At 51.2% G+C, this 68,598-nt stretch overlaps 4 protein-coding genes across 11 annotated transcripts in view; all 4 read right to left on the bottom strand.

Moving 5' to 3' along the window:
• The window catches only part of TNS4 (tensin 4), a 10,949-nt gene extending 7,653 nt beyond the window's left edge, over positions 1-3,296 (bottom strand). Inside the window, exon 1 of the mRNA XM_027701508.1 lies at positions 2,801-3,296. Within this exon, the coding sequence (XP_027557309.1) occupies positions 2,801-3,296 (496 nt within the window). The remainder of the gene's footprint in view (positions 1-2,800) is intronic.
• A 23,164-nt stretch (positions 3,297-26,460) lies between these two features.
• CCR7 (C-C motif chemokine receptor 7) lies at positions 26,461-38,232 on the bottom strand. Of its 2 annotated transcripts, none has more exons than XM_027701485.1 (3): positions 38,217-38,232; positions 30,176-30,225; positions 26,461-28,872 (listed from the first exon to the last, which is right to left on the bottom strand). In XM_027701485.1, exon 3 carries the CDS (start codon positions 28,810-28,812, stop codon positions 27,808-27,810), a length of 1,005 nt encoding a protein of 334 aa, XP_027557286.1. In that variant the 5' UTR covers positions 28,813-28,872; positions 30,176-30,225; positions 38,217-38,232; the 3' UTR covers positions 26,461-27,807. The 2 variants fall into 2 exon arrangements, with proteins under 2 accessions (XP_027557286.1, XP_027557285.1); XM_027701484.1 differs by lacking the exon at positions 38,217-38,232 and adding an exon at positions 35,206-35,309.
• A 4,003-nt stretch (positions 38,233-42,235) lies between these two features.
• SMARCE1 (SWI/SNF related, matrix associated, actin dependent regulator of chromatin, subfamily e, member 1) lies at positions 42,236-57,833 on the bottom strand. Of its 6 annotated transcripts, none has more exons than XM_027701487.1 (11): positions 57,402-57,488; positions 56,667-56,717; positions 56,094-56,137; positions 53,116-53,220; positions 50,789-50,869; positions 49,547-49,678; positions 47,837-48,008; positions 46,011-46,183; positions 44,936-45,037; positions 44,271-44,481; positions 42,236-43,558 (listed from the first exon to the last, which is right to left on the bottom strand). In XM_027701487.1, exons 2-11 carry the CDS (start codon positions 56,671-56,673, stop codon positions 43,347-43,349), a joined length of 1,239 nt encoding a protein of 412 aa, XP_027557288.1. In that variant the 5' UTR covers positions 56,674-56,717; positions 57,402-57,488; the 3' UTR covers positions 42,236-43,346. The 6 variants fall into 6 exon arrangements, with proteins under 6 accessions (XP_027557288.1, XP_027557292.1, XP_027557293.1 ...); XM_027701488.1 differs by lacking the exon at positions 57,402-57,488 and adding an exon at positions 57,695-57,833 and having other exon boundaries at positions 43,347-43,558; XM_027701489.1 differs by lacking the exon at positions 57,402-57,488 and adding an exon at positions 56,869-57,154 and having other exon boundaries at positions 43,347-43,558.
• A 2,340-nt stretch (positions 57,834-60,173) lies between these two features.
• On the bottom strand, positions 60,174-66,881 carry KRT222 (keratin 222). Of its 2 annotated transcripts, none has more exons than XM_027701506.1 (6): positions 66,742-66,881; positions 65,019-65,147; positions 64,058-64,278; positions 63,678-63,754; positions 63,395-63,500; positions 60,174-62,058 (listed from the first exon to the last, which is right to left on the bottom strand). In XM_027701506.1, exons 1-6 carry the CDS (start codon positions 66,835-66,837, stop codon positions 61,848-61,850), a joined length of 840 nt encoding a protein of 279 aa, XP_027557307.1. In that variant the 5' UTR covers positions 66,838-66,881; the 3' UTR covers positions 60,174-61,847. The 2 variants fall into 2 exon arrangements, with proteins under 2 accessions (XP_027557307.1, XP_027557308.1); XM_027701507.1 differs by having other exon boundaries at positions 66,660-66,748.
• Positions 66,882-68,598: the final 1,717 nt, after the last annotated feature.

Raw genomic sequence — 68,598 nt, 5'->3', positions numbered from 1 at the left:
TGTGCAGCCCCTCTGCTTGCCACCAGTGATATGGGAACACACCTGGCAGAGCATCTCTTGTCAGAGAAAGCGAAACCTCAAAGCCAGGACAGAGTGTGCCTGGCTCCCCAGGTGCCTGATGTACGTCAGGCCCTGGCTTCCTTGGACAAAGCCATAATTTCTGGCTGGGCTGGAACACTCAGACTCGATTTAAGCACTCGCAGCGATGGTGGATTCACCCGCCCAGGGAAGCTGCACTGGTGGTTAATCACTCCAGTGCCAGAAGTTTGCACCTCCCTTCCAGTCTGGACGTGCCCAGCTTTGCTTTCAGCGCCTCGTTCTTGCCCTGCCACGGAGTTCAGGAAAGTTCCCCTTCTCAAAAGCGTTTCTTGGAGAGGGAAAAACCTTTTTGCTGCGGCAAAGACAAGCTGCTCTGACAACCCCAATCCCCCCGGGTTGGACCTGCCATGCGGGAGCTGGACAGGCAGAGCAGTCGACTCTGCTGACCCTGGTTACTGCAAGGAACAGCCAGACCTCTGGGGCATGGAGCTGGATGAGCAGGAAAAGCACAAGCCTGTACAAAAGTTACTCCCCGAGTCCTTTCTCTGTGCCAACCCTGGAGCAGGGTCGGATTGGCACGGGCAGCGCCAAGGAGGCGCCGGGTGGGCCGGGAGGGCAGGTCCCCAGTGGGGAATCAGCTGGACCTCGCCAGGACGGAGCCAGAGCCACAGCCTTCCCCCTCCACAGCCTTCCCCCTCCACAGCCTTCCCCCTCCACAGCCTTCCCCCTCCACAGCCTGGCTGCCAGCAGCAGCACCTCCAGCGCCCGGCCTGGGAGCGGCTCCGGGGCCACGTGTCCCGGTATCAGCACACAAACCCTCACAGCCAGCCCCTGGCCCGGATGCTTCTTGTCAATGGCTCCTCAAGGGGAGAGAGAAATGGGGAGTTTAATTGTCCTTTAAAGAACTGACAAGCATCTGCACACCGTGCTCAGGAGGCCTTTTCCCTCCTGCTTCTCCGCCTTGGCTCCTCTTATCACCTGGGGTTAAACCTCAAATATTTGCTCAAGACCTTGGCAAGTTTTCCAGCATCGAGGAGTGGCAAAAGTGCCACAAACACGGAGCTCAGATGTCACGCAAGCTGAGATCTGAGATCTCGTCTCCTCTCCAGCAGATTCCAGAGGGATTTGTGACTCTCATGAAAGTGTCTCCTGTTGCTCATTTGTCATGTTTAAAGCTTCCTCATGGGCTCCACTAACCAAGACCAAGCCCATCTCACTTCTCTGGTCACTGTCAGTCCCTGCCACCCTCACATCAGGGCACAGGTTGCAGGGCTGGAGTGGGAGGAGGTGGGTGAACAGAGACCCTGCACAGTGGGAGGAAGTTTGTGTAAAATCCAAGAGCTGTTAAAAGAAAATGAAAGCTAAAGAGAGGCTTTTCTCACTGCATTTGTGGCCAGAATTCCAGGTGTTCTCTTGGAGCCAGATTTTTCAAACCTGTGAAGCTTTTCAGGCTCCATCCCCCGAGATCCAGGCACTGAGCAGCCAGAGCTGAACTTGCACTTTGTCACAGTCCTTTATCTGCAAGGCCACTCTGTCCATCCCAGGGGGAAGCAGGGACACTGTCTGCCCTGGAATTGTCTGGTTCCCTGCTGGAGCACCAGGACCCTCACAGGCACCTCATCCTCCCCCCGACCCCACAATCCTCGTGTTTGCAGGAGGGCTCAGGGAGAACAGAATTTTTTTCATGCCTTTACCATCCTCTCATTTCACCTTCCTCTGGAAAGAGGCCTGGGGACAGACTGTCAAGGTATTTCCACGTGTAAAGACAGGGACAGGCAACAAGGCTTTTGGGAAGCAGCGAGTCTGTGTCCTCAGGCACCTGAGCCACCCCCGGTGCAGCGGGACAGTGACAGCAGTGCCAGCACTGCTGGGGCTGCCCTGTGCACAGGGTGCTGAACAGCTAAAACCAGCAGAAGAGCCCAGGCAGGAATGCTTGGATCAGGAGCAGCTCACAGGTCAGAGTTTGGATTGCAGGGATGACAGGGAAGTGTTGCACAAGGGTTCACGTAGGGAACCCTTGAGCAGGGAACGGGCTGGTATGTGCTGCTGGTGCCTTGCCTATGCCAGGTATGCTGCCCGAGGAGTGCACAAGCCCTGGAAAAAGAATTTCCCTGGCAAAGTGATTGGGAACATTTAAATGGGATGGTTGTGTAACACTCGGTACCTTAGCCCAGGGCCCTGGAAATCTGGCTGCAAATCCTTGTGCTCCCACGGGTCAAGTGTGACCCTGGGAAAGGCCCTGCTGGCCTTGGGGGAATGAGGGGAGCAGGGTCCTCACAGGGCACCCAGAGCCCAGGGCCTGTCACTGATGGTGACAACTGGGATAAAGGAGTTTTCCCAAGTCCCATTTCCAATGAGAAATGTTTTCTCCAAACACAGGGAAACAAACATCAGATTGAACCAAAGGCTGTTTTCCCTGTTCCCTTCTGGATCCCTCTGAGCTGGCTGGGCATGAGACGTGTCAGCAGTGATCAGACCAGGGCCATGGAAGTGGTGGAATTAGGCAGAGCCTGGATACACAGCCTGTCCTGCTCCTTAATACGGAGCCCTGGCGTCAGGAGACAACTCCCCACAGCGATCCCACTGGGAACAGTGTGGGATGTCCCTGATGCCCATTTCCAGCCCCCCAGGACCTCGTCCTGCCCACAGGACAGGTGTGTGCCCGACCTCTCTGCCCTGGGCTCCTGCTGCCCCTGGCAGAGGGTTTTCACTGGGTCGGAGCTGCTCTGGCTCCAGTGCCTGAGTGGTGCCTTTTCCTCACCTGTTGCCTCTGGCTCCTGTTTCTCAGTGGTTGCAGTGTCACCCCAAACAGCAGGTTGGGCCGGATCCTTCAGCGGCTGGAAGGTCGGATCGATTTCTAGGATCATCCGGTTGAGAGCCTCTATGGATATGTCCAGGGAGGTAGACATTGGCTGAGCCTCAGGATCCACGCTGGTGTTCTCCTCCTGCTTCGGCTGACACGGAGCAGTGGCTCTCTCCAAGGAGGAGTCCTGCTGCCCCTTCCCCTGTGTGTGAACAGCCACATGCTCCAGCACAGGGTGGGCTCCGTACAGCCTCCCTCCAGGAAGCAGGTGAGCCTTGGGGTGCACCACGGAGGGGGGGTCAGCCCAGGACTCCGTGGAGTAGTAGACGTACTGGCCTGGCAGGGTGGAGCACCCCGGGTACCCCGCTGGGTGCAGGCTCTTGCTTTCCTCCGGAGAGGGAACACACACAGTCTGTCCAACACGCAGCACGTGGTTCCGTATGACCTGGGACATGGTTTGGTTTTCCGGTTTGACGGCTTAGAGTCCAAGGGAAACCTCCTCCTCCTCCTGCTCCTCGCCTCCTTCCTCCACCAGGGACCTCAGACCCCCGTCTTCAATCCAGTCTCCAGCGGAAGAGGAATCTGAGGAATGCAGAGAGGAGCGGTTACACAGGCATGCCCCGGGCAGGAGCAGACTTCAGCGGAAAAGTCTATAAAAACCCAGGATTTGGAGCGCAGAGCTGGAATTCAGCTCATAAGAAAACAAGTCACCCCATCCTGCTTTTCCACCCTCTCCAGCCTCTGCTCCCGGTGCCACGGTGTGGCCGGGCAAGCGCACGGAGCACTCACTGGCCACAGCTTTTCAGGATGATTCAAAGGCCCGAGAACGACATCCTGCTTTATTTGCTAATTTTCTGGATTAAGAATGAAATGGAGGCTCGCTCTAACAGTCTTCCCATGGGACCCTGACCCTCGGAAGCCATCCGAGGGCAGCCAGAGAGCCCAGAGCCCCGCGGGCACAGAGCCGGAGCTGCCTGCCAGGGCAGTGTCCTGGAGTGGGTGTACAGCTAATCCAGGATTTCTTTTTCCTGGTACAAGGCAAGCCTGGAAGCCTGAGTACGTGGCTGCTGCCTCAGTCATGGTGCTGCCTGAGGAATCTGACTGCTAATATGCTTTGAAGACTCCCGGGCTTTGCTTTAGACAGAAAGTATTTTTTAATTCTCCATTATAAACCCCCATGGCAGGAGGTGGGGTCAGGGAAAAGGGATCTCAGGGCACTGTTTGGAGGTGGGGAAGTTGTCCCACTGCATCAGCAACAAATGGGGTCTCCCCAGCTGCTGCTGCCCTCCTGCTTGGCAGGAGCTGACCCTCAGCATCACATCGTGCCACCAAACACAGAGGGACCCCTCACTGCTCTGGCTCCAGAGGAGGACAATAACGCTGTCCCGCTGCAGCCAAACTAACTCAGCATGTCCATGTTGGGACATCCAAGCCCAGCACATTCCCTGGGCCCCCACTGGCTGCATGGCAGCATTCCCATCCTCTCTGCTCCCCGGGAAGAACAGTGCCAGTGGGGACCACGGGAGATCCAGAGCCAAAGGTTTGCTGGCAGGAGTTAATCCCACAGCTCGGGGCTCCCTCTCTGTATCCCGCACGGATCCGGTGTGTGACACACACAAACAGAGGGCTGCACCTCACTAAACATTTGTCCTTCCCTGCACCAGCCTCCAATGACAGACTTATTTACTCGCCTATCCCGGGCTGATTAACGATGGAGTCACAGGATTAGGAAGGAGACACGTTGCTCCGGGGCAGCCGCTGCCTCAGCCCGTGGGCGCAGCAGGAGCTGGGCTGGTGCCCTGCGTCACGCCTGTAATCGGTGACTAATTGCCCTGCCAGGTGTTGGGAGCTGGTACAGAGGGGGCTCCAAACAGCCCAGCTTTGCCCTGGATGGGTTATAGAACCCCGGAGAAGCCTCACTTCTTGCTGGAGAGACACCTGGAATATCCCGGGCTCATGAAGATTAGGGAATTAAAACAAAACGTCGCTGCTGTCAGCACACAGCCACGGGCGAGTCACGGCAGGCAAAGGCCTCTCCAGGGCTTCCCAGAGCACTAAGGGCTGCAGGAGTGAATAAATACCTCCACTCCATCTACCTTCCTGCCAGCCCAGCCCCTGCAGTGCCTCCTGAGCCTCTGAGAGGTTTAATTTACAGGATTGACAGGTTGGTCCCTAGGAAAGGCTCGGGAGCAGGGATGTGCCTGCACCAAGGGTTGTGCTGCAGGAAGGAAAACACCTCTGGAGCCTGGATTAGACAGGCCCAGGGCACCTCTGAGCTGTAATTAATTAATTAATCAATCCTACCCTCTTGGAGCCAGGTCTGCCCCAGTACTGAGGGGAGATGGACAAGGCTGGAACAGTTATCCCTATGGACAACCAGCTGTGAAGGGAACTGTCAGAAACTGGGAGGCAGGTGGGTGAGGGGCTGCATGGGTGGGGTCCCTCCCATGACCACAGCAGTGCCACAGCCCAGCATCCCACAGTGCCCTCCCCACTGGCCATGCCATGGTCGGCACCAGTACATGGCTCTTCCTTGGCACTTCTGGACCCCAATCCCAAGATGCAGAGGATGTAGAAGAGGGTTGGGACCCCGACTCCCCTCTCCCACCAGCAGCCAGGCTGGTCATGCCAGGGCTCTGCCTGCAGAGCACGTGTGGCCTCTTGTCGGTCACAGCACAGCTCTGCCGTGGGTCAGTCGGAGCTCAGGTGGGCAGGATGCCCACCTTGGGAAACCACCCAAGGTCCCCTGCCTTGGAGCTCTGTGTGCCATCACACCGCCAGCTCTGCCACGGGTCAGTGGGATCCCGGGAGAGCAGGATGCCCACCTTGGTCCCCTGCCTTGGAGCTCCGTGTGCCATCCCACCGCCGGCTCTGCGTGAGAAGCGCGGCGCGGTACGAGGCTCGGAGGGAGCGCTGGTTAAATATAAAAAGAAGAGTCATTCCAGGTCAAAAACGCAAGCAAGATGGAGCGAAAATTGGATTCTCCCCTGGGGAGAAGAACTGCCTGGCTCCAGTCAGCGTCCGCAAGACAAGGCTGGTTTTAATTTAAGTAGGTACAGAAATAACGTGCAGGATGCATGAACCGGGGCTGTCGGGGCTTCCAGGAGCATGCACGCAACAGCTTCCCTCCTCTCTTGTACTCCTGCCCCGAGTTTTTGATCTTTCTTATGCCTGGTGCTGCCAGAATTAGTCTCCAAACTTCATTTTTCCTCCCTTCCCTTCTCTGGGTTGAAGTGAGAGGTCTCCCAGGCTCCTCGCAGGAATTTTGAGCCTCGGCCGTGGGCTCTTCTGCTTGGAGGAGCAGAGGGGAAGGGCTGTGGTGAAGGAGGGGGATCACAGGGTGGTTGTTGGCCACCAGCACGGCACAGCCATGGGACAGGCAAACGCTGCCAACAGATATTAGGACTTTCCAAGAGCAATTGGGAATGGCAGTGTCCCCCTGGCAAGGGCTGGGCAGTGTCCAGCTGTGCCCCCTGGGCAGGGAAGAGGGGCTGGGCTATCACACACATTCACACTGTGCCACGAGCGGTGCCCTGGGCTCCATGGCAGCAGCAGAGCGAGTGCTGTGGCAGAATCAGGGCAGCCCTGGCAGAGGGAACCCTGGCACTGCAGCTGTGCCCAGCCAGGCTGGCTCAGCCAGGGCCGGGAGATCTGCTGGCTGCATGGAAACACCAGGGAAGGAGCTCTGCTGTTCAAGCTAAGACAAGGGTAGCACAAAAAGAGATGGAAATCAGCTGGCACAAACACATCCAGACTGGAAATTACAGAGTTTCTGCTTCTGGAACCAGGCTGTGGAACAGAATTCCCCCGAAGATGAAGGGGACAAGTCACAGATTTTGGATGCAGATGGACACTCTTAGAAAGGCTCTTGGCAAGGCAGCTCCCTGTTGCACCCAGAGACCCAGCTTGTGGGGCAGGAGCTGCAGCTCAGCCCAGTAACCCCAGTTCTCCCCTCCACCTCCAGCCCAGCTCGGCAGGCAGCCCCCCGACATGAAAACACGACCCCCCTGACAGGAGAGGGAGCAGGGCTCGGGGTGTCAGGGTCGGGACCGGAGCAGCCCCGCGGGGCAGGAGGCGGGTGTGTGTTGGGAGGGCTGCAGGGCGGTGCTGGGCGCGGTGGGAGCAGCCGGTGCCCCGGGGCCAGGGCTGTACCGACACACCCGGCGGGGCGATAACCGCCCTTCCCAAACCCGCCGGGCACGGCACAGCCCCGCCGATCCTCGCAGAGCAAAGTCCCTCCTGCCTCATCTGCCGGATCTCGGGGAGCCCGGCGGGACCCCCGGGGCTCTGCCCTGGCATCAGACGGGGCAGGGTAAGAGCGGAGCTGGCAGCGCTGCCCCGCAGCAGAGCCCTGGAGGTCCCAGCGCGGATATTTGGAGCTCAGACATACGAGCTGGGACAGAGCCTCCCCTTCCCTGCCTGCACAGACCCCAAAACAGCTCAGCCAGCTGCCAAGTCTGGTTGTTTTTCCTTGCAACATGAGCCCTGGGAGCCTCCCGATGACAAGCCTGTTACACATCCCCTCGCCAGGAAGGGCAGAGGGAACTGCTGGGACACCCAGGGTTTCCAGAGCTCATTACACCCAACCTGATCACAGCGAGAGCTGCGGGCGACTTGCCTGGATTAGCGGGGCGTGCTGAGGGCGTTGAGGAACAGAGTTCCCATGGTTATGCCGTGTTTTGCCTGCAGAGCAGGGAGAGCCGTGGTATCACATGGCAGATATTAATAAACCCGCAGCTCCGGGGGTTCCAGCACCTGGACAGGAGGCAGCTGATGCCCGAGGAGGGGCTGCCCTCCCGCGCCGGGGGAGAAGGGGTGGCTGTCAGAGCCTCCTCCCTTGCTCAAACACGAGCAGTTTAGGAAGATCAGCAGCAAGAGAAGCGTTTGTGAAATCCCAGGCAGCATCTTGGTGTCTGACCAGCCCCCGGAGCCGCACGACGGGGCAGCATCTCTGTGACCAGTGCCAGAGGAGGATGTTTTGCTCTCCAAGGCATCCCGAGAGCATCCACATCAGAAGCCACCCCCGCCCAGCGACCTCCCTGCAGATCCCCCAGTGCATTGCCTGTTTAGCAACATTTCAGGCTTCTGGAAGGGTCTCCAGGGATTTGGAGGAGGAGGGTTATTAGTAATGTCGAAATCACTCTTCTGACACCTCCCCCTCCCACTGCCTTGCTCCCTTTTCCTCTCCAGGGATGGCTCTTTCCCCTTTGGCAAGAGCTTCTCTGGGTACGAGATGAGCAGCAGAGCCTGGTCCCCTTTCCGGGAGAGGTCCCAGCACAGCCAGGAGGAGTTTCCCTTCCCCTCTTTGTGGGTGAGCAGTGGATGTAGGAGGCTCAGGGACAACAGCGTCTTTAGAACAGGATGTCTGTCCAAAAATAGACTAAATTAGCAAATCCTAAGAATGTTTGAGATGAGTTACAGGAACATGAGGCTTTCAAGACACACTAACAAGCTCCTCGGGGCACCAGCCAGGATTTTTCCTTTCCGAGACCACGGGCACATCCCTTGTGGGATTCACTAATGTTAGACAAAGGAAGCTGCAGCATAAGAGGCTGTTTTCTTGCATTTCAGAGGTGCCAAGGGAAGGGAGAGGATGGGAGCTGCTCCACGGGGGGCTCTGCACACTCCAGGTGTTTCAGAAGGGCCCTGTACCCCTGCACTGCCCCAGGCACATCCTGCAGCACTTGAAACCTTGTGAAGCAGCAGAACTGCTTCAGGCTCTTCCCTGGGGCCCAAACAGTATAAGGTGGGATTAGATTCTCTTCCTCCCCTCCTCAGACCTCCATCTTCTTCCCAGTACATCTGCCTACACCCGCAGCAGATCCGCAGTGCTCCTGTCTGGAGCCCTGGTTGCACTGTTCCCACACCATCCTCCCGATGCTTGCTCTCCTCTGACACAGGGATGGAGCCCCAGAACCCGCTTTTGGTTTTGGTTTCACAGCATCTTTTGTTCCTGACCCAATTCCCAGTGTTTGACCTCCCTGACCGTCTGCGGTACCACAACACCCCGAGTAACTCACACGGCCCTGCACCAACCTCTGCCTCAGCCACTCGCACTTCTGCTCCCACGTGGCACTTTTATTGCCCTGAAGTCTGCACACTTCCCACACCGCAGCCTCCCATGGGCAGGAAGGAGGCACTGGAACAGCCACTGGGACACGCACCAACACACGATCCCAGTTGCGTCCCCCCAGCTGAGCCCACTGGAGGCAGTGAAGGAAACACGCAACAGACAGCAAACACCACTGGAAACCTTAAATATGCTTCAAAAGGGTGAGTAAGAAAGGTAAATGCTAATGTCATAAACCCCAGAGACTACTGAGAAAACCCCAAAAGCTTAGCTGGAGCAACAAGCATAATCCCAACCATTCCTGTCAGCACTTCCCCACCCCGGATCCGCTCGGTCTCTGCCCGCCGGCAGCACTGCTCGTGCAGGAACAACCACATCTTGGCTTATTTGAGATCCCTGCAGCAGATTCCTCCCAAGGCACAGCAATAATCCCCAGCTAAATGCAAAGCAGCAGCAAGAGGAGTGATGGAAGGGAGGAACTGATAGGAACTGTAGCATTAGCATGAGAACTGAAGGGAAAGAAAGGACTCGGAAGAGGCATGGCAAAGGCAGAGATGGCCCTGGAATCAGCACTCTGAGGTACCTGGGCTGCAGCAGCTCGTCCCCACTCCTGTGCACGGCTCTGCCACAACACCTCCGCCAGCACCTTGAGCTCATAAACCACAAGGGTGGGTCTGTGCAAGGACCGGGTCCTCTGGGAGCTGGGATTTAACGGGAGCCCGGTCCCTCCCACCTGGGCTGAGCTTCACCGCCCCTCCGTGCCCCGCAGGGCGCAGCCCGGCTCAGGCCAGGTGTGTTGCAAGAGGGAAAGGGAAGACCCAGACGCCGGGTTTGGGATAGACCCCGGAGCAGCGCGGGGCTGGCGAGGGGCCAGGGTGCCTCCGGAGCCCTGGCACGGGAGGGCTCCGGGCAGAGCTGCCATCCGGGCTGCTCGGGGCACGGCTTTCAGAGCAAGGTAACGCTGCTCTCAGGGAAGGTGGGGAGTTGGTGCTGCAGCTGCCAAGGATTGTCCTCTGCCCCTGCAACCCCCTGGGCCATCAGCAGCCCCCTCCCAGCCCTCAGCCATGGCACTGCCCGTGGGGAGAGAACTGCTGGGGTCTGTGCTTCAGCCCCCCTGGACCTTGGCTGTTGGCTGTGACAGGGATTGAAGAGGGGACAACAAGCACAGACTCCTCTCTCCGGCTGCAGCATCGGAGTGGTGGTTCCTCCTGTTCCTTTCCACAGGTACCAGCTGCTCCCACAGGCCTGTTCTTGTTGGGAGGAGCAGTGGAAGAGGTGACAGCCTGTCCTGTGTCACTGCCTCGTGGCAAAGGTGTTGCTTTATGGAGGGAGACTGGACCAAAGGGAAGGAAATTATCTTCTGTCTGGTTAAAGGGCGTCTGTCACCTGTCTGCCCTCACCAGCACTGGGGTGTTATCCCTGGTGTGTTACCAGGGAGAAGATTGGAAAATATTTTTAGAGGCAACCATGTCTCTAACACATGTTTGCAGTGTCCAGGCCTGACTGCTGCACTCAGCATTCCCTGACTGGGAATGGGGGATAATAAATAACCCCCAAGCATCCCTCTGGATTGTTGTACATCTTGGCTCAAGGGTTTCTTCCAGTTTGAGTGGGCACAGAGCTGTGTAGCAACCTTTTAAACCATGTCTCTGAAATACCCTTTTTCAAGGAAACTGCCTATTCTGCCCATAAATGCCTTGGGCTCACTGCAGTGTTGCCACACCATGAAGGGACCCTTTAAAATGTTTGATTTTATCAGGAAATAGGCCATATAAACTCCCTGCCTTTAAATTCCTTCGTCTCACTTTACAATCTTTCCAGTGTTTCATTTACTATCAGCTATTGTTTTTTCCTGTCCTTACATTCCTGGGTAAACAGTGTGACACTGCCAGCACAGCCCCTTTCCATCTGTGATGGCCATGGAATTGCAGTGGGAGTGATTTCCTGGCAGCTCTCCTTTTCCTGGCTGGTAAAACTCACCTGGATGAGGTCCTTGACAGAGGGAATTTCTAACCTGGAGGAGGTTCAGTATCACACACACATCACTGGGGCCTGACTGCAGCTGAGGGAGCAGAGGGGGAGTAATGCTGGGGAACCATGACCTGTGTTGGGTCCCTCGAGCTGAGCATCTTCTCTCTCCTGGGATGCTCAGGCAGTTGTGGAGGATGGGGAGGCACCAGGGATGTGGGGAGGGGAAGGTTTTGGCAGTAGAAAAAGGTGTCTCCACACTCTGGTCCCGTTGTTTGCAGCCAGCTCTGAGAACACCCAGGCTTCAGCTCTGTTCTGGAGGGTTCACGGCCCTGGGGAAACCCAGCAGGATAAAATGTGCTCAAGGCTAAGCACCTCCTTTGGAAAAACCACCCCAAAATGACCCTGTGCTGGGCCACCCCGTCCCACTGCCCTGCTCCAGGCAGCACTGGGTTCATGGAGGTGGGGATCAGATGGGACCTGCCTGTGGAGCTGGGGTGGCCTCCCCAAAGGGAGGTGCTCCCACTGCACTGACACCTTCCACTGACACCTTCCACTGTCACCTTCCACTGTCAACTTCCTCTGACATTTACGTGCTCAGCAACCCAGAAATCAGTGCAAAGCTGTTTGCTGTGTGTTCACATCCCGTGTTGGCCCCAGGCTGAAGAGGCCTGTGTGTCCAGGAGTGATGCAATTCTCTGTCAGGGCAGAGGGTTGTTACTGCTCTTGGCACTTAGGAGGCCAAATTGCAATTCCTGTGCTGCTCTAATGTTGCTTTCCTGTCTTCTCTGCCTGCTGTCCTGTCTGCATTGTGCAAGGCGTGAGGAGATGCCTGGGGGAGCGGTGTCTGTGGAAAATGGCTTGTTTGTAGCAGGGCTGTCAAACTCCTCCCCAGCACTGAGGCAAACAGAGATATTGCAAGAGACCTCAGAAAAACCCCCACCATCCACCTCTGGCTTTGACATTTCTGGTTTTGCAGCGAGGCCAAGAGGCTCAGTGGCTCCTCAGCCAGGCTGTTACATCTTCTTCGTGCTCTCCATATCCATGGAAGATTAACAGGAAAAATTAATGGGGTGCATGGAGGGTTGTCCATGCAGAGGGGTCCATGCCCTGCCCCTGGGGATCATTTGCTACTGGTGTCACACAGGGCTTAAAATCTTGCATCAGGGCTCTGTTATCCCAGTCAGAACCTGGGTTACACTGCATTTACTGCAGATGTTTTGGACTGAAGCAGCACTGCCCATGAGAACCAGTCACCTGTGCAGGTGAACTTACCCTGCAGTGAGAAATCCCACCAGGAACAAGCTTCTGCGTCATCCTGGATTTTCCCACCCTGAAGGCCCTAAACTTTATCAGCAAACAGCATATCCCTAAACTTTATGAATGGTTATGTAGTTGTGCAGGTGGGGAACATTGTGGTAACACAGCTCCTCTGAGGTGGGATAGGGTGGGACGGGATGGGATGGGATGGGATGGATGGTCAGCAGCCAGTAAATGCCACTTTTTTGTGCCCAGGAGAAAGCTGAGGGAAATCAGGAGTGTGAGACTGACTGGGGGAGAGCGCTTTGGTTGCAGCTGGAGATGGCCAAGGAAAACCAAGAGTGGCCCCAGGAGAGGCTGGAGGAAGAACAAGAGAGGGGAAGAGCGACAGAGCCACTCCTGCAGGGTTGGTAGATGTGTGGTTCCTTGTTTCTGGGATTGGAACAAGATAAACACCCAGACACCGGTGAGGGACCCAACATAAAAGAGAATTTTCAGAGGAACAAATATTGGTTATGAATAAGACTCGGGAATGCTTCCCTGGAATGCACCTGTGCAAACGAGGAGAAGAGGATGAAACATCCCTCTCTTTGTCACCTCTGCCTGGAACTGAGGGTTTGGTTCTTGTGTGAAGGGAGGGGATCCATGGAATGGCCCTGGGGGCTGCAGGATGAGGGGCAAGGTGGGAGGCCTTGGGCTGAAATGTTGGGGCCATGTAGAAGGGCTGGAACAAGGGACCATCCTCCAGATCCTCCTTCACCTTGGGAACTCCCCTCGGCAGCATCCGTGACAGAATCCTCTGTGACCTCCTCTGCCTCTTCTTTTCTTGGCTAAACCCGACCTGCCTGTGCAGAGCAGATTCCTCCAGGCATGGCCCTACCCAGGACGTGCTCATAAAGGACAAAATATTAACCTGACAGCTAAAAAAAGAACAAATAAAATGTGTGAGTTGGCCCCAGCAGCTGCTCTGCCCTGTGTCCTGCATTGCCACCGACACTGCCTCCCTCTCTCCTGGCTCTGGAAAACCTTCCAGAGGTCTGACCCGGGAGAAGTGAAGTGACACCACGTCCAGCACTTCAGAGGTGCCTGGGGAGTCAACAGAGCAGTGACTTGGGCAGGAAGCAGATCACTGCTACCTTCACCCCTCCTCTTCCTCACTCTTCCAGCCTTCCTCTCCTCCAGGGCATTTGAAAATGCAGAAAACATTGAAGTGAAGTGCTGCAAGACCTGCCTGAAAAAGCCACAGAGGGCCGTGGCCTTCCCGGGATCGATGGCACAGCTGGCACAAGCAGAGCAGGTCTGGGCAGCTCCCAGGGAACCCTCTGAGGGGGGAGAGAACCCTGAACACCCACTGAGGTCTGGAACTGGGTCCTGCTGCCACCCCCAAGCACCCCGAGACACCCCCAGAGACACACTGAGCCAGAGCAGCCCTTCCCTTTGGCTGGAGCAGGTGGGCACAGTGTCCAGCACAGTGTCCAGCTGAGCCTGGAGTGTTCTGCTCTGGAGGGGCTGAGCTGCCCGGTGCTGGGGAGGACGGGCTGATGACAGGGCAGGGCCCTCACACCTCCCCTGAGCCCCGTGACTGTGGGGCTCCTGTAACAGCCACGTGCAGGGACCTCACTGCTTCGAAAGCCTCGCCAGGTGAGTCACCCCTTTTCATGGAACAACAAAACATATTTACTCAGAAGGGTGAGGAGGCCCTTTGGCTCCCCCGAGGGGATGTTAATCAGCCTCCTCTCGCTGAAAAAGGACCTTTTGTTTTCTAGACCTCGCAGTGAAGGTTTTCTCAGACTGAAAGTGCAAGGCTCCAGGGAAGTCACTCCATGGCTGGGAGCACCGGTGACAGTCAGAGCCGGCCAGGAGCCAGGGAAAGGAGCAGCTCCCTGTGCCCAGCCCTGCCCTGGGGGATGCCCAGGGTGCCCTGAGCCAGCAGCTGTGTTCTCTGCAGGAGGGAACTGCAAAGCAGCGATGGCTCAGGACGTGCCAGAGGCGTGGGCTGGGCTCACACATCTCCAGGTCTCTGCCTGCACACGCCGGGCGCTGTGAGGGGAAAACCACTGACGTCAACAGCACAGGATGAGGCCCCGCTGCTGCTGCTGCCCTGGATGGGCAGAGCTGAGGTGGCAGCACCAGGTGGTTCCTGCCTCCCGCAAGGAATTACCTGGCTGTGCAGGTGGAGCCCCGAAAAAAGCCCTTTTTTGGGCAGTGCTGGGTGACACTGGTAGTTGATGATGTGCCAATGAGCCCAAAAGAACACTGGCACCTGGAGGCTCCCGGCCCCAGGGGACACCGAGGGTGCTGCTGCTGCACATAACTCTCCTGAGCCACCATCCCCCAGGATGCACATCTTGGATGTCTCCGGAGTGTTTTCCAGAGACTGGGGACTTTAAAGCCAGCAAAGGAGTCTCCACAGCCTCCATCTGCAGGTGCATTTTGCTCTCAGAACTACAAATAATTAGAGACTGGATTCTTCTTTCCTTAGCAGCAAGGCCTTTCCCTGAGGCAGCTTTCTATGGATCATTTCCAGTGAGGAAACCTCACATGGGGAATACCTGCCTCCAGATTGCTGTGGGAGGGCAGGAGAAGGCAGCACAGGTTGTCCCACATGGCATCATCCACCGTCAGAAGCTGGGACGTCATTGTCCAAAACTTTCCTCGGAAAGATGCTTCCAGGATACGCCCCAGATCCAGCCATGAACCATCCTTACACGGATGTAAGGCACTGAATGATTCATGGAGCTGCCTGGATCCCCACCACAGACATATTTCAGCCTGTGCCAAGTGACACCATCACCTTGCAGAGTCATCACAGACCCGTGCTGGCCCTGGAGCCACCTCTGCCAGCAGAGCCCCGGGAGCCCCCCCTGGGTTGTTCGAGGGGGCTCTGCAAACTGGGGTTCTCAGGAACCAGAGGATCTTCCCAGTGCCTGTGCCAGAGCCCTCACCAACTCCACAAGGACAGGATGGTGTGAAGGCACAGACCCATCTACCCATTCCCAGGTGTGGGACTGTAACACAGTGTTTCCAGGGGAGCAGCTGTGCTCCCTCTTCTCTTGCTGCTGCAGCTGAGCCTCTGGGAGTCTGTTTCTCTATTCATTGGTCCCAGGCACTGCCTCAGGCTCTGCTCCCAGCCAGCCAGATCCAGAACACCTTGGACACCTCCAAGGAGCATGTCAGCCATGGATCAGCAGGCATTTCCACTCTCCTTCCATACAGGGCTGTGGAGATGCTGCCTGAAAAAACCCACACTTGGAGCCACTCCAGTAACCATCAGTCCAAAATCCCAAGGATTTCCAGAGGAGCTTGTTCTGGTCACTCCCAGGCTGAGCTGCCTGGCAGCAGGATTTGCTCTTCCCAGAAAGCCAGCTGAAGTTTCAGCATTAAATCCATAAGCTGGCTCAAACTCTCACTGGCTGCTGACTACCCCAGGGGAGCTGTGTGCCGGGAGAAGCCTCCAGGGCACCTCGGTGAAGGGGGGGGCCCTCTTGGAGGAGGAATCCTGCAGGAGAAATCCTGGAGGTGTTTGTGTTTGTGTGTGCCCAAAGATACAGAGGCTTCTCCTCCGCAGAGCAAGATCCTCGGGGGTTTGTTTCCCACCAGTGCAAGGTTGGGCTGTTCCCCCTGTTCCTGCTGCAAAGAGGCCCCTAAATCCAGCTGCCAGCTGGGCCCACGGCCCAGGGATGCAGGTGGTGATGGAGTTGGGATGGAGGGATCACACCTGCCCGTGTTTGCGCTCCAGTGCCCTCTCAGCAGACACATTTCTGCACACACTGACAGCACAGCGAGAGGAGAGGCATTAACCTCTGAGCTATAGCTGCTGACAGCTTCCGAGCAAATAATCCTGGAAAAGTTCTCATCTCCAGGGTAGGAGAGTTGCCTGAGGTTTCGTGTTAGGTGGAAGAAGAAAAGGGAGTGAAACCCAGCTCTTCCCATGCCGCCTGGACTCTCCTTCCCAGCTCAGAGCTGCATTTTGAACTAATACCACCCATTTTCCCTTTTCCAGGAATGAGGCTCCCGCAACCCCAGGGCACGGAACCATGAAACAGCTTTTGTTCTTGGAGCTGGCGTCCCTGTTATCAAGGTGAACCCGAGGAGAACAATTGCTTTCCACACTCGCTTTTCCCCTCCACAGCCAGCTCTGTTTGCTCTTGCCGAGGTGCCCCATGCCAGCACTGATAGGGGTTGGCAATCCATGGGAATTGCTCCCAGATTTGTGAAACGGAAAAACCCGTAAACCCCGCGAGGAGGGAAGGGAAGGGAAGGGAAGGGAGAGGATTCTGGGCACAGCCAGGAGTTAATTACAGCTCCAACTGCCAGTAGCAGGGGTGAGGAGGAACAGAGCAGGGACGGTGCAGGAAGGGGAAAGGTGCATTGAGGGCCCCCAGATGGGTGCAGCAACAAAGGGCTGGAGAAGAATGGGCTGATTATTCTGGGTTTAGTGGGATAAAGTGGGCAAGGATGGTGAGATAGGTGGGGATCATTCGGTGCTGGAGGGCTGCCAGGAGCTGTGAGTGGGACAGGGAGGTTCTGAGGGTGCAGCTCCCTCTCTGCAGGGCCAGGCACACACACGTTTCCATCTTCCAAGGGCTCAGCCCCGCTGAAATTTGCAGCAGCCTTGGAGGGACTGAGGATCAAGCACTCTCCCAGCAGCTGTTCCCAGATTTTCCCCTGGCAGAAGAGCTGGCATGTGCTCTCAGAATCCATTTTCCACACTGAACCCCACACCGGCCACGCACAAATCCCTCCAGCGCTTCCTGGGAAGTGGCGTTTTCCCTCGGATCCCTGTAGCCCGGGCATCCCCACCCCGGGAATCACAAGGTGCTGTTTGCCCGTGCCTGCAGCCCAGGGAAGGGGTGGGACTGCCGGGGTGGGCTCACATTCCAGGGAATCCCGGGACAATGGGAGCATGGCTGGTGACCGCAGGCATTGCCAAGGGCTGATGCACAGCTGCCGACACTTGTCACGCTGAAGCGTTTGGTATTTATGGGAGGTTGTTCACACTCGCAGCACGGGGCCAAGGGCTCGGCGTGTTCTCCGCCCTCAGCCCGGCCCGCAGTGCCCTTGATCCCCCCACGGGCTCCAGGCTGGGCCACGTCCCCGGGAAAGGGGCAAAGGGGCGGCTCTTTGTCCCAGCCAAAGCTCTCCCATTCCTGTCCCACGCGGTCCTGCAATTCTTCCTTTCCGGGCTTTGCCCTTGGCTCAGGGATGCAAACAGCTCTCTGACGGGGATGGCCAGGCCATGGCAGGGGAAAATCTGGGAACAGCTGCTGGGAGAGTGCTTGATCCTCAGTCCCTCCAAGGCTGCTGCAGATTTCAGTGGGGCTGAGCCACTGGGAGATGGAAACGTGCGTGTGCCCGGCCCTGCAGAGAGGGAGCTGCACCCTCAGCACCTCCCTGTCCCACTCACGGCTCCTGGCAGCCCTCCAGCACCGAATGATCCCCACTTATCTCACCATCCTTGCCCACTTTATGCCAGTAAACCCAGAATAATAAGCCATAACAACCTGATAGCAGGGACAGCTCACAGCAAAGCCCAGAGACTCCCCTGCAGGTCGAGCAAACGCCCGTCAGATGCCCCTTTGTTAAAAATTCTTGGTTTTGATGTGGGGAACCCACTGCTCCTTCTCTTCCCAGCCTTGGCCCTGTTATTGTCCAAGTCTGCAGGAAAAGGAAGGAGTGGAGGCCCCCGTGGTTCCTTTTCCTGCCTGGAGCTGGGGCAGGTCCAGGGTCTGCTGGGCTGTGCTGTCCCCTCTCCCTGAGCTCCAGGGACCACCACGATGACACCTTTCACCAGGCCCACGTTCAGTGCCAGGCAAAGGAGAGGAAGCTGCTAATGGACTTTAATGGAGCTGTGAGGATCCTCCCGGAGGGTCTTGAAAGGGAGAAAAGCAGCAAACAGCTCACTCGCACTTCCAGGGCTGTTGTGGCTGTCACTCTCAGACATCCCTGGGGGTCACAGCTCCAATGGATCAGAGCAGAGGAAGATCTGCAGCTCCAGGCAAACCACAGAGGCAGGTGGGTTGGGAAACCTGGGGTCAGGGGCACCACTCTGGAGGATTTTGGGGATCTCCCGCTCTGCCTTGCCAGCATCCCATTTCTGCCAGGTGACACTGCTGGGGCTGGATCCTGGACACAGGGATGGGCCTGCCCCAGGGCCAGGAGTGACACAGCAGCCTCTTTCATTTTTGTTTTGCCATCAGGAATTTTCAGTGCTTTTCTCATGACAAAAACGTGTCGTGGGAAAACAGGACACAAACCCCAAGGAGCTGCTCGGTATTTACAAAACCAGGACGGTTTGCCCCTGGATTTTGTTGTTTCCTTGCATGTTTGTGAATTAACACTTGTCCCCCCCCTCTGCCCCTCCCCGGGGATCACCCACGGTGTTCCAGCTCGGCAGCCGCGGCACGAGGAAGGGATCAGCTCCCAGAAAGGGATCAGCTCCCAGGGACCGACCGCTCCGCACCGCAGTGCCCTTCCCGCGCTCCGCGGGCGGGTCATGCTCTATTTATCGGCTCATTTCCATACCCGAGTGCTGCAGTGCCGCTTCTTCCGTTCCTGCGAATTCCAGTGCCACGGGCTGTGCCAGCAAAACGGGGCCGGGAACGAGCTCGTGACATTGGAAACAGCTGCCCCGCTCCGGGCTCTGCTCACATCTCAGCATCACCTCGGACTTGCTTCTCTCCCTCTGTAACACACGCTGGGAGCTTGGCTCCCATTTCCAAAGGGCCCTGAGACCCTCAGGAGGTCCCACAGCAACAAAAACCTCCTTTCCCCCTCCTGGTTTCCAGCTGAGCCTTCCCTCTGTGTCGTTCCTGGTTTGCAGGAATGGGAATTGTGCTCGGTGGCCACTGACAGGACACGGGGCACCAGGATTTACCTGGTAAAGGCTGTGTTTGAAGGAGAAGCTGCTGACTGCTGCCAAGAATGTTCTCTGTGGATTTCCTGGGCATTCCCTGCTTCCTGTGGCAGTCGTGAGAGGTGGGAACAGTGTCTGCTTGGGAGCCACGAGGACATCCAAGCACCAAACTGAGCTTTTAGACCCTTAACAAAAATACTGAAGGGCACCAACTGCTCTGCTCACCCCAGAGTGACACAGCCTCGAGCCCCCAGACAGATCCAGAAACTTTTTTTGGGAAGTTTCATGGCTAGGCTTCGCGAACAAAGATTTGGGAAGGGCTCTACCCACGTTTCTTGCAATTTTGGGAAGTAACACAGAGAAGAAAGCACATAAAAAGTTAATCAGGGCTTGATCCCGGCGGCAGCTGCAGCTCCTGCATCCTGCTGCAGCTTCACTCCTGGCAGCACTGTTGGGTTCATGGAATCACGGAGTGGTTCGGGTGGGAAGGAAGGAACCTTGAAGCCCATCCAGTCCCAAGGGCAGGGACACTTTCCACTAGCCCAGGCTGCTCCACGCCCCGTCCAGCGCGGCCTGGGACGCTCGCAGGGACGGGGGCAGGCTGTCCGGGCTGTCCCGATGGATGCGGAGGATCCGCCGGTCTCCGGGTCCCTCCAGCGGCGGCGGGAGCCGCGCCCGGCCCCCGGGGCCGCCAGGGGGCGCCGCGGAGCAGGAGGGAGGGGGTCGGACACGTGACCAAGGTGAGCACAGGTGAGGTCACGTGACCCCGCGCGCCCCCAGGTGAGCACAGGTGAGGTCACGTGACCGCCCGGCCGGGGCGCGCCCCCGTGTCACCGTCACCTCCGGCGGCCCCGCGGCTGCTCCCGGGCGCACCGTCCCACCCCAGAGCAACCATCGCCCGCTCCTCGCTTAGGTCGGATGTCAGGAAGGAATTCTTTACAGAAAGGATAATCAGGCGTTGGAATGGGCTGCCCAGGGAAGTGATGCATTCTCCGTCCCCGGAGGTTTTTAAGATGAGACTGGATGTGGCATCAGTGCCATGGGCTGGGAACCGCGGCGGTAGCGGATCAAGGGTTGGACTTGATATCAGAGGTCCCTTCCAACCCAGCTGTTTCTGTGGTTCTGTGATCCTGTCCCTGATTTCTCGGGCTCTGCCTGGGTGTTCCTTAGAAAGCAGCAGGAATTCCCTGCCCCTCGTGCGTGTCCCGGTTTTCGGTGCTCTTTGGGAAACGTCCAGTGAAGCACCTCAAGACCAGAATGGAGTGTGGGTGGGTTCCGAGCCCGGTGCTGCAGCGTGTGGGGGAGATGCGTGGGCAGCATCTCGGGGAGCAAAATACCCAAGTGTTTTGGCACGGGGGTGTGGGAAACCTTTCCTTGGTAACAGGTTTGATGTCACCGAGTGTTTACTTCCATACGGTTTGGGGGGGTGGGCTGTGGGCTCTGGCCCTCGCAGGTAGAAGCCAGTGGCATAGGTGGGGCGAGTTGGGTTGTTTTTGTTCGTTTGTCTTCTGCAGAAGCCACAAAAAAGGACTTTTTTTAACTATGCAAACTAGAGGAAAGAGGCAAAACCCGAGCAGATAAACCCGCGTGGAGCGAGGGAGGTTTCATTTTGCAGAGAGCAGGTTTGGGGGTGAGCTGGGGGGAGTTAAACTGGGAGGAGCACAGAGGTGCAGAGAGAGTGTCTGAGGGGTTTGGCCACCCTCCCCCCGAAAAAGTGCCAGAAATAAACATGTTTCTGCACTAAATTCTGTAAGTTTTCCCGTGCTTCTTTTCTGACAAATACAGAATCATGGAATATCTTGAGTTGGATTTGTCCCCAAGGATTGAGTCCAACTTCTGACCCTGCACGGGGCGCCCCAAAATCCCACCCTGGGGCTGAGAGCGTCGTCCAAACACTCCTGGAGCTCTGGCAGCCTCGGGGGCCCATCTGCTGTGGGAGTTTCTGTCCCATCCTCTGCCAGCTGTGGCTTCCCCGGGGGTGCAAAATTCACACCTCTGTAACGTCCGTCCCCACCTGCACGTCGGTGACACTTCTTTGAGTCATCAACCCAGCGAGGCCTGGGCTGTGATAACGGCACCTCCCTCAGCTCAGGTTGGGAAGCTGAAGCCACCGGCTCTCACGGGGTGAGAGAAGGGTTGAAAATGAGGCCCTGTGAGGAAAAATGTGTGTTTGTAAAAAATTCGCTTGAAAAAAAAAGCATCTTCTGCTGCCTGACGAATCCCATTTTCCTGGCTGGGATTTTTCCAGAGCAGCTGCACCGGAGTTTCCCCACAGGGTCCCATGTGGCAGGAGGTGGCTGGAAAAGGCCATTCAAGTTTTTCAGAGTTCTCTAGGTATTCTGGGCATGAAGCCAGTGGAAGATGATCCATGGGGGATGTGATTTTTATGGGAAGATGTAAGAAACACGATGAAGTTTAGCACTGAGAATGGATTATTGGAATCACATGGAAAAGGCATGGACTGATCCAGAGGGAAAAATCAAGTGAATCAAAGCCATTTTCAAATCACTTCCAGTAGATTTAAATTAAACCAAAGTAAAACAACTGTACCTTTTGGCCTGATTGCTCAGGGAGGGATTAATTGTGATTGCACTGATACAATCTGAACCCACACCTTGACTTCAGGGGTAAGTTTTCCCGAGTTTTTGCCAGAGTCCCGGCTTGGAGGGCAGGTGGAGTGTCTGGTGGATCACTTCCCAGCCATTCCCACATGGTGTCAGCAGCTCTCAAGGAAAGCACTGCGGGGTCCTGGTTACCCGTGGAGAGATGAGGGGTTTGCTTGGGATCCTTCTCCCAAGAGGAGGGAACTTGTGACTGAAGGCAAGAGGAGAGGAGAGTGGCTCTGAGGGAAGGACGTGGATGAGATCACATCCCTACTCCCCTGAAAAAGCCCAGCTCTGTCTCTGCTGGTTACCAGGGCTGGGATGGCCACAGCCAAAAGGGGACGGTGACCACGGATTACGGGTCACCCGAAAGGCTCCTTTTGCATTGCTGGTGTTAAAAAAGGGGGTTCATTCCCCTGCCAGATCTCGGGAGCAGGTCTCTGGGGTGGGCAGGTACCAGGAGCGTCCCTGGGGGAAGCAGCTCTTCTGCAGAGCTGATCTCTCACTGGGACATCACCTCTGTGCCCGAGTGGCCCTGGAGGTGCTCCCCCATCCTGAGGTCCCTTCCAAGCCCAACCACTCTGCGATTCCATGGTGACCTTCTCTGGCACGTCCAATGGCCACAGCCCGTGCAGTGCCCTGAAGAGGCTGCCCAGGGGAGGCAGGAGGCTCTGGCAGCCTTTCAGGGCTTGTTTGTGGTGCTGGGGAGACCTTTCTGTTGGTTGTTCTGTGCAGCTCCAAAACAGCCTCACGCCTCCGGCTGTTTGGGCTGTGCAGGCAGCGCTGGCACGTGAGGGGAGAGGTGTGGAGGCCCGTCAGGGGCTGCTGGCAGCACAGCTGGATGAGTCTCGCATGGATCTGGTGCCTTTCCAGCTCTGCTGCAATCCCCCGAAGCCTGGTGGAAGCCACATCTCTGGGGGTCCAGCTCCACGGCTCCCACCCTCTGCACGAGGTCGGGGAGCGAAGTTTGAGCAGGAGCCTTGTGGGCTGGTCCCCTGTGACCCACCAGGACCCACCTGTGAAGGTGTGAACGTCTTCAAAGGGGCTTGTGCAACGCCCGCGGAGCTGAGCGATGGTGCTGCCTGGGTTAGTCATCCACAAAGAGCTTTGTTTTTCCTCTCCCCCTCCCCGCCCTGGCACAGGGGCTGAGGCTCTTTCTCACTGCTTGGTGTGGCCAAAACTTAGAGAAAACACGTTATCTCCCAGGGAATCAGTCAACTCTCCCCTGAAAACATGAGTTTCTATTTGTGCAGCCCTGGCGGTTGGGTTTTGCCCCGGCAGGGTTGGATTCTGCTGTTGTAGCCCCAGAGTATGAAACCAGGGCTGCTGGGACACGTGTGCACACCTGGACACGTGTGTCTGCTCACTGAGCTTCATGTGGAGACGGGAGATTCTCTCAGGAGAAGGCACAAAGCCGTGGATGAAACCTGCAGGATGCAGGAGCTGGAAATCGGTGGGAGAAATTCTGATTTTGGTACAGGGCAGCACGGGCAGACTCCAAATCCTGGAAGTATTCCACTGGGAATACTTGGCCTTTTCCTCCCCTGCAGGATGATTCTCCTGCAGAATTGTCCTGCATTCACACAGGTTTCCCAATAAAGCCCATAATCGCCCAACAATTAGTTTTGTGCCAGCACAGAAAGGAAAGTAACTCTGCTCGTTATCTTATTTTAGACAATTGAATTAAAAACAAAGCAGCAGGAAGGGAAGTTTCGGTTCCTGCAGCACACAGAGGAGCTGCACGGGCTCAGCAGTGACAGAGCTCGTGCCTGGGGTGCTCTGCAGCCGCCCTGCACGTGGAGCAGGTGAGCCCAAAGGCTCCCTACCTGCTCAGACCTGAACGAGGTTTTTGTAACAAGCTGTGGCAGCGACAGGTGGTGGTTTAATACCGAGATTGGACTCCCTTGCTTGAGTAACTCTCAGCCGTGCAGAGCCGGGGTCTGGGTGAGCGTGGGGAATGGCTCTGGGTGAAGGCAGTCGGCGGCTGCCAGAGCTGGGCTGGGAAAGTGGCAATTTCTACCAAATGATTTCCACCAAACCCGAGCACGCGAAACCGTGTTTCGTTTCTTGAGAGGCCGGGAGGGCTCCCACGCGTGGTGTGAGCACAGAGCCAGGTCAGTGCTCTGCAAAGGGACGTTTCACCTTGTTTTAGTGCTTGGGGAAGGAGCAGAATGGGCTGTAAGGTGGGCTAGGAGTGGACTGTGCTGCTGTCATTAAGTGCAGCACGGTGCTGTTATTTCTAGTTATTTTTCCTTATAATCTGACTGTGTGTTCTTGCCAATGGCTGGCTCTGAGCTGACCCTGCCACCTTCTAATCCATGAGAAGTCCTAGTCAGACCCTTTTATTTACTTGCTTTGAGCTCATGAAGCTGCTTATGATGACACAAACAAGGGGCAGGAGAGATCTCAGCTGCCTTTCCCCAGATCCATCTTACAGTGGCACTGGGATGGACAGAACCCCCTCACCTCTGTCCCCTCTGGGGGAGGCAGCTCTGCAAGCTGGGGAGGAGGACAGCTGTGCAAGAAGTTCTCCCCTGAGGTGTGACACCTCCACCCCAGAACAGGAGTGGGGGTTATTTTTCCCTATAAAAGAAGCAGTGGAGAGGAAGCCATGGCCCCCTCTCAGCTATTCTGATGCTGCAGCCCTGCCACCACCCTTCCTCATCACCCACAGGCAGTATTTTTAGGGTTTGTTTGCTTCACTCAGCTCCAAATCATTCTTTCTTAGGGTGACAAGGACTTCCCTCCCGCAGCTGCCCAGGAGGCACATCAGAAACCACAGCCCTGCCTGGAGAACTTTCCCCTTCCCTTTCCCATCAATCAGGTCATTCATCAGTAAATGATGGGGAGCAGCAGCACCTGGGACAGCACAAGGAGGGAAGGGGACACACCAGTGCCTGCTCTGGGATGGACGGGAGCAACTGCCAACTCCCCCAGTTCCAGTTCACCTCCTCCTCATTCCAGTTTTCCTCCCACCCAGCCCAGATCCGTTTGGCACTAAGGGCTTTCAAGCCATAGCTTAAAAACATCCACGTGCACAGATAAAGAACTGTCAGGGAAGGAGAAATGTTCAGCAGCAACGCTTACCCAGAGCAATGAGGAGTCCAGGGCTTCCGAGTGATGAAGATTTCCCCCAATAACCTGGAAAAGGGACTGCAGGAACCACCCAGACTCCACACAGCTGACTGGGTGGCTGCTGTCTCTCCTACTTTTGTGTAGTTTAGGGCAAACCTGCGGCCCTTTTCTTCTCGAACCTCTGGGCCAGATGCTGAAACTCACCTCGTGCTTTCTCTTTCAGGAGAAACCGTGAGTCGTTGTTGCTCAGTGAAAGCAGAAATGGGCCTCAGCCCTGGCACTCACCTGCCACGATTCCTGTCTGCTCCTGTTCTCTGAGGTCCTTCCTCTTTGACTCTGTGGTTGCAATTCACAAGACACTTTCTGTAAAGGATGTGGGTCATCCCTGAGTGCCTTGAGGCACAAGTGGATCGGGAAGGAACGTTGTGTGCACGTTTATGGTGCCACACTGGCCTGTTTTAGTTGCAGTTCCTACTCTGACTCTGGCTGTGGGGGTTGCATCCCCCCAGAGCTGTGGTCGCTGCCTCTCCCTGTGAGCAATTCCCACAGTAAGACTGTGTTTTATTGCTGAATTTTAATTTAAAAATAAACAATAAAATGCTGCAGCACGAAGGCTTTTCACTTAATTGTTGGTGAGCAGCCAACACATGTATCCAGCTGTGGAGCAGCGTTAAGGCAGGTGGGTTAATAGTTAAAATAAAGACTCCTTAACTTGCTGGTGACTTGTTTCCAGTATAATCCATCAGCAGATGGAGTAAACCAACTTTTTTCTACTTAGTTTATTTTACATTGCTTCCTTTCCTGCAGGGCAGCGCTGGTGTGAAGCTGAGCTGATCAGACAGCTCCTGACAGGACAAAAAGGAGGTGACAGGGACTGTACAAGGATGGAGAAAATGCAATGGAAAACTAAAGATATTTTATTTAAATCATTATAATTTATTTTTTCACAAATAGCAAAATACAGTCAGTTTTCAGACATCAGTGGGGAACCTCGAGTTGGGATCTTGGGCCGATGTTAACATGACTCATCTAAATCAGATGCAAATTTGTTCTGTCCATTAAATTTAAACAAGGAAAGCTGCTCACTGGCATTGCCACTGCCTCACTGAGGCACCAGCTGTTCCACACGATGCCCTTGGACCTCATTTATGGAAGCAGCTGCGTGTCCTGTGGCCCATAAAGACCTGGAGACCTCTCCATTTGCAGGAGGGGAATGGCTTTTATCAACAGGAGACAAGTCCAGCTCCCTGTGCTGGTGGAGGGTGAACAGGGTGAATGGATTCTGCATGAAAGGTTCCGTGGCAGCAGTGTGTTCTCAGGGTACATTCATGAACAGATTGAGCTTTGTCTGTGTAAAGCAGCTTTACATATTGAATATACATTAAAAATTTATTGTTACTGATGAGGAAAACTGCAAAGCCCCTGTGCTGGGCATGTCCCTTGCTCTGGCCAAGCTCTCAGGAGCTGTGTCTTGCCCGAGTAAGGACAAGGAACAAACCAAGGACAAATGACTGTTCAGTGTCAGCTGTCACCCCCCTGCTCTGTGTGACAGAGAAGCAGCACTTCTGTGCAGTCACCTGAGCATTGTAAAAGAAAAGGAGTTCAGCAGTTCAGCACAGACAGGTAACACGGAGCAGAACATCCTTTCTTCCCAAATCCCAGCCCCTGGCAAAATGCCATACCCCCAATACAAATGGTTTGTGAAGAATTGATTTAGTTATGGTGGCAGGCAGGTCTGTAACCCAGCCAGCTGAATTCTGCCTTGGAAGGCTGATTTTAGTCCCCGTGTCCCTGAGGCAGTGCTTTCCAACCTGCAATCCATGGAGTTCCCTGTGTCACTGCCGATGGATCTGTGTGTTAAAAAAGAGGATGAATGTCTTAGTGAGTGTTTTGCTGCACAAGGTTCTGTGTGTCCAGGGGAACGTGGACAGGCTTCCCCTGCCAGCCCTGGGAGCGGCTCCTGGCCGAGAGCTCTCTCCACTGGCTCTGGGAGAGCTGTGGGATCAGAGCTCCCAGGACAAGGGCAGGAACAGCTGCACAGGCCGTGCAGCAGCTCCCCCTGACTGCAGCTGTCCCACGGCGGCGCTTCCCAGGGTGGTCATCTGTCAGCAGGAATCTTCGCTCTTCCCGTCAAAGTGCCAACTGGAATTACAGCCTGGGCTCTTCCAAGGCCTGACTTTCCATGACAGACTTTCCATGGCAATCTGCTGTTCAGCTGCTGTGGCCCTGGCAGGGATTTTCCACACATGACTGTCCTTTGCGTTTAGATCAAACCCCGGCGAGCGGCGTCTTAGTTGGTGCCGACAGCACCGAGGCAAAACACGTCCCAGTAGCTTATGAGTGAAACACAGATCTGACTTCAAAGGCAGCTGAAGTCCTGCTAGAAGGACACATTGGTTGGGAGGGGAAGGAGAAAACCCACCCTCACGTTTATCTCTTGAAGCCAGCAGGTGATAGCACAGAAAGAAGATACAGGCAGAAGCGAAGTGGAATTTGTACTTTTCCTGAAAAACTTACGAGTGGCCACAGTATTATACAAAGTAATTGAAATTGTGGCTATAATTTGTATGTATTTGTTATTAGTTATAGGCATTTCTGGCTTCTGATGGGGGAAGGCAGAGCAGAGTCGAGTGCTCGGGTGCTCCACAGCTGGTGTTGTGTGTTGGATCGAGTGTGAGGCAAAGGCTGTGGGTGCTGGTTTGTCTTGGACTGACTCGGTGCAAGGGGCATTTCTGTAGGACTGCAGAGCAACAGGTTGTCTTGTAAAAAGTAACATCCAAAGCAAGGGTGATGCTCCTGGAAGCTCAGCTCCAAACCAAACATTTCTGCTGCCCCAGTGCCTGTTTCTCTGGGTATTTGTTGCTTTTAGGGAAAATGTTCTATTTTGAGCATTTCTGATTTTGACTGGGAAAGACTAAACTAAAGGTGAAATGGCAGGAGGAATTGTACACTCACCACCTCTCCCTTGCTTTGCTGTTAGTGACAATCCTATTGGAGTCTCTCCCAGGGGGAGGCTCCTGGGTTTTCCTCTTGCCTTCCCTGCAGTTTGTCAGGCTTCGCTCTGCCGGGAGTTCAGAGTAGAGGAAGTGTTCAGAACCGTTCCAGCTCGGCCCCAGCACGCCCGGGGCTCGGCTCACGGGGAGAAGGTGGTGGTTGTCTCTGTCTCCATGGCGAAGGAGAACCTCTTGCTCTCGCGGCAGCTGGTGAGCTGCCAGAGGCGCTCCTGGCTCAGGCAGCCCAGCTCCTTCAGCAGCTTGAAGAGGTCGGTGCGGAATTTGACGCCGATGAAGGCGTAGAGGAAGGGGTTGAGGCAGCATCGGAAGCACGCCAGGGTGTAGGTCACGTCGTCCGCCACGTCCAGCTTCTTGCTCTCCTCACACGAGCTGGTCTGGTTGAAGGCCGAGATGGTCTTGGCCAGCATGACACCATTGTAGGGCAGCTGGAAGACGACGAAGACAATGACCACAGCGATGATGACCTTGATGGCTTTGTTCTTCTCAAAGTTGCGGGCCTGGAGTAGCGTTCTGATGATGACGAGGTAGCAGAAAGACATGACCAGGAGGGGGATTAAGAAGCCGAACACCATTTGCGACACTTTGATGCCGGTGTTGAAGGTCTGCAGGTCGTGAGCGATGATGGAACAACGGGGATGGGTCTCCAGGTTGTTCACACCGCTGTGAACCAGCTCGGGGATGGAGAGGATGAAGGCCAGGAGCCAGATGATGACGCACGTCACCTTGCTGATGAATATCATGCGGGGCCGCAGGCGGTGGGCCGAGGCCGCCTGGACGATGGCGAAGTACCTGTCGATGCTGATGGACAGCAGGAGCAGCATCCCGCTGAAGAAACTCATTTTGCAGATGCAGTAAACGGCCTTGCAGGCAAACTTCCCGAACAGCCAGTGCGTGGCCGCGCTCGCGGCCCAGAAGGGCAGGGTCAGCAGGAAGAGGATGTCTGCCAGAGCCAGGTTCAGCAGGTAGATGTCCGTCATGGTCTTCAGCCTCTTGAAGTAGATGTAGGTGAGCATGACCAGCCCGTTGCCCAGCAGCCCCGTGAAGCAGATGAGGCTGTACATGGCCGGGAGGAAGGCGGCGCGGAATGAACGCACCTCCTTCTTCTCACACAGGGTCTCGAACATGGTGTAGTCGATGGTGGTGTTGGAGTCATAGTCATCGGTGACGTTGTCCCCGGCACAGAACTACAGCAGGAAAGAAAAGACGAGTGTTGGGACGGGACCTTGCGCCTTCGCCGGGAAGGGAGCCTGGAGAGGAGTCCCAGGGAGTTCCCAAGTGCTGGCCCGTGCCAACATCACAAACAGAGCTGGCGTGGCCTTGTGGCTGAAAACGTTTCCCACAAGTGTGTGTGGGGGTTTGGGGCTTTTCGGGGGGCTCCAAGTGGGAATTCCACCAGAAATGTTTAGTGCTCAGCCAAAGTAACACCTGCGAAACCCTCAGACGTGTGGCAGCTTTCCAGAGTGTTCCAGGGCCCGCCTCCAGCTGTGTGTACACAGCTGGCTGGTGGGTCAAATGTGAGAAATAAAACATCCTTCAGCTAAATCAGAAATGAACAGAGGTGGCGGTGGGACGGTGAGGAAATGCAGTGAGTGCAGCAGGAAGCTGCTCCGTGCTGGCGCAGACGCGGTGCCGGCGTCTCATTCAGGCCCCTGATTTCAGTTCTGATTATTCTCGTTTCATCTTCCTACGCTGCCATAAGCTGTGGGGCAGAGGGAGCCTGTGGTATCTGTGCCCTGCTTTCTGTGACTTATTAGTCTCCAGAACCTTCTCCCCATCGCACAGAGATGAAAGATACCCCCCCCCCGTTATCAGGAGCATCTCTGTGCTCACCATCTCGGCAGGTTTGGTTTCACCACATCCTCCCAGTAGTGAAAGGGAAAAGAATGGGCTGCTCGGCTCTGCCTGAGCCTCAGGGAGCCCCACGGGCCTGGAGGGGCTGGTGCTGCCTGGGACTGCAGGCACCAGGGCCAGGCCCCAGTCTGGGAGCAGGTCATGGCACAGCTCCGTGCTTGGGGTTCTCCTTCCTGGTCAGGGTGACTCCGAGCAGGAACAGGCAGAGGAAGATGCTGGACTCTTCCTCCTTGGGCACATCTCTTTCCAGCACAGCCCTTGGTCGGAGCCTGGCACCTTGACCAGGGATTTGCAGGGAGCAGGGAACAAGCTGCTCCCCACTGTCAGCATAGGGTGCTCCTGTCTGTCCTGGAAATGCTCATTTTGGGGCTGACCGGGGACTCTCACAGCCACGGCCATTTGAAAATCACGGCGTTTGTGTCACTGTTTTTCCCTCCTTGGTGTTGTTCCTCCTGTTTGTGTTTCTCTAGCAGGGCTCTGCTCTCACCTCCCACCTCCCACGGCTGGATCCTGGGGTGAGCAGCCCCGTCCCCACACACCTCTGGGGCTGTGGGTGGCTGCTCTGAGTTTTTGAGATCTCTCTTTAGCCACAACACAGAGCTGCTGGATTTCAAAATGCTGTTAAAAACATCTTACCTGAAAAACGAGCGGCAGGCTGAAAACAAGGGTGACCTTTAGCTGCTTGCCTAGGATAGAAGGAGATGCTCTGTTAGTGGCTGAGTGGGGCTTTCCACGTGGTTCTCACTTTGAAAAAGCAGAGCCCCCACAGCTGGGGAAATCAAAACCTGGTGAAGATGCCAACAGGATAACCCGGGGTCACACAAGTTACTGTCAGAGCACGGATGAAGTCTCAGGAGTCTGGTCCCTCCGGCTTCACAGAACCAGAGAACAGTTTGGGTTGGCAGAGACCTTTAAAGGTCATTCAGTCCAACCCCCTGCAGTGAGCAGGGACGTCTTCAACCAGACCAGGTTGCTCAGAGCCCTGTCCAGTGAAGGCTGAGAGCTGAGGACACTTGTGCACAGCGCACCCATTTTGATTTCATCCATTACCTTTCCCTGCAGGCAGCCAGCAGCCTGTGCCCTGTGCCTGTGCAGCTTAACCCACGTGAAAACAGCCAGCTGTGAGGGCCATAAATCCAGCCCAGCTGTGCCCCTGCAGTGCCAGCTCCCCCCCGGGACAGACAGAACTGGAACTGCCTGAAATTTATTGCTCCTCTCTAAATGTCAGGGTTGGCTTCTGCTGCCTTGGGATGTGGAGATACAGGACGCTGACAGCTGGGAGGGAAAATTGAATTCAGAGCCAGGTGTGATGGTGGTGAGAGCAATCTCAGCCGTGCAGCTCTTCCTGCTGTGGTTTGCAGGGCAGGGACCAGGGCAGCTTTCTCCTCTCTCTATTTAAAGCTCGTACCAGCATCTACCTCGGGCAGTTGCCACTGAAAGTTCGCTCAGCTGGAAGGTGACAGTGAGAAAGCCCCGGGCTCTGCTCTGGTGTGAGCAGGAGAGTCCCTCCCTGAGGGACAGTGGCATCAGCTGTGGAGTGTTGTGCTGCTGCCCCAGGATGTCCCTGCAGGCCCTGGCTGCTCCCCGCACTGCAGGCCCTCACTCCCTGTGGGATATCTGCTCTGGGAGCACCGAGCGAGGAGATGTCTTTGGTTTTCAGTTGCCTGTTCCTTCCAGAAACTCTGCCTTGCTCCTCGTGGCCTGGTTGTTCATGAATGTGACTGATTCCTGTGCCCCTCTCGTGCTCAGTGTCTGCTGGACACAGCTCTGCTGTTTCAGAGCTCCTTTGTGCCCTTCCCTGCTCTGTCAGGCTCCTGCTCAGGTGTTGCACCACGACCAGGATGTTGAACTTCCACTGCTTCAGGTAACTGCACCCATTGCACCATGTCCCCATGTTAAATCACATGCAACAGCATCACTAATAACAGACAGAGTTACTTGGGTATCTGGACTGGAGGTGTTTGTTTATACACGACAGTGATGTGTGGGTGAGAGATCCTCAGCCACGTGTGAAAACTCACGCTGCTCATCCCCAGGCCTGTGTAACAGCCTTCTCCAAGGTCCCCTAGAAGTTGTGTCTCACCTCATTTTCATCATTTATACTCATGCAGCTGCGTGCTTGGTTGTGTTCACCCACCCCTCACCTTCTCCAAATCCTCCTGGGGGGACCTGAGGGGTTCACCAGGGGTTAGTCAGGAGGGGAGGAGAGCAAGGCTGGGCCCGAGGGGAGACAGGGGAGCTTCTGTCTGTCTGAAAGCCAGTGGCTTTCACTCTGAGCAGTCCCAGACTGCAGGAAGAGGTTTGGTGTCTGGTGTGGTCATCTCCCCTCAGAGCTGCTGCTCTGACTTTGCACGTTACACAACAAATACACTGAAAGGCCCAAGGACTGGGACCCGCTGGGTGATTTAAGCAAGCCAGGACTGTAACTGCCCTCCCTGCCTGGGAAAGGGGCACAGGGTCCCTGATCTCTGCAAAAACCCAGCCATGGGAGTCTTTATTCTTCTGTTGCTCCTCCTGAATAGCCTGGTTCCTTGGGGACTCCTGGGGTTGGTGCTGTGGCTGCCTGTGGATGGATGATGAGCCCCTGTGGGTGGGTGATAACCTGTGCTGGCCCAGCTCAGCCCCACCAGGCAGGGGCTGAGGCCTCAGATGCAATTACCTCCCTGGCAGCTGGATAAAAGGAGGCAGAGGAGAACCACCCTCATTCCAGGGAGGAAAGCACCGACCTAAACCCAACTCCAGCAGCTGCTCTCCATGGCTTGGTTTGCAGTCCCCAGGCCCAGCCCTGGCTGAACATGAGCAGTGGCAGTGCCCAGCCCTGGTGAGAGCTGCTCTGCTCTGTTGTGTTCTGTTTTCTTATCACCCAGTGAAGGTCTAACAAAACAGGACCGAAAACGTGACTCAACCAACTCCTGGAACAGTTCAGCCCATATCATTCCTTTGAAGATCATCACAGTTTTCCCTCCCCCTCTCAGTTGCTGTTTCAAGTGTCTTAAATGTCAAATGACTTTTCAATATGAAGAAAGCCTGTGCTGTCTCTGCCCCTCTTGCTGTGCCCCCACCTCAGGTTACACGCTTGCAAAGGCTCAAGCCCAGAGGCCCTGCAGCCTCTTGCTCCTCACACACCAGTTCGAGCTCGTCTGTGCCACTGGTTTCAGTGAGACTGGACAGAACCTGGGTCTCCCCTCAGTTCTCTTGTGGTCTGGGGCACTGGACAGAAGCAAATGAGAAGGCATGAGCTGTGCTCTGCAGTTTATCAGCCAGTTTAGGTACATTTTCTTACTTTTTCTTTCTTTTTTCACACCCCCTGGCAGTTGGCTGCTCTGGGTATTTTCTTAAAAGTTCTTAAAGTTTTGTTCCTCAAAATATTAATGGAAAAAAAAAAACCCTCCCAAAAATCCCCACAACCAGTTGCACTAGAAACCTTGTTTATAAAAATATACCAAAACCCCACCACAGCAAATGAGTCAGCCTGGCCCTGACAGCCCCCACGTCCCTCAGCGTGGGAGGTGCTGGTTTGCTGCTGTCCCTGTCCTGCAGGACCCAGGGACAGGTGGAAAGGGGAATTGCTCCATGGGAATGAAGGAGGGAAGGGGTCTGTGGATGGCAGGGGATGGCAGCACATCAGTTTTGACAATCTTCTTCCTTAGATTAAGGCCAAGGGGTGGGATTCACCCCTTGACACCTGCTGAGCTGTTCAGGCTCCCTCAACAGCAAAGGGAAAGAAACAGATGTTTTTAAATCATAGTTCAGGTGTCCTGGGCTGGGCACCTGGGCTGTGCTGTGGCAGAAGAGTGGGTGAGTTTGGGCAGGTAAATCCCACTCAGTTTATCTGAATCTGCCTCAGCATCAGCAGCTAATTGTAAGCAAGGTACGAGCAGGAACAGTGAATCCCCTCAGGTACACCTGGGAAAGCTTCTGACAGTGAGAAATATTTGGAAGCAGGACATTTGCCCCGAGGAGGAGAGAGGAGCAGAGACATGACCCTGAGGGTGGTTAAATCAGGCTGGACAAAGGACCAGGGCAGCTCCTGCCCACACGGGTCCGGCTCACACCGGGGGAGCAGCCGCTGCCTAGGGATGGATGAGAGCAAAGCAGAGGTTGGGAAGGCTTTAGGGAGCATTGGGAATGCTTTAGGGACCATTGGCAAAGCTGAGCAAACCTGTCCTGGCCAAACCCTCGTGGTGAAAGAACATTTTTTGGTCTCCTGGAACTGCAAAGCAAAAGTTCCTGCTCAGCACACGTGTAGGCAGGGAGTGACTTACTCTCTGCATCTTCATACATGTACCAGTTTCTGGTGCCTCTTCACCAGCAGCACAGAGGCTTCTGGGGGAAGAATTGGGTATTTCTGAGAACAGTTAATCACACTCAAGTGATCTAATGGCTATTGGCAGTTAACAGCTCCGTGCCTTCCCCTCCTCACAACCGGCAGGGCAGAGGCACCGTCATTTCAGGAGTGAGCAGACCAGAGAAACCCAGCCACGCTCTTATTTCTTGTGTTCACTGATCTGTTACAGAAGAAAGTTAATAATTATCTGCCTCCGCTCCTTTCAGGAAACTGTGAATCAAAGGACAAGATAAGCAGGGATAAGCAAGTTAAAAGCCTCACACTGAAGTGAGCCAGAAGCATTTCAAAGACAGCACCACTGCTGGGCATCTTCCAGAGGGATGGAATATTCCTCTGAAATACAACAGCAGGACAAAAACCCCAAAGCAGGAACACCATCCTGCTCTTCTTGTCAGATTCTCACTAACTCTTCCTTTTCCCTGTCATGATTTGCCTTTCCCAGGAGCTAAGCTCGAGTTCAGCTGCCCCCAAACACCAAACCCCTCGGAACAAGCAGCCACAAAGCGCCCATGGGATGATGCAAGGGCCAGAAGTTTAAACAGGAGGAGAGTGATGTGTGGTGGGCAGGTCCAGATGGGTTCTGATGTGTTGGTTTGGATGGAGGGATTCTAAAATCCAGGAATTTCCTTAGCCATTGATTGCCGGAGGCTGTGAGAAGGCATCCATGAGAAGATTCCCTCAGCCCCTTCCCTGCTCCTGCCTGGACAGTGCTGTGGGACCCAGCCCCTCCTGCCTGGTCCTGCATCCCCAGAGCCTCCTGTATCCCTGGAGCATCCCCAGAGTCTCCTGCATCCCTGGAGCATCCTGAATTCCCAAAGCCGCTTGCATCCCCAGAGCCTCCTGCATCCCCATCAATAAAAATATTTTATTCATCAATAAAAATAATTTGCAAAAGACTGGATGGACTTAGTGAACAACCTCAGCTTTACTTGCTCCTAATTCCTCGATTTATTCACTGAATTATAACGTGTCCAAGGAGAGAGTGTTCTCTCTCTCTTTTTTTTTTTAATTAAGAACACAGAAGAAAAGGTGTGAACTATGCAAGAAGAGCTCATTTTCTTTGGGACACAAGAGCCCATAACATTGCCTCCACACTTGTTTTTTGCCTGTTTGTTTCTGAAGTCATTTGAGGTTTCTGAGCTTCTAAAAGAGAACTGTGCATTTTTTTTTAAAAATAGTAAAAATGAGGAAGATGAAAGTCTTTTATGCTGTTTAAATACTCTGATAGAAGTGTCCCACTCCTGTGTCACAGGGCAGGAGTTCGAGCACCATCAATAAAGCTGAAGACACAGCCAGAGGCTGCAGCCCAGGTACTCACCCCCGCCCATGGTGTGGTTCCAGCAGGGATCTGGTCACAGCGTCAGGGAGAGCATCACACGCTCCAGCTGCTGCCAGAGACCCTCCTCGGGGAACTCTGCTTTTATACTTCCTGCCCCCTGCGAGGAGCCCGGTGACACCAGGCACCCTGGTGTCACTGACATTCAGCAGACCCTCCTCCCCTTCCTCCTCCTCCTCCTCCTCCTCCTCATGTGCTCAGAGCCGTGCGGTGCTGCAGGTTCCACACACCCAGGGCTGTCACTGGCACACAGGGTGTGATGTGGGCTCTGCTGCTGCACCGACACACGAGAAAAGGTCTGCAGTGAGGGAAAACCAGGGGAAGGAGGCTCCTTCTCACCTCCCCTCTGCAGCAGGTCCTGCTTCATCTGTGGAGCACCCGCAGAGCCCAGTGCTGGAGGAAATGGGGACGATCCATCCCACCTGCCAGACCCGTTCTGGGAAGGGTGTTCAGGATGAAAAGGCTCAGTGCACAGGACTGCCCGTGGCCAGCAGCCCTTCACCCTTCTCCCTCACGACACTGTCAGCAGCTCAGTGACTTCCCCTCTTTCTGCTTTTGGGTATTTTTGTGCTCCCATCTGCACCATCTTCCCCAAATCTTCTGCGCTTTGGAAGTCCCACTCCTTCCCCCAAGGCAAATCAGTGGCTTTTGTTTGGTGGGTGTCCAAGGGGGGCCCTGCTCTTGGAACAGACCCCTCTAACAGGCAGAAACATCTCCAGCTCCTCATAAACTCAGTTTCCTCCCAGGCCAGGGTCACTTAGAAGTACTGCCTTTGGCATCATGTCCTGTCCATCTTCTCACACTGTGTCAGTGCTGTTACTGCAGCCAGGTGGAAAAATAGAGCATCACAGGATGGAATCCCAGCCCCAGTTAAATATATCTGAAGTTGAGGACAGTCTCGAGGGTCCTGTGGATGGTCCTGGGTCCTGTGTAAAGACCCAGATCCAGTTTCAGACCATCCTTAGACATGGTGACAGCCTGGCTGCCGCTTAAAATCCTTCCCAGTGTTTCTCTCTCAGTGGGCCAGTGCTGCCGTGGTTCTGAGGCCGTTCTAGGGTGCTCAGGGCAGGGTGCTTGAGGACCACGGGGGTTTTTCCCTGCTCACCCAACGTGACCCTCACTTCCCCTGGCGTGCTCTGAGTGCCCCCACACCTCGCCTGGCACTTATCTCAGTCAGCAGGTGCCGTTCCCGTCTCTGCAGCTATTTATTGCTCTGTTTGCCTCTGCTCACCAGGTACCCGGGCAGGTACAGTGCCTCGAGAGCTTTATCTCGTAACCACTTCCCCCAAGGAGGACCAGAGATGAAAGACTTCCCTCGGGTACGGGCAGAATACCCAGAATCGGGGGGTGTAATGGGGCTGTGAAGGATTCACACGCGGTCACGGCCCTGCCTGGGGAGGGGTGGGTGTGCGGAGAGGGGCACGGGCCCCTCGGTGTGCTCTGTGTCCCCACTGCTCCAGGGAGAGGCAGCTGGCAGTGTCCCGGTGGATCCATCCCCAGATCTGCACTGGCTGAAGCCAAAGACAAGGAGGGGATGCAGGCAGGTGGTTTGCAGTTTGTTTTCTGCACGTGGTCCCAATCTTCATCTTCAGAGCTTTGATACGTGCCAAGTTCTGTGTTGCCAGAGCCCATTCAAGCAAATTGTTTTTCTTAAAAAAGAATGGGAATATTTAAAATAAACAATTTGCTCTCTGTGTGTGACACTGAATTTCTTTACGGTCACGTTTTATCCCCGGGGAGTTCTCAGAACAGTTATTAAAGCTTTGCTTAATTCAATTGTGTATATTTCCAGCCTATTTCATGCCTCAGTGATTCCATCTCTTTGACACATTCCCTGAACTCGGGTGCCCCGTGAGCAGCTTTTCACAAAACTGTGATCCTGTGGGAGCAAACACACCGAACTCCAACAGTGCCAGGCCTGAGCCGTGCCCAGGAAAGCCACACTGCTGTGTCACCAGAACCCATTTGTTACCCCAGAGTTAATTAACTATGTAAAAAGTTAATTAACCATATAAAGGGAATCAAGTTACCAGGTATTTCCAGTCCCTGGGTCCCTCTGTGGGGACCCTTCAGTGCCAGAAGAGTGGAAGTCAGTGATTCAAACCTGCTGCTCAGGCAGCGGGTTCATCAATCAACTTCTCAACGAAAATGCATTTCCTGATAAATTCCACAGGAAGTTGCTCAGAAAGAGAGATTTCGGTTCAGTTCAGGCTGGTTCCACTTGAATTGAAACATCAAGTTAGAACCAAATTGAGCTGTGTGATCTTGAATTGCTCTGACATTAAACTGTGGCTCACTCAGCCATGGAATATCATAAGGGAGCCAAGTTCTGTGTCTCACATCCATGGGCTGTGTGTAAAGCTGGGATTCCTGCAGGTTGTCCTAACTCATGGACATCCCGAGGCGGGAAGGATCCCAGTGCTGCAGGGGATGGTTCCTGGACAGCACACATGGGCTGGGGGATCTTGGAAAGCAAAACTCAGGGCTCTGCCTCAGGAGGCGGAATTTGGTCTGAGAAAAGCACAACACGGAGTGTTCTTATATCCTGGATTCAAAACTTTCTGGTATTTTCCACTAATTTTGCTTTAGGTGAATTGAGATGGAAACTCTGGCTCCCTCCCCCTGTTCCGAGCCACGGGAAGGTTCGTCCCCTTCATCCCCTTTGCTGGAGGAAGCCGGAGATGCCCAGACAGAAGCATTGGTGAGTGCAGGGTGAACCAGCTGCACTTCCCAGTCACATCCCTGTGCTGACGTCAAGGAGGGACCCTGACGTGTGCCCTGCTGCTCCCTCTGCCCAGCAATGCCAGCCCGGGGTACCCAGGATCTCCCAGCTCTGGCTCTGCTCCTGCCCAGACCCCCCTCTCTGATGTCTGGGGCACCCCGGGGGGTTTGTGGTGGAAGTCACGGGGGCTGCTCTGGGGGGGGGCATTTGATGTCATTGTTCCTCAACAAACAAAAATAGCAGAAGTGAAATTGTGGAGTAAATTCCTGACCTTCAGAGGGGCACCGAGCTGGGATTCCTCGCCCAGCGGAGTTCTTCGAGCGGGCGCAGGGGATGCCCTGACAAACTGTCTCATGATTGTGATCTCACCACGAGGTTATTAACAGATCCTTATCCCCCGGGGGGAGGAAGCAATCTGTGCAGTGCCAGCTCTGATGGGGCTGTGCAGCTGCCCACAGTGGTCCCCCACAGCAGGGAAGGGCACAGCCGCTGTCACCGGGAACTCACCCGCCTCGTGCCCCCGTCACGTATCAGGTGATGGCCTTGCTCTCCAGTTCTTTTTTTGAGGAAAAAAAGAGAGATTTACCAAGTTGGCATCTGCCCTGCACTAAAGCATGGACAGCAGGAGGAATTTCTTCACAGAACTATGGCAGGGAGGGCACATGAGCACCAGTTGTGTCTAAAGAGGGTTTAAGCCTTCCCACAGAAGTGGGCAAACTGCTGGGAATTCCCACAGGGAAACACTAGTGAGCAGCAAATCAATCGTTTAGGGAGCTGAAGAGATCCTGATTAGGGAGATAAAGCATTATGGCCCCTAAAAATAATTGAGGGTTGAAGTGTCCCTGACCATCCAGCAAACATCCTTCCTGTGAGCTGTGTTACCTTGTTCAAAAGGTGGAAGGTTTAGCACCAATCCACTGCTGTCTTTGGAAGAAAACTGGGTATAGAAACAAAGAATAATCCCATCAGGGGTTGCTCCAGGCAGAGCTCATCCAGCCCTCTCTGTCATGGATACGGAATTTCTCATCACTGGAATTGAAAAATAGTAATTAGAAAAAGATTTTTGTTACTGTTACTGTTGTTACTCTTTCTGATCTGGCTTCCCCCACCCTGAAACTGGTGCCAGAACTCAAGTGGCTTTTTAACAGAATCGAGGGAACAAAGCAAATTGAAACTACTTGTTGACAGAAATTACTGGCTTCTGGAAGTCACAAGTGAAGCTGTACGTGATGACTTACAACAAAATAAGACACCAGGTTGATATGTGCAAAACCACTTCAAAAAACCCCTCGAAGGCTGTGGAAAAAGAAACGTCAAAGCGAAGGGAACTGAGAGCACAAACAGTGAGACAGGCCCAAAGCAGGATCCAGGCTCTAAAAGCCAAGTGCCTGATCCCACTTGGTCATCAGATCCCCCGGGAGAGTTTGTAACACCCTGCAAACACAGGGGGGATTTCAAACCCAGGGATCCAAGCCCTGGACTGAGCGTTCAAAGCCTCGGCCGGGTGTTGCAGCTCCGTGAAGGCACAACCAGTCCTGGCTGCAACAGCCCAGGATGGAACTGGTGCCTGCCTGGAAAAACACGTGGAATTCCAGCCCTCCTGCCTCCCTGGTGTAACTGAACCCCCCGGTTCTGCAGCGCAGCACCCCCAGCTCTGCATCCAGGTGCCTGGAGAGCACAACCAGCAGCTCGCAGGGTGGGGGGAGCTGAACTCAGAGCTGGGATGGTTGTGCTGTTTCGAGCCCTGAGCAGTCACACAGAGCATGTGCTGCCACAACTGCTGCTGCTGCTGCTGGCAGGCACTGATGCTACTGTACAAGGAAAGAGTAAGAGCTACTCACAGCTCACAGCCGAGGGCAGGACTGTGCGTTCCCCGCAGTCCCTCTCTGGGCAGGTTAATGGGGACTCCTGGTGGCAGCACCTGCTCTGGCTCACACACCTCTGCCAGCGCACAGCCTGCACCACTTCCGTCTCCAGTCGGCTGTGAGGGGTGTTTTTCCTCAATATTCCAGCAGCTGGGACTGCTGGGAACGCTTGTGAGTTAAGAGAATGAAGGGAGGTCAGCACAGGAGCAAGGACAGCGCTGGGGGAGCGGCAGTGGCAGCACAAGGGGTTGGATTGGTGGCCAATGGAACATTTGTTTTGTAGCTCTTGATAAATTGAGTTAAAAAGTGGCTTTCTAAAAAAAAAAAATAAACAGCGAGGCCTGCCTGGCTGGGGGTTCAGGGCAAAACCTGGGGGAAGGAGAAATAAACCATCCCTGGCTCCTTGGGACGGGGCAGGTACAGAGGTTGCACTTGGAGCTGGTGGGAAATGGGAAAACATCCTGGGATAGAGGAGGGACCTCGGGAAAGGCCTGAGCAGAGCAGGGGTCTGACCCTACTCCACACATACTCTCCACCCACACCTCTCCCCTCTCAGGGGCTCTGGATCTGCTCCCCCGAGCCCCCCAAGGTGCAGAGGACGGAGTGTCTCCACTCCTGCCCTGAGCTGCCCCAGCACAACACTCTGAATGGGCTCTGATTCCGACACACAGGCTGCCCCAGCCACCCCCCTGTGCCAGTGTTCAGGTTGGCTTTGATATTTCATCCCTGTAAAGCTCCATTAATCTGTTTTATTTCCTTCTGTCACCAGCATAATCCTCTCTGTAAGCAGCGTCTGCAGCTCGTTTGGCTCCAGGCAGAGCAGCTTGGCAAGACTTGTCCGGGTGATACACAAGTGATTTTTTTACCTTTTTGTTTTGTTTTGTTTCTCCAGAAGCCTTTTCTTCTCCCCTGAAAGTTCAGCTGCTGCACAAACAGACTTTTGTCTTTCCCGGGGAGCCAAGCTCAGTCCAACATGTAGGTGAGGGGTTTGGAAGGGATTTGAGTGCATGAGGCTCTTGGAGGCCCAGCATCTGGGTTCACTTCTCCTGGTGAATTGCTTCTGGACAACCTCACAAGGTGCCTGGTTCATACTTTAACATCTAAATCCCTCTCAACATTTACCCTTTGGGCCCTGCTCTGTGCTATGTACCCGTTACTGTATTCCAGCTTTGTAGGTCAGAAGGGTTTTGGGGTGATAAAATCTAATTATTACATTAACGCAAAAAAACCCCACTCCAAACCCCTTTAAGAACGGTTCTTTTTTTAACCCAGGCTTCTTAATAACTTTTACCAAGCGTGTTTTTGTGGTGAGATAAAAGCATATTTCTGAGAACAACCCAACACAGGCTCAACCTTCTCCTGCAGAGCAAACCAGCAGCAGCACCGTGCCGGTGTCAGAGGTCACAACGCCCGACTCGGACTCGGAAACCCCTGGTTTTTCTTGAAGAGAACAGCAAACCGAAGAAAACAACTCCCTTGCAAGATGCAGGGGTTTGGGGTTTGCCTCTGGGGCAGTCCCCTGGGGTGTGAGGGACTCGCCAGCCCTCAGCACCCTGTGGGGGACGGCTGCGCCCACCCACCGGCCACAGCGCCCAGGAAAGAGCTCCTCCAGTGAGCCCAGCAGCAAAAAGCACGAGGCCTCTTCCTCCTGGGAGGGTTCCCAGCCCTGCTGAGGACCTGCAGGTAGGCACAGGGGCCATCAGAGCTCCAGGTGGCTGCTCTGAGGCAGGGCTGATGCAGGAGCACAGCAGAGGAGCCGGGTTTCTGCCGAGGCCGGTCACTCTCCTGCACCAGGTCCCTGATGCTCCAGTCCCTCGTGGGCACCTCTGCCAGGCACCACAGGGCTGGCCAGTGCTCCAACACTGCCACGGGCGTTTGCTCAGGTTCTCATGTGCTCAGAGAAGTTATTTCACCCGTGAAGATGACACCCACTCCACTCCCCCAGGGACACACCCTGAGCTGCACACGCCCGTCTTTGCCAATAATGAGTTATTTACATACACCTTGGGAATTTGGAGCAGATGAAAAGCACCCCCCCCCGCCTGCAGAACCCAGGGCTGCTGCAGATAAAAGCTGTTGCACAACAAGGGTTTGCAGCACCTCAGGTGTGGAGTCTCACCTGGGCCCTGTGGGGGTCGGCCCCCAGTCCAGGCAGCAGCTGGTATCTGCAAGAAATCAAATCCCATGTGTTTATTCTCCTCTGGCTTGAGATGGAGAAGAGCTGATGAAAGCTCTGAACCAAACACTGGCATTACCTTAAAAGACAAGAACAGACCACTGTGAGTTTTAAAAAAAACCGAACATGTTGAATTTTATTATTTTTAGACCATTTAAAAAAAAGACCAAAAGGATTTAAAAAACACCATCTCATAGACCCACTGCTCTGAAAAAAACACATCGATTCGTTGAAGCATCATGTGTTCTCTCAGTTGTAAAGTCAAGAAGTTGCCTGGAGCTTTTGTTGCAATTAAATGTTTTTTTTTTTTTTTAGGGCTTTTGCTTATATAGGGCAAATTGTGGCCTTTTCTTGTAGTTCCCAGAGGTTCTGAAAGCTCATGACAAGCAAAACTACTATTTTTTACCATTTGTGCCGTATCAGTGACTGTCTGCTCAGAGAACATGTGCGTGTTTAACCGCTCTCCTGCTCTGTACTGTGCCAGGGCTCTGGCTGAGGCCACACCAGGGTCTCTTGGTAACAAAAAAAGGAGTTAATTGGTAAAGAAAAGCAAAGGAATCCTGCACCACAGAAAAAATCCCTGAAGATGTGTCATTTACTGCAAGACTACACTGAGTCCTTTGGAGCTGGATCTCCTGACACGCTGCACGCAGACCACGAGCAAGTTTCCATCACTGCAGAGCAGCTCCTCTAGAAAAACAACTAAGTTACACCGAAAAACCCCTAAACCCCATCTTTCAGCCTCATTCCAGAGCTGCTCCCGAGGACTGAAAGCCTTCTTTCAAAGCAAAGACCAGGGCAGCTGCAGCAGAACTGGCCCTTGGCCGGCACAGAGCGCAGCAGCGGTGGGACACAGTGAGGATGAGGAGAGGCTCCAGGTGACATCAGGCCTTTGCTCCAAAGTAACATCAGCTTTAAATGCCTCAGTCGTGCAGACAAGTCAGGGCTGCAGCCTGGGTGAGCCACACCTGCAGCTCACTGCTGCCACACAGGGACAGGAAGGGCCTTTGGAAAAACCGCCACTCACTGCGGCCGTGGAATGAAAAGGAAGAGAGAGAAGGCCTGATTTCTCACTTAAAACCAAAACTAAACCCAAATCTGTCTTTCTAGGGAAGAATGCCAAGTGATACAAGCCCCTCTCCACACTGCAACACCCGTGCCTAGACACATGAGGTTCCTTTTCTGCCTGCTGCAGGACACCCTGTGCCTCTGCAGGGCCCCTCACATCGCTACACTGGTAACCTGACTGTGCCATCAACCCCCGGGGGATCCTTTGGAGACAAGTGACAGAGGCAGGGAAGGTACAACAGCCGCAGAGCACGTTCTGAGATCACACAGTACTTCATTACAGACACAGTGGTTATTCCTTCTTGTCGCCCTCCTCGGCCGTGGGGTCTGGGGGCGGCTCCTCCACGGTTGCGCTGTTGCTCTCCGAGCCCGTGTTGCTGTCGCTGGTCCCCTCCTCGGCCGTGCTGTCCACCCCCTCCTGCCCGCTCTCCTTGTCCTCGGGGGTAGAGGTCCCCTCCTCACCGTTCTGCTGGTTCTCTGCGCTCTCCTCTGCGTGAGGCTCCTCTGCAATAACACATTTATCGGTGTCACTCACGTGCTGGTGCGTTTGTTTAGGTTGTGCAATTAGGATTTAGCTGTAATAAACCCGAGTGTTCCACAGCAGTTATGCCACTCAGAACGTGCAGTGACAGGCACAGCTGAGGGACCTCAGTGCTGAGGATGCACGTGGTCCTGCCACAGCATCCTGATGTCGCCCACAGCTGCCTGACCTCAGAATTCCAGCCATAGGAAAGCCATGTGCCTTGTTAAATCAGAAACACTGGAATTCAAACTCCTTGGTCCCCTTTCCTTATGCTCCTGCTGTTGCAGCAGTGACTCACGGAGGTACCAGCCACTGAGACCCGTGAATCCAGCAGCATTTCCTACTGCCATTCCAGCACAAAGCAGCTGGAAAATCCACCTGAGAGCAGCTGTTCCATCCTCCTTGCTAGACACGGACACTGGGACAAGAAAACACTCCCAGCTGCTCCCAGTAAACCAATGGCTAACTTTGGTTTAGAGAGCATTTTTTTCCCCTGGGTACACCACACACAAAGCATGGGGCTCTGTGTGTTCTTATCCCCTCCCCTCTTAAAAATGAGTAACTGAGTAAGAAAGCAAATGCCTGTGTTGTTCACCAAGACACAGTGAATTGTTCTCCTGGCTGAGCTGAGCCTCCTCAGGGACCCTCTGAGATTGTGGGAGGATTCCCCAGCAGCTGTTCAGGTGCAGTTACCTGTCTCCATCGGAGTGCTCTCCTCTTCCTTCTTCTCCTCCCCCTTGCTGGCTGCCTGCTCCTCCTCAGCTGCCAGGTTGTTCTGACTGCGCTCAGCTTGCTCAGCTGCTTCCTTTTCCCTTTCCTCCTGCCTCTTGCGAGCCTGTTCCTCAGCCTGGGCAATCTCAGCTGCAATTTTTTCCATGTCCACTTCCACCTTCAGGCTGCATAACTAGCAGTTAAAAAAAAGACGAAAGCTCTTTTACTACCTCAGACTGAAATAAAAAACATCAGTAAACCCCAATGATGGTCAGTGTTTCTGTGTGCAACATAATTTTGATTTGGCGAAGGTTATATGAAAATCTTCAGTCACTAGGGAGATACAGGCATATTAACAAAAATAAAGGGGATAAATAAACAACCTAGAGCTTGTTATTTGAACACAGCCAAGGAGAAGAGTGCTCCTTCTCAGGCCCAGCCTGGAGGAACTCAACTGTACTGGCCCCCCATGTCACCACTAAAGGTCACTGAAGGAGCAGGAAATTGTCCTGTGCTTTGTACCACCCACCCCAGGGCACTGCCTCAGCAGCTGGGTCCTTGCACACAACTAAACACAGAAGTGATGCACTTGTACCAGAGGGGAACCAGCAGCTTCCTCAGAGTAAGCAAAGAAAAGTGAATCATACCCTTTTAAGCTCGTTGTTGAAGGACTCTGTGCTTTCCAAAAACTTCCTCTTCTTTTCCTGGTGACGCTCCTCAATTTGCAGCAGCTCAGCTTCGAGTTTACGCTGGAAGTGAAATAAATGGCAAGAACTTCACTGTGCAGTCGCCTGAGAACTGGGTAAAGCTACAGCTGTGCACAAAAATATTTGTATGGGTTTATTTTTAAATATTGCTCTAATACATAAACATCCTCCTGCCTGCCTTGATCTGACAGCCAACAGCTCAGAAATTCATACTGAAAAGTATGAACAGTAAATGGGCCCATGGAGCAGCTCAGTCATATTGTAAATGAAGCTTCCAGCATCAACTGTGCACATTTTCTCTCCTACTCTGCACCCCTCAGGTCTGGATATACACAGCCCACAGGTAGAGACACACTCCCACATCAATTATGTTCTCATAACACAGACCACAATTCAAAGGAAAGAAGGGAAACCACCCCCTCCACCCTCCAAATAATCTGTTAATTAAAAAAACCCAACACATCTCTATCTAATCCTTGTCTCTCTTCACCCACACGCACACTGACCATGCTGACAGGGTTCTTTTGGTAACATGAGTGTTTGGAAAATACAGGCATGTGCCCAGTCAAAGCTGGGTGAAACGTGTAGGTGTGACCTCACCAGATTTCCTTGTATGAGTTTGACTTTCAATTAAAAATGTTACAATAGGGACAATTTACTGCAAAAAAGGTAATGAGTTGTCAGGTACCTGAAATCACAACTCCACCTATTACCTAGCAGAGTTTTGCTGTAATAATACAGAGGGCTGTATTGTCATAATGTAAAGCTATGGAGTTAATACCTAGGGTATCCTACAGAACAAAGTGCAGTTTAACATGATCCTCAGTAACAAAACAGCCCAGGTGGTGAAGTCTCACGTCCTGCAGCTCCCAAGCAAACCTAGGGATTAGCTCTTGGAGTGCACAGAACATGACACCCAGCAAGAACAGTCATGTAAGCGATCAAATGATCCGAGACCTGGAGTCCAGCCCAACACCATCATGGTTTTAGCTGCATCCACGTCCTTTCTCTTTACCTGATGAACCATCAAGGACTGAACCTGGCGTTTCAGGACTTGCATCCTGGCCGTGGTGACCACGGAGCGGACGTCGGGCACGACGCTCTCGCTGAGGATCTCACTGATGAGCCGGTGGTTGCGCTGGAACCGCGCCGTGGCCGTGTGCTTCATGGAGAACCCATCGTCGTAGTCTGCAACAGAGCCCGGGGGGAACTGCCTTAGTGCCACAGGGAGGGAAATGCTTTAGTGTCACAGGGAGGGAACTGCTTTAGTGCCACAGGGAGCCCCGAGGCTGGCACCGTACCCAAAGTGCCGCTTGCTGGAACCCCAGCGCGGTGTTGGCACGTCACAGGGTGCACAGGAACACACACGGAGCACCAGGGAATGGGACAGCATTTCCCTGGCACAGCTCTCACAGCCCATTTCACACGCATCTCCCACAGCTGGAGCTGGCACTGACCTAGTTACTGACTGCCTCGCTTTCCACATTTCCACAGTAAGAGGGAATACACTGAATAAAAGAATCATCCCTGATTAATCATGTTAGCAGAGCAAAACTCAGTGCAAAATGCAAGCAGGACAGTGAGTCCTCTGTAAATAACCTTTGTAGCACAGGTCAAAACCACTCACTTTTTGAAACACTGAGGACTGAAAGCATGAAGAGTGATACAAGTTTACACATCACTGAAAATTCATAGGAATGTATTAAGAGTATTCTATCTATTTATTCTATTCTATCTATTTATTCTATTCTATCTATTTATTAGTAAATGCACTTCTCTAAAGAGAAATCTGTTCAGTAACAAGTATGAATTATATCCCAGAACAATGTCACATAGGGAAGTCCAAAAGTTGAATTAACTTTACATCAAATATTCCTAATGGAGATGACCTTCCAACTATTCACAGAAATTTTAAGGAGAAGCCTAACACCATGCCAGTGGAGACACCACCAGAGAAGAGAACTAGTTGAATCAGTTTCTGTCCCCTTTGTTTCAAAGTGTTATGTTCAGTTTCTCATTGAGTTATCTGTCTAAACAAAGAAGAAAGAGACAATGGCTGGTTCTGCCCAAGTTCACCTGGTCCAGGCAGCACAGAACAGAATCTCGAGTCCCCAAGTTCCAGCCAGTCCAACACTAAATGTATTTACTTAAATGTTGCAATTACCTCACACAGGGGAAAGTGCTGTTTGCCATAAGGTTTATCTCAGAGGTGTTCTTTTACGAGGGGGAAGAAAAAAAAAAGGGTGTAACTGAGTACATTTTTCACCCTCAGGTTTCAACAAGTATTTCGTGATGAATTTAAAAGCAGCCATGAGGTGTGTGAGGCTGACTTTTCCCACTGGGTGGGGTGCATTTCCTTGCAGTCAAATAAACTTTCAGAATTTTCTCATCAACTTGTCAGCAGCAAGGGCACCTCACTCCCTGAACAATCTCAAATGACAGTTGCTGAACACATTGAAAGTTCAGGTGCTCTTAATCACACCAGAACTCTGCCTGTCAGATTTATGCGCTTCTGGTAATAAAGCACAACATTCCATCCAGGCTGGATTAAATCAGGCATCTAAGCCTTTTCTAATGCATGGGCTAAAGCTGTAAGCAGACTGATTTGGTTTGAACTGTAAGCATTACTTCACACTTAATTAAGAAGGGCTGGAATAACTTCTGCCACGGGTGCCACCTTATTTTTGGGAACAAAGTCAGCTTTGTTACGGAGTGAGATGTGATAATCAGCATCAAAGGCACCAGAACTGAAGGGCAGCCACGTGAAGCTCCGTGGAAGGTGTGCAGGGGTGGTTTTGTGTCTCTCTGCTGCTGGTCCTGCACTCAGCCTGTCCCGCTTACCGTCGGGGTCCTCGGCGGGCTGGATGCTCATGTAGGGCTCCCCCTTCTCCATGCGCGACTGCCTCTGCCGGCTCTCCTCCTCCAGCGCGGCCTCGGCGCGGCTCTTGGCGTTGATGTAGGCCAGGTAGGCAGGGGAGTTGTGGTAGGCCTTCATGGACTCGTTGTACTCGATCTGAAACGTGACCAACCAACACGGTTTGATGGCACCGCCGGGCGACCCCCGCCCCGACACCACCGTCCCCGTGTGACTCACGGGGCCCGTCCCGGGTCGTCTGCCTGACACACCAGGGACCAGGTTCCCTCAGTCTTTTCTCTTTTACAAGTTAGAACTTCTTCCATAGTCCACTCGTGTTTTAAAAACACGGCTGGGCCTTTAGGTCCATTGCAGTTTTACTAACCTAAAAGCCTTAGGATAGCTTTGTTTTCTGAGATTGCAAATTCAAAACATCTCAGAACAAGGCACTTATGACCAAGCTCTGGTTAAGATAAAGTTAACAAACATAAAATATTCTCAATAATTCTCTGGAGTTCTAACTAGATCTGTGATTCTGATTTCTTCTCTTTCCTTATTCCAGTATGTCATGAACCAGTTTTCAAAATCACTTATGATTTGTCCATTCTTTGGCCCATCCCTGCACTGGGATGACACAGAGAGCTGCAGCCAGACTCCTGTCTCCTTCTGCAGCAGGATGGCAGCACTATCTTCACCTTCTTTGAAATACCTTCTCCCTTTGAATTGCTTTCTTTAATCTCACTTTTAAGATTTTTTTATAGTGATTTAAGGTATTTCCAATGAAAAATGAGATATAATCTACAGTATTGTTAAAGGTACCTAAAAGTCTTGTTTTCTTTATGATGAGGACCAGAATCCTCCTGCCTGGGCACTGCACAAATAGAAACCAGTTGGCCCCTGCCCCAAGGAGCTTACAATCTAAACATCATTACCAAGGTAAAAGATAGAATTCCTGCATTTTTTCTTTCAGCTACGAGCACCCAGTTTGCAGTACTTCTCTACTGCCTTGGAATAGAACCAGCTGAGATTTGACCAGGTGTCCACAGCCCCAGATGCCTGCCAGGTGTAAACAGAGCACATCAGCTGGACAGTTCTCCCCTTTGTACCTGAGAAATCACAAGAACAGCCTTGTACAGGTGCTCAGCACTTACCAACCCAGACACGAGGAGCTGTCATCTCTTTGTCATTAAGAGCAATAAAACCAAAACAAAAGCACAAGAAAACCCTACAGGTGGTAGCATTTTCTATTAAGAAACAAGACACTAATGCCACAGTGTGGAGTTCCACCAGGTTACACCAGGAAAACCAAACCCCACGTGACTGGAAGTCTCTTATGAACACGTTCATGACAACAGCAGTAGTTGCAGAGCACCAGTTTTGAAAGAGGATTTTGGTGTTGAGACAATCTTTTCAATACTGATGTTGTACAATCAAATCCATTCATTAAACAGTTAAAATCGACACTCAATTATAAATACTTCATTTTGAATTAGGTCTAAAAACTGACCAGTCACAGTTGATGCACAGTTATTTAAAAAAAATCTAAGAGACGTGTCAGGACAAACTTCCACTTAAGTTACATACAGGGCTCTCGTGAATGCCTCAAACACCCCTGCATGGGGAAGATGAATTTTTCTTCTCAGACCAGTTCCTAGAAGAATCAGCTGTAATAAACATCCCAGATTTCTTCCATTTACCTTTTCAGCTTCATATTCATTCAAATACTCTTGCTTCTCTTCATCAGTGAGATCTCGCCACATTCCTCCAATAATCTTGCCAATTTCCCATAACTTCAAATCAGGATTGGACGCCTTCACTTGGTCCCAGACCTTAACAGAAACAGCTGGAGCTTTACTAATGATATCTAAATACTTCCAAATTAAACATTTTATATTGTCATCTCAGTGTTCTTTCTGGAATCACCATGAAAAACAGGATTAAGTTAGGAATGAGTCTGGCTAAACTATCTGGATTATTTTCTGGGGCAGGAAGTCAGTAGGAAGCCAGCTACTGAACCAGGCAATTGCTGAGTGGCTTTGGTCTCATGGGAATATTGCCTTTAACCCTCTCAATTCTCTTCTTAAATGCACATCGCTGCATCTCGGGGAAAAAATGCTACTGAGTAAACACATCCAGCAGTAGGTTATGACAAAGAGACTGAGCTTTTCAGATCAGAATGTAACATTTCACAATATTTCAGTCTTGCTGATCAATCTGAGTTCCAACAAGTTCTGACTCCACCAAAAAGGTTTCTAACTTTATAGGGAAAAAAAAAAAGGAGAGCTGCCAGTGTAATTTCTTGCTGCACCACTTGACTTTTTTTTTTTTTTTTTGTGTGTGTTGATGTTTTTTTGGCCTAAGACAGACAAGGCTGGTAAAGATACTTTACCAGAAGTGGAAGAAATTCCTTCTGGCTCACCTGCTTCAGCCAGGCTGCCATGCCCTCCCCATGCCCCATCAGACTCCAGACTCCACAAGAGTCTCTCTCCTATTTCTGTCACACAGTTCACAGAATAGCGAAGCGAACGTTGCCACGGGCTAGGGTGGTGAAGGAGAACATGCAAAGTCCACTCATTGCTACTCTTCAGTCCAGCTACAGCACTGCACCAAGCCCAGAAAACGCAAGGAATACTTCCTTTATATAAAAAAGTTCTGTCAGTAAGTCACAGGAACTTCTGAATGTGGCGGGGTGGATCCTTGTCAGCAGACAGTGGTAGGAATTAGCATTTTAGCAATTTTTCCCCCCAAGAAATTGGCAACTGTGTGACCAGACTACTGCTGCCTTTGTTCTGCAGGGCAGACTCTGGACTTTGCATCCCCTTAAGAGAGCGCAGGCTGTTAGGAGTCAACGTTTAGAAGCTGAAACTAAGATCATAGCAATTAATTGTTAGCACAAACGAACACTGACTTTTATTACTGACGGACACGGTAATACCCACCTTCCTGCTGTACCTCATGTAGGGCATCAGGGGCTTGTCTGGGGGTTTGGGGGGCTTGGGAATGGTAATACCAGAGGAAGCCTATAAAAGAACCGGATAAATCCATTCGTTAATGGGATTGCCGGACAGTTCCCACACGCTCCAGTGTCGGAAAACACTCGCTCTTGTGCATTCACACACCCCCACCACGAGAAGCAAACAACATCACCAAAAAAAAAAATGACCCAGTCTGTGAACAGGCACTAACTAGAGCTGGTCCTCACAGCAGTGATTTTGCCCTTTTCTCTGTGAGTTTACAGAGCAGGAACTAGATAAAGCCTCTAAAAGGCTCCGTGTTCTTAAAACTGAACTACACAGCTCAGGAGCTGCCATGGAGACACCAATCCCAGCAGGCTGGTTTTTCCTCACTTCTGATGAGCAATTTATTTTACCTGTTTGGATAAATTTAATGTGGCTACTGCACAGGTGAAAAAAAGATATGGAGAAAGTTTAAAAGCCTGAAGTTAGAGATGTACCAAATAATTTTAGCAGCTGCCTGCAAAATTCGTCAGTGGTAATTTGGAGCCAATTAACAGACTCATATGATAAAAAGAAAACAACCCTATGCAGCTGAACTGTAAATGTGTGCTCTACTTGTAGCCAAGCTGTAATTAATTGTCCCAATTAGCCTGTAACATGCTCCTGTGCTCTGTCTTCCCTTGGCTTTGACACTGTCAGGCACTGCTGGCACTGCACAAAAGGACACTGAGCACCAACTGCTGCTGGAAAGCTGCTGCCTCCCCTTGTGTCCCCTCAACCCACAGAGCACCCCACAGGGTTTCCTCCTAGAACAGTGCAGTGCCATCACAGCCCCTGCCAACTGCAGGGTCTGAAACCCTCCACTCTTCCAGCACTTCTGTTATATTAAGTGGGTGCATTTAAATAAAAATATAAAAGGCTCAAGACCTTTTAGGACTGTGGCCCATAGATCAATACTTGTGTGTAGCCCCAGAAGGCCCGTGTTCAACGTTCAGTTTTTCAAATTTTAACTCCCCCACAGTTTTTTGTTTTGCTGAATTTATGGAGCTCTATGAACAATGCATACAGAACTGTGTATAAATAATGTGCATGAGGTATATGCATCACCAAAATGTATACATAGATACACATACAGATGGGTTGGAAAAACATTAACGGAAACTGTTTAATGCTTTTAAATTAAGAGGGGTTTAAAGACACCATCCATATACTGGGATATGCATGGCAGAGCAGGCTGTGTGTGTTTGTGACATACAGAAACAATGGAAGTTCTCAGACAAAACCTGACTTATTCTTGTGTAAGGAAATAGTGTCCGTTCAGTCAATTCCAGCTTGTAGGGGAAGGTCCTTTCTGTAAATGCTTTAACAAATAGAATCAACTTCATATGTGAAGTTTGAAAGAAGGTTTATATGAGAGGCATAAAAGGAGTACACTTCATTAAAAGCACCATGCATTTGATCCTTGAGAAATCTCTGTATCACTTTCCAAACTGATCAGATGTTTTAAGGTACAAATCTTACATGAAAAAACCTTAAAGCTTTGAGATATTAAAAAAAAACAGGGATTTGCTCTATTTCTGTTGTGTTATGAAAATGTTACATTTCCCCAGCCTATTTTTGTTTCCTAACTCCATCCAATTCTCAGCACTTCATCTGTGTTTGAAATGGAGCTGTCACCTCCCTCATCACTTGCCTCCTTCTCACTTTGTTTACTCCATGAAAAATGAATGTAACATCCATTTCCCACACACTGACACATATAAGAGCTGAAAGGATTCTATTTTATTATCACCACACTTTTGTTGAAAAAATAATGACTGAACTTGGGACTGTGCAGTTATTACCAGTCTAAGCCTGGAAAGAATAATAAAGGCTTGCACCCCTCATATGGCTCAACAGGATGATGCAACAACTATCAGCAATCTCCAGTTTGCAAAACGCTCTTCCTTATTTTTGTGCCAATGAACCTCAGCAGAACGAGCAGTTCCCTCCCTCCAACAATTCGTACCCAGCTACAGAACTCTTCCCTAGGCATGCAGTGGTCACTGAAGACCACAAAGTCTGTCTTTTTTGGAGTTCTGCATCACAAACCATCACCAGTTCTCCCTGCTGAGTAGAAGCCCATTTTCCTGCAAAAGGTTTCAGAGTGAAGGGGAAGGGGGGGAGGGTGGGGAATAAGAATCAGAAGTTGTTGGTTTTTTTTCTAATAAAGAAGTGGCAGCAGCCAGGACTCCGAAGAACCTAACCCTAAAGCCATTTCTGGTCAATTCCTGGTGTTTGCTGGAGGATGTAATAGTTGATTCTCCTACCGTGACCCGGCTGTTGGTGCCCGGGTTCCCTCCCAGCCTGTAGTTGTTGTAGGCCAGATGGCTGTATGGATTGTATCCCACAAACCCTGGGGTGCTGGGCATTTGCTGATGGAAACAAATGAGACAAAAACACGAATGAGAAATGAGCTCAAACGAGGAAAACACAGAAATGAAAATGAACTGCAATATGGCATGCAAAAGCAACCAGAATTCAAACAAGCAATGAGGTGTAGCAGTCGGTGTCTTCCCAACACACACAACTTACTCCAGTATAAACCTAGTAAGGAAACAGGACTTTTAAGCAAATGTGTCACTGCAAATTTCTGTCTGAAGTCGGTGATTTTATTTCTATTAACTGCATAACTTATTTAAACAAGCATTCTGTAAATCCAGCTCATTGCTAATAAAATTTTCCAACATAAGCCACCAAGGAATTCAGAAGACTCTTATATCTGAAGGGTGAAGGTTACAGGGTGACACAGCACCCAGTGATGGGGCAGAAATCCCCTGTATCCACATTTACACCAATGAAAATCCCCTCCCTGATTTTCTTCCCAGCATTCTGCCTCCCCAACAAACGTGGAGGGGGGAGGAAATCTCTCAAAGCACCATCTGTGCACCACTGCCAGGGGCTGAAGACAATTCCCAGAGACATCCCTCCGTTATAAGGCAGACTGAGGAACTCTAGTTCTGCAAAAAGATCTACAGGTTAGAAACTACAAACTAGTCTGAACAGACCACCCAATCCAAGACAATTCAGAAGTTAATCAATACATCTTCATTCATTCATGAAAGTGGATCAATTTGTTCTCACCTCAGTCATGTAGAGAAAAATCTGAGTTCTTTACCTTCCCTTCTCTCTTATCTAAGGACAATCAAGTGTCACTGGGTTCCCTGTATTCCCCTCCTCGCTTAAATTTCTACCTTTTTCCATTATCCCCCACTTCCCAATCAAATTTTGTTGGAAAAAATGGATCAGCTATTTAACAGTGACCATGATTAAATCCTGACTGTTGTTGTCCTATCACTCCATTAGGATTCATGAGAGCCTGGAGTGTTTTCAGACATTTAAGCACCATCCCCTCAGTGTCCCTCTCTCCAGCAGCCCCAGTAAACATTTCTACAGTCTTTCCCCGGGATTTGCTGGCTGGACCTGTTCTAGATCACAGTTATAAAAATCCTACAGATTGGTTCAGGACTCCAAGAACCAAAGTATGACACACACAGACACTGAACAGAAGTGCCCTGGGAGCTGACTACAGTAACTGAAGGTTTCAGGTAAAGGCAGACGCGCTGCAGGATTTTATTTCTTAACATACAAGTGCAGAGGAAAATTATCCTTTAACACTCAGCCTTCAATAGAGATTATTGCCAAGCTTTTTAACTCAGTCACAGCAGCTGCCATGTGCTCATCTGTATGCCTGGGCTCATGACATACACACTCACTACTTCATAAACACCATTTTACTGTAGTTTTTTGTATTACCATAACAGGTTTTGAATATGTTGAACTACACCTCTTCAATAAAACCAGGTGACAATTGTAATCTCCGTCTGCTTAATTCTTTATTTCTGCAAGACAGGATTTAAATGTTACCAGGGAACTACCTTGCAACACAAGGAGACTTTTTATTTCAGCTACAGTGCTGGGACTTTGTTCACTGTAGCACCTGGAACTGGCTGTGGAAGAACAAGCAAGGTTATTTGGCTGCTTTATGACTTGCATTAACAGAGCACAGACCATCACCTGAAGGACTGCATAAAATACAATATAAATAGAAGAAAAGCTGCTTGTTAGACAGGCAATGCACATCACTGGCTGCAGTTCTGACACGTGTTTCATGCACCCTTCTGAAGGGCTGTACCACAGCAACATAAACAGTTAAATATCTGCATCCATGCTACATCCCAAAGGAATCCCATGTGTGTGCACAGCTCTCCATGCAGGAATCCAGGGCTCAGGGTGGATCCATCATGTTCCTCCTAACACTGGCACAGATCTATTTCGCTGTGTGCAAAATGAAAACTCTGAACAAACTATGCAAACCAAGTTTTATTTGTGTAAACGTATGAAAACATAACTTGTATTTATGCACTATACCATTTTTCAGGCCTCTTTACTTGTAAAGTATGGTCCAATAAATTTGAAGGATCACATTCCATCTAATTCCCATCCTGCAGAGATCAGGGACACACTATTGGGTAACAGTTTTTCAACCTTCTTTGGTTAAAAAAAAAATAAAATCACTATAGCATCTTTGCTCATTCTTCTGTACAGAGGATTTATCATAAAATTTAAACTATTCAGAAATGTGACCAAAGAGGAGCATTTGCTTTCAAAGAGTTCCCTGCCCACAGCACACTGGTACTGCAGCACCTCTGGACATCCAGGAATGTCACTGGACAGGACTCAAAGCTCCCATCCATGTTTTCCTCAGTGTGATTCCACACCACTTTACCAGAAAGTAAAATACTTCCCATGTCCTAGACTCCAAAATACCAGTGATTTCAAGGAGTGCAAGACTGGCATCAGGAGTGTTTCATTGTTCTGACCCAATATAACAGGATTTTTGCACATTCCTACATTCCACTGAAACGCAGCTCAGGACAACAGAAACATTAAAAAAATGCACTGTCTGCCCATGATTTGGGCACAGGCTCAGCGGGAAGTTTTAGAATTAAATATGTCAGTTGACTCTTAACTACTCCAGCACTGCTGCAACCCCCTGTGATTCATTTCAGACAAGTGACTGCTCACAGAAAATTCAGTGTCTGCAAGATCCAGCCTCAAAGGTGAAACAAATTTATTCAGCTTCTCTTTCACAAAGTGCTTAAAAAAGAATGAGATTAATTTAAGCAATTCACATCACATTAATTAGTGCTGTGTTTCTGATACAGGAAGGTGATGCAACTCCATAATTATTGCTCTGGGAAGTTACTAAAGGCTCTGTGTTAATGAGAAAAATCACTATACTTACGGTTGCGGGAGCTGGGGTGGGAGGTGGGGCATAGGATGGCCTTTCTGTTAAGATAGAAATGTAAGCACATTTTTTTTTTCTTGAAAATCTGAACGAATTCTCTATAAGGCATCTGCTGGGGCCAACATTTTTCAAGCAATTTACCAAAACAAGACAGAAGTTCTACTCTGAAAGACTTTGCTTTTTGCCACTGAAAAGTGAAAAACAACACAAGAGAAAGAAAAGAAAGAAAAAATGAAGCCCCCCCCTCCTTTGCTCTAATCCCAGCCTTTTATTGAGGCAGAAGACTGGAGAATCTGTGTGTGTATTTATATGCACACTAATTACAGGGAGGGAAAGCAAAAATGCAGTCAAACGGGATTTAGAAGCTGTGATATCTGGATTTCCTATGAAAACAATATTCCAGGAATCAGCCACAGCACGATTTAAGGCCAAGAGTTTGGTCAGGAATCACTGCACTTCCTATATTTCCTTTTAATGCCCGGAACAATGGGATTATCTCACAAACAGGTTCTGCTGAGCCAGATCTTTAATTCATCAAGTTAAAGGAAGAAAAATCCGAAAAAAACTTACTTGACATTTTGATAGTCAAATTTTCAGCCACCTGACATTATATTTGTACTTCTGCAAGACAAAAGAAGATCACGCCAGTGAGTGCTGTGCCTCTGCTCCCCCAGATCTTTGAAGCTTCAATTATTATCGTTACCACCGATTCCCAAAGAATTTGCCAATTTTGGAATAAGGACAAAAGCGCATTTAGAAGCTTAGGTGTTACCTCTTTGAAAAACTAATGGACTTTCCAAGGAACCCGGCCTTAAACAGCTGTGCAAGAACACGCAGGCTTAGGTCATCTTCGTACTAAAGGTTTTAAGCAAATATATTTTTTTCCCATTAAGGAATAAAAAGCACGTACCCCATTATTTTGCACTGACTCCTTCAGAAATCTGGTATTAATGCATAATCGACCAAATCATGTATCTGGGCACTGAGACCAGCAGCCGCGGTCTCACAGGCAGCGTTTAACCTTCCAACAGCGAGGTTTTACACCAGAATGTAAAAAAAACCTGCTGTAACACGGTATTTTTTATGGTTTTCCTCTTCAAATAACGCCTCAGAGCCGCGGCCGGGCCGGCACACGGGGAGTCCGCGCCGAGCCCGAGCGGGCCCGAGGCGGCCGCGGGAGCCCCTGGGCCTCCCCGCCCGGCCCCGAAGGCTCTGCCGAGCCCCGCAGAACCCCGTTTTCCCCCCCGGGAGGGCCCGTCCCCCCTCACAGCCCCGCTCGGCCCGACCGAACCCCCCCCGACTCACCCGCGGCCGCGCTCCCTTTGTTCCCACGGCCCGGGGCGGCGGCGGCGCCTGCGCGCTGCGCTCCGCACTTTCGACACGGCCCCGCCGGGGGGGACCCCCTCCCACCCCGCTAACAACGGCGGGGCCGCCTCGGCTGCCCCGCTCCCACCGGAGCCCCCCGCGCGGGGCCGGCTCCCCCCTGCGCCCTCCGGGGGGTTTAGGGGGAGGCGGCGGCGGGAAGGAGCCGTGACGAATCTGCGGGACGCCATCGGGCGGCCCCGCCCGCCATCACCGGCACGGAGGCGGTGCCTCACCGGGCTGGGGGGGGGGCGGTGTCACCGGGGCTCCCGAGGCGTCCCGGAGCCGCAGTGTTCAGGGCGCTGGGCTCGTCCCCCTTTGCCGGTGCCAATGCCCTGAGCGATGGCTCCCGGTGGCGAATCTGCGGCGCGGGGGCTGCGGGCGCCTCGCGCCTGCTGCGCTTTGGCGCCTTTTTCCCCTCGCGGGAGCGCGCGCGGAGCCCGAGGGGCTTTTTGGCGCCTTTTTTCCCCCCCTCACGACGAGCGCGCGCTCCCCCTGAGGCGCCCCGGGCTGCCCTGAGGCGGCGGGGAAACGCTGCGGGGTCGTGTCCGAGCCCGGATAAATCCCCGAAAAGGCAGCGGTGGAGGCGGGTGAACCCTCTGTGTGCTCAGTGAGGCGGTTGAGCAGAGCAGGACGAGCCCCGAGGGCAGCGGGAATGTGCCGGTGTGTCCGTGACAGGGCGAGCGGGAGAAGGCCACAGGGAAGGGATGGAGCGAGGGATGGCCGGGACAGGCAGCGAGATGGACCCCGGGGTTATAAATACATAATATATGGTGATTGTGAACTAAATCAGCCTGACCAACTCCAAACACTCTGCTGCTGAATCACTCATGGCTAGGCTTCGTGAACGAAGATTAAGGAAGGCTCTATCCACATTTATTACAGGCATGCTGGTGGCTAATGAGGCCAATACGAGATAGACATATCACACAGTGTTGTAAAATACCCAGTGGTCTGGGAGCGGTGGAATTGTCCACAGTTCCTTGCAGAAATCAGCAAAGGTACCACACACAGAGGTAAAAACTAGAAATAACAAACGCGGTGAACCCTGTGGCTCTGAGGGGTTGAGGAGGATTCAGACCTCAGCATTCAGCACAGGAGCCTTTTACTCTGGAAATTGTCCAAGTGGCTTGAATGAACTATGACAACTTTGGCGGTGGAAATTGAAAGTTCGATGTTGAAAGTTTTACTTTGAAATTGAAGGTGTGATGTTGAAATTGAAAGTTTGTTATTGAAAATGCTCTCACGGGGCCAGTAAGGTACATTTCCAGCCATTCATGAAGGAGGATTATGAATGAAGGTGGATTTGAAGGAAAGCCAAGGGGATGGTACCTGCCTAACCCCAAAGGACGGTAGAAGGTGAAAAGAATTAAAACTAATTCAACATGATACCATGTTGCTTCAAGTTGGGGCCATTTTCTCTGGATGCCTACAGTTTCATTAGGCTGGTTTGCTTTCATTCTTAAATAAACTTATGAACAAATAGAGACAAGAGCTCTGCCCTCCTCTGCTCAGACCATGCTGTCTGTGCCCACAATGGACATTTGTTGACATGCAGCAAAATAATCTGACTTCAATTTGGTATTGAAAGAAAGTCAGAATAGAAGATTCCTCAGCCAGCCACATATCAGCCACATACCCTCAGCAAGCCACTCTAGTCCACCAGCTTCACCGAGGCAGAATGTTTGTAAAGAAAAGGTGAGAAAATACTTGTTAAGAGGTGAAAAATAACCTGGTTTTCCCCCTGGTTTCGTGAATTCATCTCTAGTTTATTAATAATAGTTTTGTTGATAGTGCAAACTGCATTTAATGTTGTTATAAATTTCCACAGCTTGCTGAAATATTTATTATGGTGTTCATTTACTGACACTCACAGTCCATGCTAATAGTTCTGAATAATTATATGTTTTCAAAGCCACCAATGTATTCCTCACTTTTATTCCTTTTTTGTTCTTTTTTTTTTTGAGGCTCTTTGCCTCAATTCCATGTTGTGATAGTAAAGGGTTTGCCTGTGTACACTTTTAAATATCCTGTACAGTGTGTGAGTAGTTTTACTGATTTAATGGAACTGTTTATACTGCACCGTGCTCACTGGGGGGGGGATGTAAAAACTTATTCTTACCCAACTGTTTTAATTACCAGCAGTTTCATAAGCTCTGGAATGAGGACAGACATTCACTGGGAAGTAGGTTGAGACAATGAAACCCGTTTTTAACATCAGCTCTTTGCAGGTGCTCATTGGCAGAGGCTCAGCTGGTCTGTATTTAATTAGCAGCAGAGAAATGAAGAATTCTGTGCCATAGTATCAAGCTTCAGTTTTATATTTTTTAATTCAGCTTTAAAATGACCTAAAATGAGGCTGAGATGTTATTGTATTACAGTTTTGATGCCCACGTGGAGTTCACACTGCCACTCACGGAAGTTCAAGTAGTTTATGAATGAAAGAATGAGTTGTTTTCATATGAAGAGATGGAATTTGTAAATAATGCCACAGATAGATATATACTGAAAGGGGAGGAAACGCAGAAAACACTCATATATTATGGTAAAGATTCTGAGGGAATTTGTGTGTTTCTAATTGCAGAAGAGATCTTAGAAACACTTGATTACAGTGCTACAGATTTTCCTATCTACAGCTTTTCTTTTGCATTTCTCTTTCACTCCTCTCCTTTTAATATGCACACATTGGCACACACAAAATATGCACGGGCAAACTCCATTTTAATACTTTTTTATTGTAGTACTATAATTTACTTTGGTAAGTTGGTATCCCTGTTTAAAGTGCCTTAAAGCAATTAAAACTTAGTTTAAATTCAAGTATTGTAAAATGTACAGAGTCTAAGCACAAAAAAAAGCTGCATAGTGGAAATACTGGAGCAGGTTGATACATTCAGGATGCCAAGTACTCAAGAGGTAACAACACCAGCTCGGGATTCGGGTTAAGGATAATTAGCCAGCTTGATACAGTACAGACAGGACGGGGCAATATCGATGCATTGTTACCATGAACAAATGATAGAAGCATAAATCAACTCTGGAGGAATCTGTAGGACCAGTTTTGTACACATGCCATAGGTAATAAGGCAGATACTGACACTGAACTCAATCCTTTACACGCTGCTGTGATCCAGCAAATCCGGCGTTCCGGTGGGGTTTCCAGGCTCTGAGCCCCTGTGATCCCAGCGTTCCGGTGGGAGCTGAGATCAAATCCTCATCAGAATCATCACAAACAATCATTCTTGTCTTGGTACAGTCTGGTTTGGGTCTTTGATTGTCCCACAGCGTTACAAAGGAGGCTGTTCCTCCGTGTGCAGGGTCGCCTGCTGGGCTCTGTGTTTGCCCACGGCTACTCCGAGCAGGACTGGGGGGTCCCTAAGGGGTCTGGTTGAATTGGACTTGGAATTTGTAGCCCTTATTTTGCCCAGTTAATTTGAAGGAATAACAGCTGTACCCTGGTGTAACTTGTCACATGTACTAGGTCAAGAGAGTCCCTTAATGTTTGTCAGAAGGGGAATTTGTTGAAGATATTTTAATGCACGCTGTTACAATAAACAAAATTAACGGAATACCGGCATTAAAATGGTTGGTTGACTCCTCACATCTGAACAATTAGAGGGTAATTTCACTTGGCCTGGCTGAGAGAGTTGTAGTACAGGTGTGTGCAGACACATAAGAGAATGATTGATTTTTCAGGGGAAATCACTGCTTCAAAACCAGGGGAGTGATAGGACTAAAATGTTACTGAATTGTAACAACACTTTTAAAAATGGGTGTATAAGGATGCAAGGGAAAGACATTTTTGCTCAGTTGTTGCCTAAAAAAATGAATTTAAAAATACCAGCCACTTTTAAAAGAAAATTGTTGATAGTTCGTGTATTTTAAGAGCATCTTTGTATGTAAGTTTTGCTGTTAGAAAGTATTATTTTAAAATATATTTCTAGAATTATGACAGATGTGATATAAATTATTGCAAGGATTCCCCAGTCATTATATATATGCCCCAGTCATTATATATATGCAATACTGAATATGTAAGAGAGTGAAATATGCATTTCTCATTTCCAGAAAGAGAAGACAAGTTCTCCTTTACAAAGGCAGATATGTCAAACTATAAAGTTAATTTTTGCAATATTTGGTGAAATTCTACAAAACAACAACAATGAGAAAATGAAAGGGCTGCACCCAGAGTATAAAACCAGTAGAAGTCGGGTTTCCTGGAATCCGAACTCCCTTGCTCTTCTCCCTAATTTTTAGAGGACTCGTATGGTTTTATGGTGTTAATCCAAGTGCCTGGTAAGGTGTGGTTGTAGCAGACAGCGGCTGTGGGAGTCCATCCACAGTTCATTTCCAGAGCCTGTTGGAGGTGCTCTCTGGGGGAATGGGCTGGGGTTAAGGTTTGATGGAGGGGATGCTGCAGGATCTCCTCATCACCAGCCTGACTTCAATGTCGGGGAGAGTCTTTTTCGTGTGCAGACACCCCTCGTCCGTGGCTGCCAGGTGGAGGTCGAAACGCAGGGAGACCGACTTTTTCCTTAAGCGAGGGTTGTCCTTAAAGAAAGAACCTTCCCATTCCTTAATGACTTCATCCACTTTTTCTGTCCTGAAACAACAAAGCAGGTGTATTTATGATTTTTTCAGGCAATACGAGTTATCTGTTTTCAGGACTGCTTTTAAAACAGGGAGAAATTGCATAATAAAGTGTCGAGTTATTTAAGATAGTACTGAGACACTTGAAGTTTTCTTTTTTTCACAAGTTCATTCTCCAGAACAGCTAAATAAAGGGTGAGGGTTCATTATATTCTTGGTTTTGTACTTTTAGGTAGACATGGCTACAAAACCACTGCTCCAAACACATTGGGCAATTTGTTTCCGAGGAGAAAGCTTGGAATCCAAGCTCAAAAACTTTGCAAGAAGTCTCAGTACTGTAGTGGCCAGGCCAGAATTCCTGCATCTGAAAGCCTTCAGCATAGGGAGGAGAAAATCTAGTTCAGATCCAAACCTCAGCATGTAGAGCTACATTACATTAAAGAGGGAAAAAAAAGGGCAGAAGAAAAATAGGGGTAAAGCCAGCTGATTGAAGAATATTTAGGGGCCCAAATCCTGCTGATTTAATTCTCTATGTGTGTGTCAGGATCCAGATCAGACAGTCGGGCTCTGAGGCCTCGCCCTGATGAGTTAAATGGCCCCACGCAGATCTGAGTGAGTGTGTGTGACCAACAAAGCTCATGTATGAGAATACATGTCAGGTGTGGGGTGTGTACAGTGGACCTGGTGATGGCATTAATTTTTAATCCAAATTCCTACACTTTTTCAGCCTCCAGTTCCAGTTCAGTGCTAGGGATGTGGTCCACTACAGTGTGTTTGAAGGTAGCCTTAAATTAGTCCACAAAAAAGCTTAAAGAGCAGCAGAAAAAAATAAAATGAGACAATCCAGTACTATTAAAGTAATTTCAGGTGAATAACACATCCTAACAGACTTTCACATGCCTACTTGGGAGCCAGGTTCTCCCTCCCTTGTTTGGGGAAACGTAGGAGTTTCCAAGGAGCAAGTTGGAGCAGCTGAGCCTGAATTTATGTGCATAAATAGGCCCCAGAGGGACTTCCCAAACGTGGTCTGGGCTCTTTGCTTTCAGCCTTAGCGAGATGAATTATTCATAGTTTCATTCTTAGCAGAAATAGAAATTACAAATCAGAAGCACCATCCTGGTATTATTTGCTTATGAAGCCAGTGCTAATAAAAAGGACTTTCAAATGTAATGTATTGTTAAGCCCTGCCATTCAGTGCACCTCCAGGAGCTGCCACTGCTGTTCTGGAGCTCCTGGGCTCTGTGGGTGTGGTAAAACAGGTACCAAATAACGGAAACTCAAAGCTGCTGGCACATAACCCCCACCATTTACTTCCAATTGTTATTCTCTGAAACTCCTGTTTGTCTTACTGTACAGTGCCATGAGCTTCAGCACTTTCCTTCATGATGTTTCCATCTAGGATTGCTTGTTTTGTCATCAGTTCCACCTTCTCTGGTTCGTGCTTCTTTACACCATCTGTAAGAGAAAATGCAGGTACACTGAGCCTGCAGAAGGGCACAGGCAGGACAAGGGCCTGGAGGTGTTTTTCCTCCTGCTGCATTGGAAAAGGTGCTTTTGTAATATCCAGGAATTTGTAGTTGTGAACCTCCTTTAGGGCCAAAATCCCCCAAGGGGAAGGTGTCTGAAACTCACCTGAAGGCAGCATAAAGGTGATCTTGCTAGTGCTGGGCTTTTTGTCATCCTTCTGGGCAGGTATCGAGCAACGGAACCTGCAAACATAGAAATGATGACAGGCTTCCAGTAATATTGAATTGCTTTAATCCCAAACTGGTCCTGTGAAGAGCTGTGACACGCTGGGTGCCGTGAGTGTGCTGCTCCCTGCAAGGTGTGTGACACACTGAGCGCCACAGACCGTGCAGTCAGTGAAGCTCTCTTACACTGATACCATTTCTAGGGATTTTATACTCTAATTTTTTAGTGATTGGTTCATGCATTTACAATTCTGAGCATTTAAATGAGACGCTCAGGAGTGGAAGATGTATTTTAGAGCTCTTTCTCTAAGCAGTGAGTACCTGCTCTCTTCTTGCTCCAGCAGACTGCGATACGTCGCTATCTCCTCCTCCAGCTTCATCCTCGTGTTCAGGAGAATTTCGTGCTCTCGAAGCTGTTTCTCAATTCCCCTTCTCACTTCCAGCAGCTCTTTCTCCAAACATTCAATCTCACCTTCTAAATTCTGCAGCTGCATGTGGTACTGCTGCTCTGTGGCCCGCAGCGAACGTTCCAAACCCTTTTCCTGTGAAATTTAACTCGTATTTTAAGATTTGGAAAAGCATGTGCATAAAGATGTTATACGTGGTTTCATTAACAAACTGTGTATTATTACATCAGTTCTTTTAAGATTCATTAAAAACAGGAGTAAAGCTTTCAAGGTAATACTTTGGCTGAGAAATTTTTAAGTAAAATCTGTGATAATTTAAACCAGGATGAAGCTGTAGCCCCCTCTTGCACAGCAATCCACTGCCTTGAGTTTACAGATCTCCGATTTTACCTGTACAGTTAAATGATGTCCAGCTCAGTGCTGTATGAACACTGTCTGTGTGTTCCTAGAGCTTTTCTGTAGTGCCAGAATCAAACTGCTGACTATATTTTATGACATATTTTATCATGGATGAATTGATAACTTTGGTCCACACGTTCAATGGAAGTTATAAACCTGCTGTGGATTGGTTAGGCAGAGTGACCAGGAGCTTGGTGAGGGAGCACCATGCAAATATATGTTCAGCAGGTGTGAAAACAGGACAACACACGCGTGTGTTGAGCTGCAGATCCTGCACCAGAACATGAGCTGGGTTAGTGTGAGTGGGTGAGGGCTCTGTGAGGAGCTGGAGCCCCCCAAAGCTGGCTGCTCCTGCGTGCTGGATTTCTGCTTTGTGGTGGCTGTGACTGTCACAGAAACTGACTGTGGGATAATTTACATCAAGGATGATATTTCTTTTTTTCCAGGAGAGTTTGAGTCTCGTTTCTGGCTCTTACCACGGCGTGGAGAGACTCGATTTCGACCTGCATGTGGTGCCACTGCCGTCTGGCCTCGCACAGTTCTGCCCTGGCTGCCTTTAGTGCTTCTGCATCTTTGTCCATTCTTTTACTTGCACCTTCTTCTACCTGCAGGGGACATGCAAAAGATAACAGTATTAAAAATATTCAAATAACGAAAATAGGTAGACATAAAAATACCTAGTTGGAACTTTTGTTAGAGTTGTATAAATGTGCGAAAGCTTGAAGTGAAGAGTTGGTATTTTCTGTGCTGTGTAGAGGAGAAGCCCTTATCCTGCTGTGTTTGATGGGAAGAGGTTGCCCACATCTCTGTCCCTGGCATCTTTGTCCTAGAGGAATTCCCATACAAATTACCCAATGGTACTGAGACCTTACTCACCTCTGGAGCTTAGAGGAAGTGCAGGTGGTTCAAGTTTCCAGGTTTGAATAGGGTGCTTTAGGTTTAATGTATTTTTTTTCCCCTTTTATTGTATCAAAAGTAGGGTATTAAGCATGTGTGAGGTCATTTTAGATTTGGGCTCATCTTTGATTTGATAGTATGTTCCTGCACGTCACTTCCAGAATGATTGTTTGACTTATGGAAGTTATTTTTCACTTTTGACCCTGAGTTTCCCTGCAAGTGGTGAAGATGCCATAAGCCCTTGAACAGCACCTGCTCTTTTGCATATTTTACTGCTTTGTGCAGGTTCTTACAATGACATCAATTCTAAGAAAAGAAACTCTCTAATTCAGGTCCTACGAACCAAGGAAAATAAGTTCTTTTTCCCCCCGTCCATACTGACACATTGCAATTTTACCAGGCTGTCGCTTTGGTGAAAAATCTGTTTTTGGCTCATCCACAAGTGAACCCCCAACGCTCTTTTCTTCCCTGTTCTCGCCTGGGTACTGCAGGATTTGTGTGACAGGATCAAACCAACGAGCACTGGCTGCTTGGTGCCAACACCAAGATAAACTTGCCTTCCCTGCCGGGGGTGCAGCTGCCGCGTGCCCGGCGCTGCTGGTGGATCAGCCAGGCTGCAGCAGATCTGGCCTGCCCTTAACACAGACCTCCAGGATTCCTGCAACACCTGACTACAAGGGGACACAGTACCTGGTTCCCCTGAATTTCTTCGCGTTTGATGGCCCAGCATTGTCTTGCCATTTGATTTCTGTTGGGTTTAGGGCTGTTTGTGTCTAAATCCCCAACAGCAGCACTGTGTGTTGGTAACATTCAGTTGGGCTGTATGAGAGAACAACGTATCTGCTGAAGAGCACAACATAGTTTTACTGTGAGGAACATAAAATAGTTCCTGCAAAGATGCAGTTTTCTTTACTAGAGGTGCTAAAGATGGCAAAGCTTGCTGTATATAAATGGATTCTCTCCAGGATTCTCTTTTCCTCTGGGATAACTACATGGAGCTAGAGGTTACCGTGTTAAAGCCTATGTCATCATCCCTTAAATCCCAGCAATAGCCCTGCTGCAGGGACAGAAACGCATCCCGATGGATTACACAGCATTCGTTCCGTGTGAATCCATACCCGAAACAAAATCTACTTCCGAATCTTCCAGTTCACATCTTACTGCGGTAAAATCCAAATCCCTTCCCCGAAAATCTGCTGCATCGAAAGGAATTACTGTACCTCACAGAGGCTGCGGGAGGAACTGTACGGCCAGGGAATGGCTCCGTACTCTGCAAGGTGTGTGGCTGTGAGGAGGCATTACCTGCGTCCTTGCTGAGCTGACGGTCTTTATCTGATTTCGGGTGATGTGCGATTCATACTTTGCCCTGATCTCTCGGCGGAGCCGGGCCGGCTCCATCCTCCTCCTCCTCCTCCTCCCATCCTCCCCGGCTCCCGGCTCCTCTGCCGGCGGCGCGGGGATGCGGCCGCGGGGCCGTTAAAGCGGCAGCGGCCCATTTCGGGGAGCGACGGGGGGCCAGAGCCTGCCAGCCCGGCCTGGCTGCAGCTTCATACAGCAAAGGATGCTACTGAAACAGCGGTTCCTAAATTATGTGCCGAAATGAGTATATCGGTGTCTTTCTGCTTTAGTTACGCTGTAACTGTGGGGGTTTATAACCTCAGAAATGGGAGGGTAAGAGGTACACAGCGAAGGACAAAATTGCAGCTGCCCAGCATGAGATGCGCTGGCAGGGGCAGGGAAGGGCAGAGCCTCCCAGCAGCACAGCTGGATTGCTGGCAGTGCCGCTGGCAGGTGCCTCCACCACCGCTGGGACTGGCACAGAATTTCCATCCCTGAAGGTATTTGGGAATCAGCGAGGCAAAGCCTCAGCTGTCTGACCTGACCCAGTGTCGAGGACTGTCCCATTTTGGAAAAGAGCTGAGCCCCCGGGCATCCTCACACCCAACACTGCGGTGGGTTTATGGGCAGGAACACACAAGGAGGGAGAGGAACCAGCACTACTGGTGAACAGTACTGATATGGTGAGGGCTTTGGCTCATCTTCTGCACGGGGCAAAGTTCTGGTGAATGAACACTTCAGACACCTCACTGCTGTCAGAAAAAGAGTCTGGGTCATCTGTGAAGGTGTTTCAGTACCTTCAGTGCCTGGTCTCGGGGTGTTCAGTACACACAGCATGCAGAATGTGTGAGGTTCTTACCCCTTTCCAGACAGCTCCCAGGCAGGTCCAGCACAGGTTGTCTGCTGTGCTTTCTGCAAGTGATTCTGTACTTCCTGGCTCACTGGATGATCTTGTCTGCTAAGAACAGCTCTTGGCTGTTTCAGTTTTACCTCTTACCTATTTCAGTTGTTTCAGTATTGCACCATGTCAGATATGCAGTAAAAAATTTCAGATTTCAATAAAAAATAAATTTATCAGAGAGAATGCATTTTAGGCTCTAAATAAGAGTATACATCAGTGAATGATAAAACAGGCAGTGAACTTTTATGAGACACTCATCTTTTTAGAAGTCAAAGTATTGTACCAATTAAAAGTCTCCTGGTGTGCATGAGGCATCCCTGTTCTTGGCTCTGTCTGCTGGTGTGTGTGAAAGGATCCTGTGTTTGGATTTTATTTTCCTTAGCTGGCTGTCTTCCAGCTGACCTGGACTGAGATGGGAAGGTTTTGTTGTCCAGTCTCTTTTCCACAAGTGTCTTAATTATCCTCATTCTGTGTAGTTCTAAACCCAAAATAATGGCCAGTAAGAAAACCATAAGGAATCCAACAAACAAACACAAGATATTGTAATCAGGGCAGTATAAACTAAAGCTTTCTTTTTCCCTCTTTTTTTTTTCCAGGTGTAAGGGGAGCACCTGGCCACGAGATCCCCGAAGGCTAAAGGTAGGCAGGTGTAATCAATCATATCTTTCCTAGGATTTATGGAATTTTGAATTCTAGCTGCTTTCAGTGTTCATATTCTATTGTTGGATTTTGGTTTATAGTTCAGGCACTGGGCAGGGAGGATTGTTTGTATCTGAGATGCAGATAATGTGCTGTGGTGGTTGCAGACTCCTGGGGCTCAGCGTTGGTGCTGGAGGGGGTTCAATGAGAATGAAGGGACGCTGATACCTTAAAGCTTGTTGAGTCCTTTTTATTAGTCAAGAAAACTGGAAAATGAGGTT

This window comes from Neopelma chrysocephalum, unplaced genomic scaffold, assembly GCF_003984885.1.
Source record: "Neopelma chrysocephalum unplaced genomic scaffold, ASM398488v2 Primary Assembly neopelma1_158, whole genome shotgun sequence".
NCBI classification, from domain to species: domain Eukaryota; kingdom Metazoa; phylum Chordata; class Aves; order Passeriformes; family Pipridae; genus Neopelma; species Neopelma chrysocephalum.
The sequence above is the reverse complement of the archived record's forward strand: the minus strand, read 5'-3'. Positions and strand labels throughout refer to the sequence as shown.

Excerpts from the sequence above, each read along its gene's own strand:
- CCR7 (XM_027701484.1), bottom strand. Across the intron at positions 28,873-30,175 it reads GCCTGCCGCTCGTTTTTCAG|TTCTGTGCCGGGGACAACGT; the intron begins GTAAGATGTTTT and ends TTCCTGCTGTAG.
- SMARCE1 (XM_027701488.1), bottom strand. Across the intron at positions 46,184-47,836 it reads GCCCGCCGAGGACCCCGACG|ACTACGACGATGGGTTCTCC; the intron begins GTAAGCGGGACA and ends GCTCTGTTGCAG. Across the intron at positions 45,038-46,010 it reads AGTCCTTGATGGTTCATCAG|CGTAAACTCGAAGCTGAGCT; the intron begins GTAAAGAGAAAG and ends TTTCACTTCCAG.
- KRT222 (XM_027701506.1), bottom strand. The coding sequence starts at position 66,837 with ATGGAGCCGGCCCGGCTCCGCCGAGAGATCAGGGCAAAGTATGAATCG. Across the intron at positions 63,755-64,057 it reads CTGGAGCAAGAAGAGAGCAG|GTTCCGTTGCTCGATACCTG; the intron begins GTACTCACTGCT and ends CTATGTTTGCAG. Across the intron at positions 63,501-63,677 it reads CACCTTTATGCTGCCTTCAG|ATGGTGTAAAGAAGCACGAA; the intron begins GTGAGTTTCAGA and ends TTTCTCTTACAG.